The 68,151-nt window shown below is 45.7% G+C and overlaps 1 protein-coding gene across 1 annotated transcript; it reads right to left on the bottom strand.

Annotated features, from left to right (window-relative positions):
- Positions 1 to 18,516: 18,516 nt before the first annotated feature.
- Positions 18,517 to 55,527, bottom strand: LOC142284451 (cytochrome P450 2J4-like). The gene is made up of 9 exons (XM_075333198.1): positions 55,357 to 55,527; positions 48,386 to 48,548; positions 46,202 to 46,351; positions 33,481 to 33,641; positions 29,288 to 29,464; positions 29,040 to 29,181; positions 25,803 to 25,987; positions 25,551 to 25,692; positions 18,517 to 18,695 (listed from the first exon to the last, which is right to left on the bottom strand). Exons 1-9 carry the CDS (start codon positions 55,525 to 55,527, stop codon positions 18,517 to 18,519), a joined length of 1,470 nt encoding a protein of 489 aa, XP_075189313.1.
- Between the last annotated feature and the right edge of the window lie 12,624 nt (positions 55,528 to 68,151).

Below are 68,151 nucleotides of genomic sequence, written 5' to 3'. Positions count from 1 at the left end.
GTTTGTGTGTGTGTGTGTGTGTTAGCTGAGGCTGCACAGGGTGTGTGTGTGTGTGTGTGTGTGTGTGTCTGTTAGCTGAGGCTGCACAGGGTGTGTGTGTGTGTGTGTGTGTGTGTGTTAGCTGAGGCTGCACAGGGTTTGTGTGTGTGTGTGTGTTAGCCGAGCCTGCACAGGGTTTGTGTGTGTGTGTGTTAGCTGAGGCTGCACAGGGTTTGTGTGTGTGTGTGTGTGTGTGTGTGTGTGTGTGTGTGATTACTACAAGAAGACATGCATGGGGCACATTAATACAAGAAAGGGACCTGCATGAAGCACATTACTATAGGAAGGGGACCTGCATATGGGGCACATTACCACAAGAAGGGGACCTGCATGGGGGCACATTATTATAAGAAGGGGACCTGCATGGGGCACATTGCTACAAGGGGGCAAGGATGCGCACATTTTTACAGAATGGGGAACAGGATGGGGCACATTACTACAAGATGTTGGCCAAAATTACTATGCAGTGCTTATTGTAAATAAAACTGTATTACTTACAAAAAAAATGTGTGCGTTATGTGTATATATATATATATATATATATATATATATATATATATATATATATATATATATATATATATATATGGTACCACTACCAATGTCACTTTGTCCTGAAAAGAATGCGGCCCCTCAAATTATTTTTTTTCTGTGTGCGGCCCATACACCCAGCTGAGTTTGAGACCCCTGCTCTAGACAATTTGTCTCTGTGCATAAAAGGTAATCTGACTTCTTCGCTTTGGAAAAAATGATCCTGCAAGAGGATGGAATTGGCAGAAATTCCTCACCATCAGAGAAGCATTCTGGATTTTAAGTCTGAAAACCAAATGATTTCCAGTCGAAACCAGAAGTTTACATACACCATCTAAAAAAACACATCTGCATGCTTTTCTCACTATCTGACATGAAATCAGAATAAATCTTTCCAGCTTTAGGTCAATTAGGAAACAAAATTATGTTTATTTGTCAAATGCACTAATAATGAAAGAGAGAATTTTTTAAGGCATTGTTATTACTTTCTCCAAAGTCAAAAGTTTACATACCCTAAAGGGTACTTTACACGCTGCGATATCGGTATCGATATCGCTAGCGAGCGTACCAGCCCCCGTCGGTTGTGCGACATGGGCAAATCGCTGCCCGTGGCGCACATCGCTTACACCTGTCACACGGACTTACCTTCCCTGCGACGTCGCTCTGGCCGGAGAACTGCCTCCTTTCTAAGGGGGCGGTTCGTGCGGCGTCACAGCAACGTCACACGGCAGTTATCCAATAGAAGCGGAGGGGCGGAGATGAGCGGCCGGAAGATCCCGCCCACCTCCTTCCGTCCTTTTCCGGTGGACGCAGGTAAGGAGATGTTCGTCGTTCCTGCGGTGTCACACATAGCGATGTGTGGTGCCGCAGGAACGACGAACAACATTGTACCTGCCGCAGCAACGATATTATGAAAAGGAGCGACGTGTCAACGATCAACGTTTTTTGACGTTTTTGCGATCGTTGATCGTCGCTCCTTGGTGTCACACGCTGCGATGTCGCTAACGACGCCGGATGTGCGTCACTAACGACGTGACCCCGACGATATATTGTTAGCGATGTCGCAGCGTGTAAAGCACCCTTAAGTGTAACATGCCTTTAAACAATATGGAACAGCCCATATGATGATGATTTCATGTCTTTGCAAGCTTCTGATAGGTTTACTGGCAACATCACAGGGCGACAATGTGTTATTATGGTAGTGCGGGGTCAGCTGGTGACCCCTGACACTTCCGTGACTCACTTCCTGTGAGAGCCGACAGAGTGCTGCACTCACCGGAGATGAGCATTTCTGCTGATCAGAGAGATGCTGCTCTGATCAATAGAAATGCAAAGGCGATCGGTTAGTGCAGTGATAAAGTCCCCTAAGGGGACTAGTAAAATAAATGAAAAAATAAGTTTTAAAACAATATGAAAAAAACAAAAATTCAAATCACCCCCCTTTCGCTAAAAAAAAATAAATACACATTTCGTATCGCCACGTTCAGAAACGCATAATCAAAATCTAAAATCAATTCATCTGATTGGTACACGGTGTGGCAAGAAAAAAATTCCAAATGCCAAAATTACGGTTTTTTTTGGTCGTGGCAATATTTCTTTAAAATCTAATAACAGGTGGTCAAAACATCGCATCTACACAAATATGGTATAATTAAAAATGTCAGCTGAAGATGTAAAAAACAAACAGTCACTGAGTCCCAGATCTCGAAAAATGAGAACACTACGGGTCTTGGAAAATGGCGACAAAAGCGCTATACTTTTTTTGGACAAACTTCTGAATTTTACTACTACTTACTGTTACGAGGGGGACCCGGGGAAGCGTGCCAAGATGGGAAATGGACTGCTTCCGCCGGTCAAGGTCCACTGTGCGGTGTAAGGGACCGCCGCTATGGTGGGTGAAGAGTGAGCGGGTTGCTGCTAGCGATCGTCTGGAATGTCACAGACGATCTATGTACACCGATCTGCCCTAACCCGTGAGGGTTGTATGGCACAGATCTCACGGCTCGGTGTACCTGTTGCACGGGGAAGCACAGAGGTGCCCACGCACGTGTGCCAGTGGAAGTCACCAGAATATGGCACGAGGGTAGCACAGAGGTGCCCACGCACGTGTGCTTTCAATAACCAGGTGAGTCCAATGGAGACTTGAGGAGCTCACCTGGGACAGGAACACGGCCTGTTGATGGGGGTACTGCCGGAGCAGCAAGGCAGGAACACGGCCTGCAAACGAGGTACTGCCGGAGCAGCAAGGGCCAAGCCCACAAGAGACAGTAATGCCTGAGCAGTGGCGTGGCAGCACGCTGCCAGACATCCAAACATAGAAGGACGGTCGCGCGCCGCCATGATGGCAGGGGGAGCTTTTAAGGAGGTGCAGCTCCACCCGAGGGCGGGCGCGAGGCGGAGATGACGGACTTGACCCAATCAGGGTCCACGACGTCCCAGCCTGGCCAGTCAGGATTCACCACGTCACCAGCCTTGTCATCAAGCCGTGTGACGTCAGTGAGCGAATCAGGACCCACCACGCATTGCACATGCTCACCCTCCTGCCTCTGGGAAATAGAGGCGGGATCCTCGGTCTCACAATGTGGAGAGATAACGGGAATCTCACTGCTTCCCTGAGCAGTAAACCTCTGCACATTGCGCAGCCTCGCAGACCTTCGGGGCCGCTGAGCAGGAGAGTCTGCGGCAGGCCAGGAATGGGAGACCGCTTCACTCCTTGTAACAGGAGAACCACTAGGTGTCACCCTTCTGCTGCCTCTCTGAGAAGGTATCTCCTGCACACTGCGCAGTCTGGCAGACCTTCGGCGCTGCTGAGCAGGAGTGCTCGTGGCAGGCAAGGAATGGGAGACTGCCTCAGTCCTTGCCTCAGGAGAGCCACGAGATGTAACAACTTACTACTTAGGCTAAGTTCACACTTCAGTTGTTTTGCATCAGTCACAATCAGTCGCCTTGAGGAATTACGGTATCCTGCAAAATATTTTGCAGGAATCCTGTTTTTCCCCATAGGCTTCTATTAGTGACGGATTGTGACTGATGATGCTGCGTTGCATCCGCTGCGTCGCGGTCAGTCGTTTTTTAACTGACCGCCGGGCGGGAGCAACGCAGCATGTAACGTTTTTTGAGCAGCGCGATCCGTAGGATTTGCTGCGCATGCGCTCTCTGGCTCCCCGCCTTCGTAACCAGGATAAACATCGGGTAACCAAGCAATGCGCTTTGGTTAGTTACCCGATATTTACAGGGGTTACGGGTGCAGGGAGCCCGCGCTAAGCTGGTATCCAAGATAAATATCGGGTAACCAAGCAAAAAGTGCTTTGCTTATACCCGATGTTTACCCTGGATACAGTGTGCAAGGAGGCCGACACTTCACCACTCTGCTCCGCCCCCTCCCGCACTCCGCTTGTGTACTCACACACACTCACACACACTCACACTCACTCACTTGTCCCCAGCCCTTCAGTCCCCGCGGCATTGACGTCCTCAGCTCCACGGCCCCGCTCGGCTCCGCCCCCTCGCGCTCCGCCCCCTCCCGCACTCCGCATGTACACACGCATGTAGACACACACACACACACACTTACATACATACACACACACACACTCACTCACCTGTCCCCAGCCACGCAGACCGCGGCACTGACGTCCTCAGCTCCGCCCCCGAACTCCGCTCCCCGCACACAACGGAGTCCGACAAAGAAATTCTTTTCTTTGTCACCGTTGTCATCCGTTGTACAACGCATCAGTCACATGCGTCAAGCAACGCATGTGACTGATGCAAAACAACGGAAATGTGAACTTAGCCTTAGGCTAAGTTCACACTTCAGTTATTTTGCATCAGTCACAATCCGTCGCCTTGGGGAATTACGGTATCCTGCAAAATATTTTGCAGGAATCCAGTATTTCCCCATAGACTTCTATTAGTGACGGATTGCGACTGATGACCCTGCGTTGCATCCGCTGCGTCGCGGTCCGTCGTTTTTGACTGACCGCCGAGCAACGCAGAATGTAACGTTTTTCGGGCCGTCAAAATAAACGCGCCCCGCAGGAATCCGTTGCCATCCGTCAAGCTTGTAATGTATGTCTATGGTTCTGGATTCCGTCGTAATCCGTCTTACGACGGAATCCAGCGCAGGATTCCGTCATGCTCTACTGAGCATGCCCAGCATGTTTGGCACACCCCCTGGGCTGTCCCAAACACAAACGGATCATGACTGATCCGTCAAAAGACGGACGCATAACGGATGTAACGGACGCAACGGATCAGTTTTTTCACAGGATTCCTGTGAAAGGAATCCTGTAAAAAACACATCCGTTGCATCAGTTGACATCTTGAAAATGACTGATCCATTGCTGACGGACCTGACGGATTTAAAACAACTGAAGTGTGAACTTAGCCTTAGATAAAAGTAGAAGTATACATGTTTGGGGTCTACAAACTCATACCGACACATCAGTTTTACCATATAGTGAACATGGTAAATAAAAGACCCCAATAACAATTGTGGAATTGCATTTTGTTTTTGCAATTTCACTACACTTGGAATTTCGTTCCCGTTTTCTAGTACACTATTTGGTTTCATTCAAAATTACAGCTCGTCCCGCAAAACAATAAGGCCTAATATGGCAATATTGATGAAAAAAATAAAAAATGTTATGGCTCTTGGAAAAAGGGGAGACAAAAACAAAAATTAAAAACTGACACTCGCTCGAGGGTGAAGGAGTTAAAAAATTGGTGACGTGTTCATTACTAGAGATGAGCGAACCGGTCGCGGTTCGGCTCGAGGTTGGTTCGCCGAACGGACCTCCCGTTCGAGTTCGGTTCGTCGAACGTTCGACGAACCGAACTCGAACTGCATAGGAAACAATGGCAGGCAATCACAAACACAGAAAAACACCTAGAAAACACCCTCAAAGGTGTCCTAAAGGTGACAAACAACTCAAACACATTGGAAAGTGACAAGGACATATACTCATGCGAAAACAAAACAGCTGGACAAGGAAAAAGAGGAGGACACACAGATATAGGCATGGCACGCCCTTCTAAAATCATGTAAAACACCGCAAGGTGACTCCAAGCGGAGTCTCCCTTTTTTCCAAAAATTGGGCCACACACACACCCACCCCTTCAGTGGTAGCACTTGTGCCCCAGTTGCACACTTCACAGCTAGATTTGCATCAAGCACATTCAAAAATACGCCATAATTAACCGTCCCCAGGATGACACCAGGGTAGGTAGCTAAGTCTTTCCTGATCCCAGCTCTGTGCAGCTTGGATCATTTATAAAAAACACAGCAATCAAGGGTTACTCCAAGCGGAGTCTCCCTTTTTTCCAAAAATTGGGCCCCACACACACCCACCCCTTCAGTGGCAGCAGTTGTGCCCTAGTTGTACACTTCACAGCTAGATTTGCATCAAGCACATTCAAAAATACGTCATTCTTATCCGTCCCCAGGATGACACCGGGGTAGGTAGCAAAGTCTTTCCTGATCCCAGCTCTGTTCATCTTGGCTTCTTTTAAAAACACATCAAGCAAGGGTTACTCCAAGCGGAGTCTCCCTTTTTTCCAAAAATTGGGCCCCACACACACCCACCCCTTCAGTGGCAGCAGTTGTGCCCTAGTTGTACACTTCACAGCTACATTTGCATCAAGCACATTCAAAAATACGCCATTCTTATCCATCCCCAGGATGACACCGGGGTAGGTAGCAAAGTCTTTGCTGACCCATGACTTGTTCATCTTGGCTTCTTTTAAAAACAATGTAAGCAAGGGTTACTCCAAGCGGAGTCTCCCTTTTTTCCAAAAATTGGGCCCCACACACACCCACCCCTTCAGTGGCAGCAGTTGTGCCCTAGTTGTACACTTCACAGCTACATTTGCATCAAGCACATTCAAAAATACGCCATTCTTATCCGTCCCCAGGATGACACCGGGGTAGGTAGCAAAGTCTTTCCTGATCCCAGCTCTGTTCATCTTGGCTTCTTTTAAAAACACATCAAGCAAGGGTTACTCCAAGCGGAGTCTCCCTTTTTTTCCAAAAATTGGGCCCCACACACCCACCCATTCAGTGGCAGCAGTTGTGCCCCAGTTGTACACTTCACAGCTAGATTTGCATCAAGCACATTCAAAAATACGTCATTCTTATCCGTCCCCAGGATGACACCGGGGTAGGTAGCAAAGTCTTTCCTGATCCCAGCTCTGTTCATCTTGGCTTCTTTTAAAAACACATCAAGCAAGGGTTACTCCAAGCGGAGTCTCCCTTTTTTCCAAAAATTGGGCCCCACACACACCCACCCCTTCAGTGGCAGCAGTTGTGCCCTAGTTGTACACTTCACAGCTACATTTGCATCAAGCACATTCAAAAATACGCCATTCTTATCCATCCCCAGGATGACACCGGGGTAGGTAGCAAAGTCTTTGCTGACCCATGACTTGTTCATCTTGGCTTCTTTTAAAAACAATGTAAGCAAGGGTTACTCCAAGCGGAGTCTCCCTTTTTTCCAAAAATTGGGCCCCACACACACCCACCCCTTCAGTGGCAGCAGTTGTGCCCTAGTTGTACACTTCACAGCTACATTTGCATCAAGCACATTCAAAAATACGCCATTCTTATCCGTCCCCAGGATGACACCGGGGTAGGTAGCAAAGTCTTTCCTGATCCCAGCTCTGTTCATCTTGGCTTCTTTTAAAAACACATCAAGCAAGGGTTACTCCAAGCGGAGTCTCCCTTTTTTTCCAAAAATTGGGCCCCACACACCCACCCATTCAGTGGCAGCAGTTGTGCCCCAGTTGTACACTTCACAGCTAGATTTGCATCAAGCACATTCAAAAATACGTCATTCTTATCCGTCCCCAGGATGACACCGGGGTAGGTAGCAAAGTCTTTCCTGATCCCAGCTCTGTTCATCTTGGCTTCTTTTAAAAACACATCAAGCAAGGGTTACTCCAAGCGGAGTCTCCCTTTTTTCCAAAAATTGGGCCCCACACACACCCACCCCTTCAGTGGCAGCAGTTGTGCCCTAGTTGTACACTTCACAGCTACATTTGCATCAAGCACATTCAAAAATACGCCATTCTTATCCATCCCCAGGATGACACCGGGGTAGGTAGCAAAGTCTTTGCTGACCCATGACTTGTTCATCTTGGCTTCTTTTAAAAACAATGTAAGCAAGGGTTACTCCAAGCGGAGTCTCCCTTTTTTCCAAAAATTGGGCCCCACACACACCCACCCCTTCAGTGGCAGCAGTTGTGCCCTAGTTGTACACTTCACAGCTACATTTGCATCAAGCACATTCAAAAATACGCCATTCTTATCCGTCCCCAGGATGACACCGGGGTAGGTAGCAAAGTCTTTCCTGATCCCAGCTCTGTTCATCTTGGCTTCTTTTAAAAACACAGCAAGCAAGGGTTACTCCAAGCGGAGTCTCCCTTTTTTTCCAAAAATTGGGCCCCACACACCCACCCATTCAGTGGCAGCAGTTGTGCCCCAGTTGTACACTTCACAGCTAGATTTGCATCAAGCACATTCAAAAATACGTCATTCTTATCCGTCCCCAGGATGACACCGGGGTAGGTAGCAAAGTCTTTCCTGATCCCAGCTCTGTTCATCTTGGCTTCTTTTAAAAACACATCAAGCAAGGGTTACTCCAAGCGGAGTCTCCCTTTTTTCCAAAAATTGGGCCCCACACACACCCACCCCTTCAGTGGCAGCAGTTGTGCCCTAGTTGTACACTTCACAGCTACATTTGCATCAAGCACATTCAAAAATACGCCATTCTTATCCGTCCCCAGGATGACACCGGGGTAGGTAGCAAAGTCTTTCCTGATCCCAGCTCTGTTCATCTTGGCTTCTTTTAAAAACACATCAAGCAAGGGTTACTCCAAGCGGAGTCTCCCTTTTTTCCAAAAATTGGGCCCCACACACACCCACCCCTTCAGTGGCAGCAGTTGTGCCCTAGTTGTACACTTCACAGCTACATTTGCATCAAGCACATTCAAAAATACGCCATTCTTATCCATCCCCAGGATGACACCGGGGTAGGTAGCAAAGTCTTTGCTGACCCATGACTTGTTCATCTTGGCTTCTTTTAAAAACAATGTAAGCAAGGGTTACTCCAAGCGGAGTCTCCCTTTTTTCCAAAAATTGGGCCCCACACACACCCACCCCTTCAGTGGCAGCAGTTGTGCCCTAGTTGTACACTTCACAGCTACATTTGCATCAAGCACATTCAAAAATACGCCATTCTTATCCGTCCCCAGGATGACACCGGGGTAGGTAGCAAAGTCTTTCCTGATCCCAGCTCTGTTCATCTTGGCTTCTTTTAAAAACACAGCAAGCAAGGGTTACTCCAAGCGGAGTCTCCCTTTTTTTCCAAAAATTGGGCCCCACACACCCACCCATTCAGTGGCAGCAGTTGTGCCCCAGTTGTACACTTCACAGCTAGATTTGCATCAAGCACTTTCAAAAATACGTCATTCTTATCCGTCCCCAGGATGACACCGGGGTAGGTAGCAAAGTCTTTCCTGATCCCAGCTCTGTTCATCTTGGCTTCTTTTAAAAACACAGCAAGCAAGGGTTACTCCAAGCGGAGTCTCCCTTTTTTTCCAAAAATTGGGCCCCACACACCCACCCATTCAGTGGCAGCAGTTGTGCCCCAGTTGTACACTTCACAGCTAGATTTGCATCAAGCACATTCAAAAATACGCCATAATTAACCGTCCCCAGGATGACACCAGGGTAGGTAGCAAAGTCTTTCCTGATCCCAGCTCTGTTCATCTTGGCTTCTTTTAAAAACAATGTAAGCAAGGGTTACTCCAAGCGGAGTCTCCCTTTTTTTCCAAAAATTGGGCCCCACACACCCACCCATTCAGTGGCAGCACTTGTGCCCTAGTTGCAAACAGGATGTTTTGATTTGCATCAAGCACATTCCAAATCAACAAGCATTTACTCTCCCCAGGATGACACAGGGGTAGTAAATTCCTTCTGGATCCATGACTTGTTCATTTTGATGAACGTCAGTCTGTCCACATTGTCACTGGACAGACGCGTGCGCTTATCTGTCAGCACACACCCAGCAGCACTGAATACACGTTCAGAGACAACGCTGGCAGCTGGACACGACAAAATCTCCAAGGCGTAAGTTGCGAGCTCTGGCCATTTTTCTAGGTTTGAAGCCCAAAAGGAGCAAGGCTCCAGTTGCACAGTCATGGCATCGATGTTCATTTGGAGATACTCCTGTATCATCCTCTCCAGCCGTTGACTATGTGTCAGACTTGTTGTCTCTGGTGGCCTTGCAAAAGAGGGTCTAAAAAAATTATGAAAAGATTCCATAAAATTGCTGTTACCGGCACCAGATACGGTCCTACTGGTACGGGTAGACTGTTGAAGATGACGAGACCGTCCCATGTTTGTCAAGTTACAACTGGGAGATTCACTCCCTGCACCTGCACGGTTGTTTGGTGGAAAAGCCGAGCTAAGATCTAGTAACAGCTTCTGCTGATACTCCTGCATACGTGCGTCCCTTTCTATGGCTGGAATTATGTCACAAAATTTGGACTTGTACCGGGGATCTAATAGTGTGGCAATCCAGTAGTCATCATCACTTCTAATTTTGACAATACGACTGTCATGTTGGAGGTAGTGCAACAAAAAGGCACTCATGTGTCTTGCGCAGCCATGCGGACCAAGTCCACGCTGTGTTTGTGGCATAGAGGTGCTACCCGTTCTTTCTTCCTCTGACATCTGACCCCAACCTCTTTCAACTGAAATTTGACCAAGGTCTCCCTCATCCGCTGAGTCTTCCATGTCCATGGACAGTTCGTCCTCCATTTCTTCATGTTCTCCTGCACCTTGCTCAACATTTCGCCTGCTACTATGCGCCCTTGTCGATCCCTGTCCCCCTTGGTCCCATGCCTGCTGCGTTGGTGATGATGAACGTCTGGACCTTGGTGATGTTGTTGTCCCTTGCGCATATGAATCCTCCTGTAGTTCCTCCCCTTCATGTTGTCCCACCCCCTGACTCCGAATAGTGTTTAGCGTGTGCTCCAGCATGTAAATGACTGGAATCGTCATGCTGATAATGGCATTGTCAGCGCTAAACATATTCGTCGCCATGTCGAAACTGTGCAGAAGGGTGCATAGGTCCTTGATCTGAGACCACTCCATCAGGGTGATCTGCCCCACCTCTGCATCTCGTTGGCCCAGGCTATACGTCATGACGTATTGCACCAGGGCTCTGCGGTGCTGCCACAGTCGCTGTAACATGTGGAGAGTTGAATTCCAGCGTGTCGCCACATCGCATTTCAGGCGATGAACCGGCAGGCCGAAAGACTTCTGGAGCGATGCAAGTCGCTCAGCTGCGGCGCTTGAACGGCGGAAGTGAGCAGACAGTTTTCGTGCCCTGTTCAGAAGGCCATCTAGGCCGGGATAGTGTGTTAAAAATTGCTGCACGACAAGGTTCAACACGTGAGCCATACAAGGTACGTGTGTCACCTTGCCCAGGCGAAGGGCCGCACCCAGGTTTGCAGCATTGTCGCACACGGCCTTACCAGGCTGCAGGTTGAGTGGAGACAACCATTTATTAAACTCGGACCGCAGAGCTGACCACAACTCCTCAGCTGTGTGACTCTTATTACCAAGACATGTCAAGCTAAAGACCGCCTGATGCCGTTGCGCTCTGCTGCCAGCATAGTAATGAGGGGTGCGTGATTCCTTCTGCGCAGTGAGAACGCTGGTGGCCTGACCAGGCAGGCTTGGGGCGGAGGTGGAGGACCCAGATGAGGTGGAGGATGCAGAAGCAGTGGCGGAACTTGGACAGACAGAGGATTGACACACAAGTCGTGGGGACGGCAAGACTTGTGCAGCAGACCCTTCACCATCTATCACCATAGTTACCCAGTGCCCAGTCAGCGACATGTAACGTCCCTGTCCATGCTTACTGGTCCAAGTATCGGTGGTGAAATGCACCCGTTCACACACAGAGTTTCTCAAGGAAGCGGTGATGTTGTGTGCGACATGCTGGTGTAGCGCGGGCACACCTTTCTTAGAGAAGTAGTGGCGACTAGGCATCTGGTACTGGGGCACAGCGACAGACATAAGGTCTCTAAAATCCTGTGTGTCCACTAGGCGGAAAGGCAGCATTTCGGTAGCCAACAGCTTACAGAGGGATAGAGTCAACCTCTTAGCTTTGTCATGGGTCGGAGGAAGTGGCCTTTTATTTGACCACATCTGAGGGACAGAGATCTGGCTGTTGTGTGTAGACGGTGTTGAGTAGGGTGTCCCTGGAAAAATGCAGGTTTGTGAGGAAAGTGCAGGCGGAGACATGATGTTGCCTTCATCCAACGTTGGTGCTATCGATGTCTGAGAGAGCTGTACACACTCACTTGTTTCCCCTTCCAAACCAACTGACGACCTTACAAGCAAACTGCCTGTTGCGGTTACAGTGGTGGAAATTTTGCATGGAAAAACAGGTGTGACAGCTGTCCCCACAGTCCTAGAAGATGAAGAGCGCGCGGATGCACTGGAAGGGGCGGGCGGTGGATGGTTCGCTCCGCTAGGCCGCATTGCAGCACGGTGAGCTTCCCACCGGGACTTATGATATTTAGTCATGTGACGATTCATGGAAGAAGTTGTCAAACTGCTGAGGTTTTGACCTCTACTAACAGAATCATGACAAATGTTACATATCACATGAGTTGGGCGATCTTTTTCGATGTGAAAAAAGGACCAGGCTAGGCAAGGCTTAGAGGCCATGCGACCTGTTGATCCACCCCGAATAATGCTCATAGGCAGAGTGGTGGCTGAGGATGCAGTTGTAGACGTGCTACCAGTGCTCCGACTCTGTCCAGGAAGGCGCAAGGTAACTTCGTCGTCGGTTGCATCCTCCTCCACCGCCTCTGTTGACCTCCTCGAGTGCCTGACTGGGGGTTGACAGTAGGTGGGATCTAGAACGTCATCATCAATTGTTGTGTTTGCACTCCCCTCCCCCTCAGACCGAGCCTCTTCTTGCCCTGACCGAATATTTAAGTTGTCATCCCAATCGGGTATCTGCGTCTCATCTTCATCAGTATGTTCCTCATTGTCTATAACCACAGGTGTTACAGTTTGTGACAAAGGGTCAACATTATGCTCAGAAACTTGGTCCTCACGGCCTGAATCAGAGTCACAAAGGTTCTGGGCATCACTGCAGACCATTTCCTGTTCTGTACTCACTGTAGCTTGGGAGCAGACCTCTGATTCCCAGGCTATAGTGTGACTGAACAGCTCTGCAGACTCAGCCATCTCAGTTCCACCATACTGTGCAGGGCTGATGGAGACTTCAGAGCTGGGAGAAATCAAGTGTGATTGGGATGACAACTCAGAGGACTGGTGTTTTTTGGATGCGGTACTTGAAGTGGCTGAGAGGGCACTTGTTGGACCACTTGAGATCCATTCAAGCATTTTCCTTTTTTGCCCATCATCTACCTTTGTTCCTCTTGTTCGTGTCCGTAAAAAAGGGAGCACATCGGATTGTCCACAATAAGTAGTAGACATCTTACTTTTGCTAGTAGATGGTCTATCTGCAGCAGATGATAATGGAGCTTTGCCACCTTCCCCACTGACAAAACCTTTTTTGCCTTTTCCACCACGCCTCTTCCCCTTTCCACCAGCATCTGTCATTTTGCCACTCATGTTGATTGCGACAAGATTGTGGACTGAAAATGTGGTAGTAAAAATTGAGAGGTGGTGAAGATTGCAGTGGTGGTCTAGCTTTATTAACAGCAGAATAATAAAGAATAAATATCCCTGACAATGTAACTTAGTTATAATTAGTTGGAGTGTGCAACGCAGGCAGACATGCTGCAAATGTCTTGGCACTAGTGGGACTAAAGCAAAGTCCAATAGCCACGTATAGGATGCCACTAGGTACACTGAGTGTTTGCTAGTATAATGGCTTAGTTATAATTAGTTGGAGTGTGCAACGCAGGCAGATGCGCTCTGCAAATGTCTTGGCACTAGTGGGACTATAGCAAAGTCCAATAGCCACGTATAGGATGCCACTAGGTACACTGAGTGTGTGCTAGTATAATGGCTTAGTTATAATTAGTTGGAGTGTGCAACGCAGGCAGATGCGCTCTGCAAATGTCTTGGCACTAGTGGGACTATAGCAAAGTCCAATAGCCATGTATAGGATGCCACTAGGTACACTAAGTGTTTGCTAGTATAATGGCTTAGTTATAATTAGTTGGAGTGTGCAACGCAGGCAGATGCGCTCTGCAAATGTCTTGGCACTAGTGGGACTATAGAAAAGTCCAATAGCCACGTATAGGATGCCACTAGGTACACTGAGTGTGTGCTAGTATAATGGCTTAGTTATAATTAGTTGGAGTGTGCAACGCAGGCAGATGCGCTCTGCAAATGTCTTGGCACTAGTGGGACTATAGCAAAGTCCAATAGCCACGTATAGGATGCCACTAGGTACACTAAGTGTTTGCTAGTATAATGGCTTAGTTATAATTAGTTGGAGTGTGCAACGCAGGCAGATGCGCTCTGCAAATGTCTTGGCACTAGTGGGACTATAGCAAAGTCCAATAGCCACGTATAGGATGCCACTAGGTACACTGAGTGTGTGCTAGTATAATGGCTTAGTTATAATTAGTTGGAGTGTGCAACGCAGGCAGATGCGCTCTGCAAATGTCTTGGCACTAGTGGGACTATAGCAAAGTCCAATAGCCACGTATAGGATGCCACTAGGTACACTAAGTGTTTGCTAGTATAATGGCTTAGTTATAATTAGTTGGAGTGTGCAACGCAGGCAGATGCGCTCTGCAAATGTCTTGGCACTAGTGGGACTATAGCAAAGTCCAATAGCCACGTATAGGATGCCACTAGGTACACTGAGTGTGTGCTAGTATAATGGCTTAGTTATAATTAGTTGGAGTGTGCAACGCAGGCAGATGCGCTCTGCAAATGTCTTGGCACTAGTGGGACTATAGCAAAGTCCAATAGCCACGTATAGGATGCCACTAGGTACACTAAGTGTTTGCTAGTATAATGGCTTAGTTATAATTAGTTGGAGTGTGCAACGCAGGCAGATGCGCTCTGCAAATGTCTTGGCACTAGTGGGACTATAGCAAAGTCCAATAGCCACGTATAGGATGCCACTAGGTACACTGAGTGTGTGCTAGTATAATGGCTTAGTTATAATTAGTTGGAGTGTGCAACGCAGGCAGATGCGCTCTGCAAATGTCTTGGCACTAGTGGGACTATAGCAAAGTCCAATAGCCACGTATAGGATGCCACTAGGTACACTGAGTGTGTGCTAGTATAATGGCTTAGTTATAATTAGTTGGAGTGTGCAATGCAGGCAGATGCGCTCTGCAAATGTCTTGGCACTAGTGGGACTATAGCAAAGTCCAATAGCCACGTATAGGATGCCACTAGGTACACTGAGTGTGTGCTAGTATAATGGCTTAGTTATAATTAGTTGGAGTGTGCAACGCAGGCAGATGCGCTCTGCAAATGTCTTGGCACTAGTGGGACTATAGCAAAGTCCAATAGCCACGTATAGGATGCCACTAGGTACACTGAGTGTGTGCTAGTATAATGGCTTAGTTATAATTAGTTGGAGTGTGCAACGCAGGCAGATGCGCTCTGCAAATGTCTTGGCACTAGTGGGACTATAGCAAAGTCCAATAGCCACGTATAGGATGCCACTAGGTACACTGAGTGTGTGCTAGTATAATGGCTTAGTTATAATTAGTTGGAGTGTGCAACGCAGGCAGATGCGCTCTGCAAATGTCTTGGCACTAGTGGGACTATAGCAAAGTCCAATAGCCACGTATAGGATGCCACTAGGTACACTGAGTGTGTGCTAGTATAATGGCTTAGTTATAATTAGTTGGAGTGTGCAACGCAGGCAGATGCGCTCTGCAAATGTCTTGGCACTAGTGGGACTATAGCAAAGTCCAATAGCCACGTATAGGATGCCACTAGGTACACTGAGTGTGTGCTTGTATAATGGCTTAGTTATAATTAGTTGGAGTGTGCAACGCAGGCAGATGCGCTCTGCAAATGTCTTGGCACTAGTGGGACTATAGCAAAGTCCAATAGCCACGTATAGGATGCCACTAGGTACACTGAGTGTGTGCTAGTATAATGGCTTAGTTATAATTAGTTGGAGTGTGCAACGCAGGCAGATGCGCTCTGCAAATGTCTTGGCACTAGTGGGACTATAGCAAAGTCCAATAGCCACGTATAGGATGCCACTAGGTACACTAAGTGTTTGCTAGTATAATGGCTTAGTTATAATTAGTTGGAGTGTGCAACGCAGGCAGATGCGCTCTGCAAATGTCTTGGCACTAGTGGGACTATAGCAAAGTCCAATAGCCACGTATAGGATGCCACTAGGTACACTGAGTGTGTGCTAGTATAATGGCTTAGTTATAATTAGTTGGAGTGTGCAACGCAGGCAGATGCGCTCTGCAAATGTCTTGGCACTAGTGGGACTATAGCAAAGTCCAATAGCCACGTATAGGATGCCACTAGGTACACTAAGTGTTTGCTAGTATAATGGCTTAGTTATAATTAGTTGGAGTGTGCAACGCAGGCAGATGCGCTCTGCAAATGTCTTGGCACTAGTGGGACTATAGCAAAGTCCAATAGCCACGTATAGGATGCCACTAGGTACACTGAGTGTGTGCTAGTATAATGGCTTAGTTATAATTAGTTGGAGTGTGCAACGCAGGCAGATGCGCTCTGCAAATGTCTTGGCACTAGTGGGACTATAGCAAAGTCCAATAGCCACGTATAGGATGCCACTAGGTACACTAAGTGTTTGCTAGTATAATGGCTTAGTTATAATTAGTTGGAGTGTGCAACGCAGGCAGATGCGCTCTGCAAATGTCTTGGCACTAGTGGGACTATAGCAAAGTCCAATAGCCACGTATAGGATGCCACTAGGTACACTGAGTGTGTGCTAGTATAATGGCTTAGTTATAATTAGTTGGAGTGTGCAACGCAGGCAGATGCGCTCTGCAAATGTCTTGGCACTAGTGGGACTATAGCAAAGTCCAATAGCCACGTATAGGATGCCACTAGGTACACTAAGTGTTTGCTAGTATAATGGCTTAGTTATAATTAGTTGGAGTGTGCAACGCAGGCAGATGCGCTCTGCAAATGTCTTGGCACTAGTGGGACTAAAGCAAAGTCCAATAGCCACGTATAGGATGCCACTAGGTACACTAAGTGTTTGCTAGTATAATGGCTTAGTTATAATTAGTTGGAGTGTGCAACGCAGGCAGATGCGCTCTGCAAATGTCTTGGCACTAGTGGGACTATAGCAAAGTCCAATAGCCACGTATAGGATGCCACTAGGTACACTGAGTGTTTGCTAGTATAATGGCTTAGTTATAATTAGTTGGAGTGTGCAACGCAGGCAGATGCGCTCTGCAAATGTCTTGGCACTAGTGGGACTATAGCAAAGTCCAATAGCCACGTATAGGATGCCACTAGGTACACTGAGTGTTTGCTAGTATAATGGCTTAGTTATAATTAGTTGTAGTGTGCAATGCAGGCAGACGTGCTCTGCAAATGTCTTTGCACTAGTGGGACTAAAGCAAAGTCCAATAGCCACGTTTAGGATGCCACTAGGTACACTGAGTGTTTGCTAGTATAATGGCTTAGTTATAATGAGTTGGAGTGTGCAGAGGACAAGAGGGTACAGTGGCAGGATTGTGGTGCTCTGGGTAGAGGAATGGAAGCCTGCCTTTCTATTCCCTCCTAATGGTGAAATGCAGGGAGGAAATCCCTGACCTTGGCTGCACAGACGCTGGCGCTGTTTTCAGGACCTGTCACCTTAACTCTGACCCTGCCGGTTTGAGCCCTTAAAAGGACTGCTAGAAAGTGCTCTCCCTAAGCTGTCTAACGCTGTGTATGCAGCGCATACAGCTGTATCAGCGATAGGACTCAAGACGGAGCTGCGACAGTGATGTCTGACACCAAAGACGCAGAAGGCAGATAATGGCGTCCGTGAAGAAAATGTCCGGTTTTATAATGCAGGGACATGTGACATGCAGATCCTATCACACATGCCGTTGCTTCTCTGGCTCAAAGTCCACTTAGCTGTGTGTGTGTGTCTGGGATTGGCTGACATGCTGACCCGCCCCACAAGACGCGCGCGCTTAGGGAAGGAAGACAAGAAAAAAAAAAAAAAAATGGCGATCGCCATTATAGAAACAGCAGTGATCTGAAGGCGCTGTTCACGCACACTATACACTGAAATGTGATAATAGTTTGATTCACAGAGTGACTTACACTATTACAGCAGAAACCAAGCTATGATTTAGCTGTTTTTTGGCTGCTAGAACCGTTCTCGAACGTTTCTAGAGCTATCGAGCTTTTGCAAAAAGCTCGAGTTCTAGTTCGATCTAGAACATGCCCCAAAATCACTCGAGCCTAGAACTGGAGAACCACGAACCACGAACCGCGCTCAACTCTATTCATTACCTATTTGGCTGTAAATTAAAGTTTGTTTTTGTATTCCATATTTTTTTGCAAATGTGTTGAGAACAGTAGATCCTAACGAGATGAACCCAATCTAAAATCTGCTGAAGTGCCCGATTTACTTATGAGCCATATTTTCGCGCAGATTGTTCTAGTGGCTTGGCGGTGCATACAGAGGTATATGTGTGTGCATTTATATTTTGGATGTGTAAATTCCTCACAGTCCAATCCCTTCAAGGGGTCAGAATTGGACAGGATTTACCCATCAAAGGACAACAAAACAGGTGTTGCAAACCTAGAAGTATTTTATAAAGTGAAAGTGCGGGTGCATCAATTACATATACTGTACTTGCTATACAGGTGAATGTCAGGAACTAAAACTGTATATCTTTCACATTGATTTATGTTGGAAATTAATTGAAAAAATCAGCACAATCTTTCTTTCTAATAGGACACAGTAGACTTGTTACAGGTTATCGGGGGACACCGCGGATCTTGTAAGGGTTAGGCTGTAATGTCATCTTATAGATGGCTTTTGTGTTGACTTCATTCACTCCTTCTGGTAGATGGAAGCTGAAAGATTGCATCAGAGTGCTGAAGAAGATAAAGAGCTCAAACCGAGCAAGCTGCTCTCCCAGACATACCCGAGAACCTGCATGTAGAAGAAATAAATTATACAGTAAGTGATACTATAGACCACAACAAAAAGGGAAATGAACAGAATGTCACTGCGCCAATAACTGGATCACTGATATCTAAACAGGATAGCCAAAGAATGTGAATGGTTACAAGACATACACTAGTTCTGCATTGTAGCAAGTTGCACACCTATATACACTGTAGATCATATAAGAAGTAAATAATGATGGTTCTTGTTGAATGATTGCAAGTAGATTTATTGACAAGGCTAAGGAATTAATCCAGGGAGAATATTTGAAAACTGTATAATTTTTCAGTAAACAAAGAATAAACTTTTTTGATGAAACTGAAATACTCCTGTCCAAAAGGTATGTCAAAATGGACTACTTCTCCTCCCTTTATCAGCCACTTTAACGGGAATCTGACATCAGGTTTTTGCTATGTAGTCTGAAGAAAGCATGCTGTAGGAGTTAACACACAGATTTCAGTATTACATATTTTATCAGAGTGTGTGCTGTTTGCCTGCACTGATTGTTTTAGCTTCAGGAGATTCTCATTGCCGGACTAGGTCAGCTAGTCTGGCACGCCTGCCTCCTGCTGTGATTAGCAGCTCACTTTCTTTAGACATTGTAAATAAACAGCTTTATGTGGTCAGGGGCAGCATTCTCAGCTCTGCTGTATTGCTAAATCTAAAAACCGCTGTGCTGAGATAATCTTATATACAGTACAGACCAAAAGTTTGGACACACCTTCTCATTCAAAGAGTTTTCTTTATTTTCATGACTGAAAATTATAGATTCACATTGAAGGAATCAAAACTATGAATTAAAGGGTACTTTACACACTGCGACATCGCTAGTGATCTCATTAGCGATGTGAAATTCTAGATTGCAAGTGCGATCTTTCGGGATCGCACATAGGTCATTTAACGCATGTGCGATCCCGAAAGATCGCACTTGCGATCTAGAATTTCACATCGCTAATGAGATCGCTAGCGATGTCGCAGTGTGTAAAGTACCCTTAACTCATGTGGAATGAAATACTTAACAAAAAAGTGTGAAACAATAGAAAATATGTCTTATATTCTAGGTTCTTCAAACTAGCCACCTTTTGCATTGATTACTGCTTTGCACACTCTTGGCATTCTCTTGATGAGCTTCAAGAGGTAGTCACCGGAAATGGTTTTTCAACAGTCTTGAAGGAGTTCCCAGAGATGCTTAGCACTTGTTGGCCCTTTTGCCTTCACTCTGCGGTCCAGCTCACCCCAAACCATCTCGATTGGGTTCAAGACTGGTGACTGTGGAAGCCAGGTCATCTGGCGTAGCCCCCCATCACTATCCTTCTTAGTCAAATAGCCCTTACACAGCTTGCAGGTGTGTTTCGGGTCATTGTCCTGTTGAAAAAAAAATGATGATCCAACTAAACGCAAACCGGATGGAATAGCACACCGCTGCAAGATGCTGTGGTAGCCATGCTGGTTCAGTATGCCTTCAATTTTCAATAAATCCCCAACAGTGTCACCAGCAAAGCACCCCCACACCATCACACCTCCTCCTCCTCCATGCTTCACGGTGGGAATCAGCCATGTTGAGACCATCCGTTCACCTTTTCTACAAAGACACGGTGGTTGGATCCAAAGAGCTCAAATTTGGACTCATCAGACCAAAGCACAGATTTCCACTGGTCTAATGTCCATTCCTTGTGTTCTTTAGCCCAAACAAGTCTCTTCTGCTTGTTGCCTGTCCTTAGCAGTGGTTTCCTAGCAGCTATTTTGCCATGAAGGCTGCTGCACAAAGTCTCCTCTTAATAGTTGTTCTAGAGATGTGTCTGCTGATAGAACTCTGTGTGGCATTGACCTGGTCTCTAATCTGAGCTGCTGTTAACCTGCAATTTCTGAGGCTGCTGACTCGGATAAACATATCCTCCGCAGCAGAGGTGACTCTTGGTCTTCCTTTCCTGGGGCGGTCCTCATTTGAGCCAGTTTCTTTGTAGTGTTTGATGGTTTTTGTCACTGCACTTGAGGACACTTTCAAAGTTTTCCCAATTTTTAGGACTGACTGACCTTAATTTCTTAAAGTAATGATGGCCACTTGTTTTTCTTTACTTAGTTGCTTTTTTCTTGCTATAATGCAAATTCTAACAGTCTGTGTATCCAACAGACTTCTGCACAACACAACTGATGGTCCCAACCCCATTTATAAGGCAAGAAATCCCACTTATGAACCCTGACGGGGCACACCTGTGAAGTGAAAACCATTTCCGGTGACTAACTCTTGAAGCTCATCAAGAGAATGCCAAGAGTGTGTAAAGCAGTAATCAAAGCAAAAGGTGGCTACTTTGAAGAACCTAGAATATGACATATTTTCAGTTGTTTCACACTTTTTTGTTAAGTATTTCATTCCACATGTGTTAATTCATAGTTTTGATGCCTTCAATGTGAATCTACAATTTTCAGAGTCATGAAAATAAAGAAAACTCTTTGAATGAGGTGTGTCCAAACTTTTGGTCTGTAATGTATGTGCCCCTGCTATGTGCTGTGTAATGGCCATACAGGGACATGGTCTGATCATACCACATCTCATGGGATTATGGCTGATTCTTTTTGTGAGGTAAAGCATTTTTCCCATTTTTAAAAATGTTTTATCTCAAAAAAAGATTTGTGATTGTGTGCTGTAATGCCTGTATACTTTCTTACTTCCTCACCACGCTAGGAGATATGATATGTTCAGAACATGTCCCTGTACAGTCAGACACAGCCATTACACAGTACATAGCAGGAATATAAGATTCTTAGCACAGAAAAATAATGTGAACATCCAATTGTGGAAATTATTGTTGTTCCAAGATCTATTGATTAATATTAACTTTGTTCTTGGGAAAACCCATTTAATGAAAGCTAAGCTGCATCTTTTCTCTTCCCCAGACATGCGAGTCCTTTGCACACAGAGAGAGGCAAGTTAGAAGTGCTATGGTCCAGGGGCAGACACGTACGGAGGGGGCCCCTGTGCAAGAACACTGTTAGACCAATGGTATGTCCACCTCTTCTACGGTCCATCCATAAGGCCATCCTGTCTAAACTGGATGGTATTTAAATATACAGTGCCTTGCGAAAGTAGTCGGCCCCCTTGAATTTTTCAACCTTTTCCCACATTTCAGGCTTCAAACAAAGATTAAAATTTTACATTTTATGGTGAAGAATCAACAACAAGTGAGACACAATTGTGAAGTTGAACGAAATGTATTGCTTATTTTAATCTTTTATAAAAAATAAAATGAAAAGTGTGGTGTGCAATATTATTCGTCCACTTTAAGTTAATACTTTGTAGCGCCACCTTTTGCTGCGGTTACAGCTGCAGGTCGCTTGGGGTATGTCTCTATCAGTCTTGCACATCGAGAGACTGAAATTCTTGCCCATTCTTCCTTTGTAAACAGCTGGAGCTGAGTGAGATTGGATGGAGAGCGTTTGTGAACAGCAGTTTTCAGTTCTTTCCACAGATTTTCGATTGGACTTAAGCTGGGTTCACACATAGCGACAGCAACAACGACGTCGCTGTTACGCCACCATTTTCTGTGACGTAACAGCGACCTTGTAAGTCGCTGTTATGATCGCTGCTTAGCTGTCAAACACAGCAGAAGCAGCAGCGATCATAACGACATGCGTCGCTGTGCTACATGTGCAGAGAGCAGGGAGTCGCGCACACTGCTTAGCGCTGGCTCCCTGCACTCCTAGCTACAGTACACATCGGGTTAATTACCCGATGTGTACTGCAGCTACATGTGCAGAGAGCAGGGAGCCGGAACTGGCAGCGAGAGCGGCGGACGCTGGTAACAAAGGTAAATATCGGGTAACCAGGGAAAGGTCTTCCCTTGGTTACCCGATGTTTACCGTGGTTACAGCTTACCGCAGCTGCCAGATGCCGGCTCCTGCTCCCTGCTCGCTTCATTTCGTCGCTCTCTCGCTGTCACACACAGCGATGTGTGCGTCACAGCGGGAGAGCGACGACCAGAAAATGAAGCTGGACATTCAGCAACGAGCGGCGACCTCACAGCAGGGGCCAGGTCATTGCTGGATGTCACACACAGCGACAGCGACAGGACGTCGCTGCAACGTCACAGAAAATGGTGACGTAGCAGCGACGTCGTTGTCTTCGTCGCTGTGTGTGACACCACCCTTAGGTCTGGACTTTGACTTGACCATTTTAACACCTGGATACGTTTATTTGTGAACCATCCATTGTAGATTTTGCTTTATGTTTGGGATCATTGTCTTGTTGGAAGACAAATCTCTGTCCCAGTCTCAGGTCTTTTGCAGACTCCAATAGGTTTTCTTCAAGAATGGTCCTGTATTTGGCTCCATCCATCTTCCCATCAATTTTAACCATCTTCCCTGTCCCTGCTGAAGAAAAGCAGGCCCAAACCATGATGCTGCCACCACCACGTTTGACAGTGGGGATGGTGTGTTCAGGGTGATGAGCCGTGTTGCTTTTACGCCAAACATATCGTTTATCTTTGTGCCCAAAAAGTTCTATTTTGGTTTCATCTGACCAGAGCACCTTCTTCCACATGTTTGGTGTCTCCCAGGTGGCTTGTGGCAAACTTTAAACAACAGTTTATATGGATATGTTTGAGAAATGGCTTTCTCCTTGCCACTCTTCCATAAAGCCCATATTTGTGCAGTGTACGACTGATGGTTGTCCTGTGGACAGACTCTCCCACCTCAGCTGTAGATCTCTGCAGTTTATTCAGAGTGATCTGGGCCTCTTGGCTGCATCTCTGATCAGTCGTCTTCTTGTTTGAGATTAAATTTTTGAGGGACGACCGGGTCTTGGTAGATTTGCAGTGGTATGATACTCCTTCCATATTAATATGATCGCTTGCACAGTGCTCCTTGGGATGTGTAAAGTTTTGGAAATCTTTTTGCAACCAAATCCGGCTTTAAACTTCTCCACAACAGTATCACGGACGTGCCTGTTGTGTCCCTTGGTCTTCATGATGCTCTCTTCTGCTTTAAACAAAACACTGAGACTATCACAGAGCAGGTGCATTTATACGGAGACTTTATTACACACAGGTGTATTGTATTTATCATCATCAGTCATTTAGGACAACATTGGATCATTCAGAGATCCTCAATGAACTTCTGGAGTGAGTTTGCTGCACTGAAAGTAAAGGGGACAAATAATATTGCACGCCCCAATTTTCATTTTTATTTTTTTCAAAAATTTAAAATAAGCAATAAATATCGTTCAACATCACAATTGTGTCCCACTTGTTGTTGATTCTTCACCATAACATTTACATTTTTTATCTTTATGTTTGAAGCCTGAAATGTGGGAAAAGGTTGAAAAATTCAAGGGGGCTGAACACTTTCGCAAGGCACTGTACTTTTATATATATTTATAAATAAATCAAAATCTGTTAACTAAGTAGCTCTCATGTTTATTTGTGTAGCAATAAGCAATGTAGCAACGCGTTTCGAAATACTATACGTACTACTTCTTCCCTGACGAAGGAGTACGCATAGTATTTCGAAACGCGTTGGTTTTTGGATACCTGCGTGAGCTCGTAGTGCTCACTGTCTAACTTTGTGACGTCACAAGTGCTGTACACGCGACTCCTGTACAGCTGAGACACCACCGGCCGGGGTGCTCCGGCTTGTATCGCATTCTTTTTTGCCACCCGCCCTGCGTATTTCCCTGTGGTGAAAGTTAACCTTTCAACCCAGCCACTCCAGGGAACTTCAGCATTACTGATAGCCGCGCGGACCACCTGCCGAATCCACCTGCAGCCTTGAATTCTGTGTATTCTGAGTAAGTTATTATCACACTGTTTGGCCCTGTAGGGAGTTAGGCTTTGTGCACACAGTGCGTTTTTCGCGGCGTTTTTGCGCGTTTTTCGGGTGCGTTTTTGGCCTCAAAACTGCATGACTTTGCTTCCCCAGCAATGTCTATGAGTTTTCATTTTTGCTGTTCGCACACAACTTTTTTTTTAAGCTGCGTTTTATAGCTTAAAAAAAAAAAATGGACATGTCAATTCTTTCCTGCATTTTTCTGCGTTTTCCCCCCATGCAATGCATTGGAAAAACACAGAAAAACGCAGAGATCAAAAACGCAGCCAAAAACGCACCAAATCGCGGTAAAAATGCATGCGTTTTTTGCTGCGTTTTTTGCTGTGTTTTTTGCTGCGTTTTTTGCCGCGGGTGCGTTTTTGCGGCTAAAAACTCACAAAAACGCAGCGTCAAAAAAACGCAGCGTGTGCACATAGCCTTAATGAAGTAGTGTTATTAACACTCTTTGAACACCCTGCACCAAGTGTTTCCTGTTTTAGCAGTATTGTAGGTGATTCAGTGGATGCGCGGTGTTCTATATTCTATCTTCTCTACATTGCAATCTATATTTATTTATATTTGTACCTTAAGGCTATGTGTCCACGGGACAATGTATCTGCGGATTTTTCTGCATCAAAATCCGCAGCTTTCCCGCAAAATCCGCACCTTTTCATAGGTGCGGATTTGCCGCGGATTTACCTCGGAATTGCCGCGGATTTTTTTTTTTTTTTTTTTTTCCAATTTTAAAGCCAAAATCCGGAAGAAAATCCGCAACAATAATTGACAAGTTGCAGATTTTTCCGGACAAAAATCCGCACGATTTCCACTGCGGAAAAATCCGCAGCGTGGACACAGCATTTCCCAAATGCCATAGAAATGGCTGGGGAGTAGCTGTGCTGCAGATTTTCGGGAAATCCGGGGCTTTTCCGCGAGAAATCCGCAGCAAAATCCGCGCATTTTCCGCAGCGTGGGCACATAGCCTAAATGTTTGCGTGACAGACCAGTTTAGATCTTTCAAATACAAGGATTAACTATTCTTACCTCCGGAGAATGGCATGAAAGCTTCATTCATCAAAAAATTCCCATCAATGTCTAAGAAATTCTGAGGATTGAACCGATTGGGGTCTTTCCAGCATTGTGGATCATAAAGCACAGAGTCCAAATTGGCCAAAACCATTGTATCCTTATAGGAGACAAATATATGTAACAAAAGAGGATTAAATAACTTACAGTATCAGTGACAGAAATCATGTTATATGAAGACACAGCGGTATTTTTCATCACAATGCTTACCTTCTGCAGTGAGTAGTTACGAACTCTTAAATCTTTGATGCAAGTCCTTGGAATTCCCACAGCTGCAATATTCGCATAACGTAGAATTTCATGAATCACTGCATTAGTGTACGGAAGATGCTTTCGGTCTTCATAGCAAACCTGGGATCCATTAAGTACACTCTCCAACTCTTTCTGTACAGTCTCTGTAACATAAGACAGCTAAAAGTAGCACATGCCATATTATAAGGGATTGCCTGGACATTAAATATTGATAGCATATCCTTTAGATAACTCATCAATATCAAATCAGTGGGGGTCAATCACCCGGGACCCCCACTAAGCACATTGGAGGACGTTTGTGAAAACCACAGCTCTGTTCAGTTATACATTTGGCCGCTGCCAAAGTTAATAAAACTGAGTTGGCATTGATGACTTATCTTAAAAAGGTATTGCCCAGTAGCTACAAGTGTGCAGTCACCCTGTGTGACTGCAGACTTGTAAATCTTCAATGAGAGCATTCTCTGGAACCGGGAGCGTGCAACCATGTAACAGGAAGTATACAATATTCAATCTTCTGCCCACATTCCGAATAGATGCATCCATTCTGGTTACAGTCTAGTTGACACGTGACCACATCATGTATGCAAAATACATACTGTCAAAAGCCTGCCACTCCCGGTTCTGACATCGGAGATCTTTTCAGCAAGCAGTGTGAAGAGCGCTAGTCATTGTCGGGAATTGAAAAACATGCTCTGTTATATCGCTTCAGACTGGTGTCTTTGTAGCGCCCCTGAAGCATCAGGGAGCTACAAGGTACTCCATCCCCACCAGGATGCAGGGCCTACCCCCAGGGACCTAGAAGACCAGTGTCGGTAACAGCAAAAACATTCCAGTTAATCCCTGTTTTAACCCCCAAATTCCCCATAGACTGGTGGCAGACTAGGGTTGGACCTAATGGGAGGCCACTTAGAGGTGGAGCCAATCCAGTCTACTAGACGACTAGGTGGGAGGGGCAGACATTGGACAGTCAGAGAAAGACAGTTGAGTTGAGAAAGTCGTCAGTGATGGACGGACGGAGAGCGAGTGAAGCACTGACAGGAGTGTGACGGTGACCTGAGGGCCCAGGCGTTTGGTTGCCGGTGGAGTACAGTGGAGTGCTCCCGGAACCATAGCACCGATGGGGTACAGAATCCTAGGTCAGGCAAACGCTTCAGACCTGATAAAATCTGCACAGTGAGGGGACCATCAAGGACCTCACTGACCTTGAAGTTCGGGACTCAGTAGCAACAGGAGAACCGGGCAACAGGACCAGAGACTCTGACCCCACAGGGTTCACACTACCGTCATACGGACTACCGTTGAGAGAATACCAGGAGAGGACCCCGAGACGCTACAAACCACAAGGACCTACCAACCAAAGACAAGTGCAGAGGAAAGAAGCCACAAAGTCACTAAACTGGCACTGGAACTAAGGGGACCAGCCTTTCTCAGGTGACCAGTTTCCATCTGACTGTGAGTAAAGCAACAAGTTACACTGCAATCCCTTGTGTGGCCTATTTTCTTTCTGCACCCACCTGCTCACCTGTTCTCTGGGGTCTGGCCCTGCTTGCGGAGGACCCAACATCCAGGTTGCCACCAACACTAGCCCCAGTAGTGAGAACTGTGCAGCGGCGGCTCCATCCACATAGCTGCAAACCGCAAGTGGCGTCACGTATAAACTTTCATTTAATCTCCCCTGTAAATATACCTCTTTTAAAAAGCGTCCCCAGGACACGGAACCGGGCAACGGCCACCAAGTGACATTTCCCCAGCAATACACCGCCCGGGACCGAGTACCCCATAACCGTGGGCAACACATTTGCATACATACAGTATTAGCCCTTACAGAGTACGGCTGTATTATTTTATTTGTATAGTATGCAGTCATAGCAGCTTGCACCTGTTCACACTACTCTGTTTGTAGGTGCTGGTCACTTTGGGGGTTTTCTTGTAGTATACCTTTGGAGTTGGTGATTGTCTACATATCTGGCTGAGCACTCCTCCTATAATCAGCATAAGGGCTTTCTCCCACCAACATATAACTCAAACGAGTGCTATCCCGTATTTTATCACATAGCACTTGAACCAATGTTATACTATGGTACAGTGCCGATAAGCCCTTTTCTTCTCATGCCAACTTAGCCTAAAAAAAAAGGGGGGGGGGCTGCATGCTGTGATTTGCAGCACAATTCAGATAGCGGGCACCTGTTCAAGTGTATGAGTGGGAAGAACTCGTTGGATTGCACTTGGATGACATTGGAGTGCAGTCCAATTAACTCAGAATCACAGAATGGAGTGTATGATCCAAATGTTATTAGTCTTGCATGAGAAAATTGATGCTTCTGTGATCCCAGCCTAAAGCCTGCTTTACAAGTAACAATTTCTCGTGCAATCGCATTTGCGATCGCACCCGCCCCCATCGTTTGTGAGGCACGGGCAATTTCTTGCCCGTGTCGCACAAACTCGTAAACCCCCGTCACACATACTTACCTTCCAAACGACCTCGCTGTGGGCGGCGAACATCCACTTCCTGAAGGGGGAGGGACGTTCGGCGTCACAGCGACGTCACACAGCGGCCGGCCAATAGAAGCGGAGGGGCGGAGATGAGCGGGACCTAAACATCCCGCCCACCTCCTTCCTTCAGCATTGCCGGCAGGATGCAGGTAAGCTGTGTTCATTGTTCCCGGGGTGTCACACGGGTTGATGTGTGCTGCCTCGGGAACAATGAACAACCTCACGTTCGATTTTTTGAAAATGAACGACGTGTCAACGATGAAGGAGAAGGTATTTCTGCTCGTTCACCGTCGCACGTAGCTGTCACACGCTACAATATCACTAACGATGCCGGATGTGCGTCACTTACGACGTGACCCCGCCGACATCTCGTTAGATATATCGTAGTGTGTAAAGCCCGCTTAAGGCTAGTTTTCATTAGTGCTTGATCTGACCTGCTCCTTAAATTTGCAGACTTCTAATCTGGGAAAAGAATATTTGACAAATTTTAGGTTTAAACAGTCCAATCAAAGAAAGATCGCCTTGTCATGGCTGATGGGCTCTCATGAACTGGCCAATTTGTGCTCTAAGTACCTTCATTTTTAAGTATATTCCATATAGCAGTAATACAGTCCATATTTCATATGTTCAATGTTTACACATATTTAGCACTTACAAAGGATGCTGCCTTCATTTATTTGTATTTACTTCTGCTTTACTCACGCTGTATATCAGGAAAAGCCACCATGTACAGAAGACCCCACTGCAGCGAAATGGTAGTGGTCTCTGTTCCAGCCCCAAACAAGTCAGTGATAACCGCCAGCAGGTTTTCTTCATCAAATGTGGAGTCAGTGTAATCTCTGCTCTATAAAGAATAATAATATTATTATGATAGCAACACAGAAACTAAATATTTTGTTATACAACTTATACAGTAAAGATTTTACTTAGCATAAACGGGAATATATTACTTTTTCAATCTGGTCCAGGTAATAATCAATGACATCTTGAGGTTCTTCTGATGATCTTTTTTCCTTGTGAATTTCAATTTGTTTTTTTGAATATTCATTTAAATGGTTCATGTGTCGAAAGGAACCTTGATGTGGACCAGGTATATGCCTCATCAGCCAGGGAAAAGCATCATACAACTACAGAAAAGGAATTAGATATAGTATTCAACAACTGTTTTCCAAAGAAAAATCATGTACAAGAGAATAATGTCATCTGTTGTTGAAGAATATTGGAGCAGAAGAAATATCCAAGACAAGGTGCAAGACTAGTGGTAATTAGAGATGAGCGGATCAGGCAAAATTCGTATGTGGGTTTTTCTGGAAAGATTCTCAGAAAAGTTATTTTCTGCAATTTCAAGGGGTGGTCCAAAGCCAATAATGATTTTAATCCTAAAAGGCTATTTATTGTAATAATCCAATCTCTTTTGTAATACACTTCAATTAAGAAGTCCCTACCGTTCCCTCTCTACCAGTTTTTTTTTTTATCTACTTCCATTCTGATGACACTTTGTTTTAGAACCTCCAGTGCAAGCTGGCATGCTCATATGAGATGTCATTAGGAGACAGAGGCTACCAGCTCTGCAGCCTCTGTCCCTACCCTGAAACAAAGAGTCAACAGTGACATCCACTTCTGGAGCTGGGCTCTACTGAGTATGAATTGGTTGTCAATTCCAACATATTCTCTGTATAAGCTCCTTTGTCATTGTGCAATATTATTTTCAATGCACAGTGACAGTGCGCTCCCTCGCCAGCTCTAATGAGAAGTGATGAGCTGCCAAGAGAATGCTTTCTCAGTGTGCATTGTAAGGAGAGAATACAAATGGTCCCTGCTCGCCGCGTTCTCACTTTACAATGTGCACTGACAGTGTTCCTTCTTGCCAGTGTATCACTTCTCAGTAGAGCCAGTGAGGGAGCGCACTGTCACTATGCAGTGAAGATAATATGACAAAAGATGCTCATACTGAGAATATGTGATAAATGACAACCAATGCATGCTTAGTAGAGCAAGGATTTAGAGGGGAATATAAAAAAAGAGGGCAACAGTGTTTACATGCCCAAGTCACATAAACTAATGCACTAACAGGATGCAGCAGCCCACCTTGATAAAGGAGAAGGCAACCCAGTGGGAAAATACTGATCTCACAATCACTCACAACCTACCACTTCATAAGGGGATGATTGCTTATTATTACAATTACATAAGGATAATGCTTGTATCACACACAAGTGGTGCACAGTGTTTGGCTTACAGGGCATTAGTGACGTCCATACTATTAGATCAGGTGTCATGCAGCCAAGCCCCTCAATGTTGACCTTGTTAGACTCTTCATGACATCCGCCTTACATGTATGGCACAAGTCGGAAGTGGGTGTAAGGAGCAGGTTCGCCCCATACTCCGCAGATAATGGCTGTGTATTACAGATAGGACTTTCCTCTAACAATCATGTGAGTGGAGCTCTGCCCGCAATTGTTAACCTGTTAAATCCCAGTGTCAAACGCTGACAGCGGGATTTAACACTCAACTAGCATAGGAGTGTGCCACTTTAAGCTCACATCATGATCATGGGTCGTCAATGGAATTCTAAACGTCATATCCATCTCAAAATGGTATCAATAAAAACGTTTCGCCCCACAAAAAATAAGCCATCACATGGCTTCATCAACCAAACAATGACGTTACGGGTATTAGAAAATTGCAACACAATTCCCTCCCCCCATTTTTTTTTTTTTAACCTCAGCCCCTACCCCCTGATGAGGCTTTGTTTTAGGGTGGAGCAAAGGATGAGGCAGTGACTGCAGCCCCTACCCCCTGTTAAAGCTTCATTTCAGGGTGAGGCAGAGGATGTGGCAGTGACTGCAGCCCCTGCCCCCTGATGAAGCTTTGTTTCAATGTGGGGCAGAGGATGTGGCAGTGACTGCAGCCCCTGCCGCCTGATGATTTCCCATTTGAGTATCCCAGCATGCACTAGTTGTTCTCAAACAAAGCTTCATAAACGGAAATGGGTAAAAAAATATAAAGCAGTTAGTTTAGAGATGGAATGCTAGGCACTTTTTAAACTGTGTTAGAAAAGAGATTAGTTTATTACAATTAATAGATGGCCATTTAAGATTAAAATCAATATTCATTTCAGTATCCATAATTATGCTCTTAGGTCTCTCCAGACCCCAAGGCATAATAAATATACAAAACATCTCTTTATATTCACTGCACTGCTTCCACTCCAGCCTATCTGCTCCTCAGCATAATCCATCTCTTCTTCTGAATCTCGCTGGGAAACTTCTGTTTTGGGGTGTGAAAGGTCACAACATCACGCGCATGCGCAGAACCAGCCAGGTACTTATCAGAACCAAAAGTCCTGGTTCATTGTAAAAGGCCTGGAGATTTCAATGCCATCGGTGGGTAACAGAAAATTTGACGAGGACCAGATGGTTGATGGTATAATGTTTAAAATGTTTTTATGGAGGACATGTTCCTATTTAAACATAATTATACAGAATGTTTCTCATGCAATATTTTTTGGAAAAGTTTATTTGCATATTATATCTGACATCCTGTTGTACGATATTGTTAAATAAACACAGCTCAAACATAAAATGTTTTTATGGCACTTTATTTTTTGGAAAAATGTCATCCAGTGGCCACCATATTGCTGAATCTGCGCAAGAACGGATAATCAAAAAACAGCATTTTAGTGAAGGTGGGTTTTTGTATAATTAGAGTGTAATTGAATTCCACTTGAATTTATATTCTCATTTTTAGGGGCAATCTGAGAGCTCAGATGAGGGGGTAGGGGCATAATGTATAGATTAAAAATAAAGTTTGGAATTTTAAACTTTCCCCAATCAGTGTGTCCCTGTAACAATAAGACATGGTCCTAGTTTCTAGATAAACCCATGTCTGTCAGACATTTATGACATGACTGGTGGGTAGAGGATACCCCTTTAAGTGGAAAATTATTTATTTTTCTATAGCAAGATGTATTATGAAACGTATTATTACCCATGTGTATTATATTGATTTAACCATGTTGACATTTGCAGCAATTGTATTTTATATTTTACATGTCTATCAGTATTATGTTTTCTAAGGTACAATAGAAGATTTTGATAAAACAATACAGTGGAACCTCGGTATACGAGTAACTTGGTGTGCGAGTATTTCGCTATACGAGCAAAGCTTGCTGTAAATTTGTAACTCAGTTTACAAGCAAGCTTTGCCGTACGAGTAAATAATCACCGCACACACTTCCGATTCCGTACTTTCACCGCGCTCTGACCCGCTCTTGCAGTCCACACAAACACAACACATATTATGCTCACCTTACCCTCAGTTTCCTCGGCGGCCTCCTGGTTCTTGTAGTCCGCAGGTACAGTATGTGTATCCGGTAATCATCGTGATGATGCAGGAGCTTCCGCTGTCAGCTGCTTCTCAAAGGCAGTGCGTTGACCAATCAGAGGCAAGTGGTTCATGCCTTTGACGTCAGCTCTCTGGCCAATGGGAGGCAAGCGGCTCCCGCGTATGACGTCTCCTGTTGAAGCGCTGACTGCGGAAGCTCCTGCATTAGTCGCGATGTTACCGGATACATACCTTCGGACTACAAGAACGGCCCTTTAAAACCCAGTTTTTTCATTTATTTTTGTGTCCTTATATTGACTGGCTGACAATGTGATGTTACTGCCAAATATCCATCTGTTACTTATTGCTATTCCCTACAAGGACCAGGAGATTGCCGAGGGAATGGAGGGTAAGGTGAGAATAATATGTGTGTGTGTGTGTGTGTGTGTGTGTGTGTGTGTAATTGCACAATAGGGGACCAGGATGGGACATTGCACAAATTGTGGAACAAATTGTCTGAGCTGCAATTATTTCCTATGGGAAATTTTGCTTTGCTAGACGAGTAACTTGGTTTACAAGCACACTCCCAGAACGGATTGTTCTCGTAAACAAAGGTTCCACTGTATTATACTAATACAACAAGTAAAAGTCCTGTATGTGAAGAGTTGGATGATATCGGAGTCCTACTTGCTACAAGAAACTGATATGAGGCAAAATTATTTCTTTGTACCCCGTTTTAAGAAATATGAGAATAATTTATTATCTATGATAGTCACTGAAATAATCAAACTTTGTTTATGATCATGTTATGACTTACCCGGGCCCAGGATGAGCCAATGTTCTCCACAATATAATGGTAACTTTTTAGAAGGTCTTTAAATGTAATGTCATCAAAAGGAAAACGGTGTCCATAAACCAGAGCCGAGATTATGTTTGCCACAGAATGTTCAAGGATATAAGATGGATCAAATGGTTCTCCTAAATAAGTTGGCGAGTAGAAATAAAAGATCACTTACCGGTAAGTATTTTTTTTTCTTTTAAAAATTTAATTCCCTAATTACATTTATTGAATACCCCTTTTACCTATTGTCTGCTTCCCTCTTTCCTTGTAGATTATGGTAAGGGTCTTCGTTCCTGCTCTACCAGTCAGTTCCTCAGTCATGGTCATATACTTTTATAGTATGTACAGTATAATAAACCCAGTTTTCATCATGTACAACTTCTTGAAAAAAGGGCACGTTAAAATAATTATATGCATAATTTACCGCATTCATTAAAGGCTTGCTGGATCTAATATGTGTTGGAGTATACAACTGCAGGAGTGTTTTGTGTAGAGTAGACAGCAGATGGCGCTGTGTGAACTGTTGAAGTGTCTATCTCGTGTATTGTATAAAATATTGGACTGAGCTCCGGCGCTGGGTTATGGACTTGTCGCGGGTGGGGGCACAGAAACGGAAGGGGGGCTACTCGAGACGCTTGGATCCGGGATCGTGGCTGTGGCTCGAGTGGCAGCCGGATTCGGGACTCAGGCAGCAGCCCGTTGCCCCACACCTGAATAAAGGGGTTATTTACAGGGGAGAGTTTGTCAGCGACGCCACCCGTGGGTTGCGGTGATAGTTGGTGACACCGCCACTGCCTTGGTATGGGGTGCCCGGGGCTGATGGAGTGGGGCAGCAGGATGGTATCCCCCCCACAGGTAGGGGAGGTGTTGTCCCGGGGCCCAGATGTAGGTGGAGTGGAGTGCTGGGACGCAGTCTGCAGGCTGGACCGGATGTTACCGGTGTACTCACTGTTTTTGAATAAAGTCACACAGAGTCCAGATAGTAAACCAAGTGCCGGATACTGGTAGCCTCCGGAGGGGTGTGCTCGAGTCCCGCACACGGGTGAACAGAACAGGGGGCCTTCCTCCTGCACTCTAGTTTGGTGTCTCGTGTGTTGACTAGTCCGCATGGAGCGGGAAAAGTCCACTTCCGGTGTCCTTGCTGTGGGAGCTGTGGCCCGCGAGATCTGACCCTTGGGATTTTTGTAGGCACTTGCAGACACCCTATCCCCCGCGTTGGGCTTCCGTCTCACTCTATCTGGGCTACTAGTGGGACAAAACTTGGAATCTTGTCCCCTGCTGGTTAATTGGAAAGGTGCTTGCAGCTGTCCTCGCCCTGGGGTCCAGGTACCCAGACTGTGCACGGCCTCCGGACCGGATTCCCACTGTCGGCACTGGCGGGCTACAACCCTGCCCCGGTCCACTTAAGGTCTCCCGCAACTGGATCTCCGTCGCCTGTGGCCCTGCTCTGCTGTCTGCCACCTAGTCAGCTCAGATAGTCCGGTAGCTACAACCCCGACTACCACTTCACTCCTCTCACTTCCACTCTCTACTACGTTCTGTCTTGTTCCCTCCCCTAACACCTCAGGACCCCTAGGTGGGCGTTACCATCTTCCTGGCCCCACCCACTGGTGTGTCCCTATTGTCCTGGGGGGGTGACTAGGCTTTTGTGGCTGGTGTTTGTACCTGTGTGTGGGGTTTTGTTGGAAGGCCAAGGAGGAGGGAATCCTGCATCTGGACGATGAATGCAGTCTTCTGTGACAACCTGATTTTGTCAGGGCGTCATAGACTCACCATGGAATAACCCAGCCCTTCACCAATCAAATCTTGGAATAATAATATGTTCCACAATTGGATCTATTAAAAAAAATATATATTATAAGCAGGATACAAGTGCCTCAGTTTCTTCTATCACAGCTTCTATCAGCACCAGTGGTGTACGGCCAATGGCGGTGTGACGCCTCATGGCTGTGGGGTACTCGGTCCAGGGCATGTGGTGCGCAGGGGAAACAGTCATGGTCACGGCCGATGCCCAGTTCCATGACCCTGGGGGTCGCTCCGATAAAAAAAGGGTGAAAAATGAAAAAAAAAAAAGAAAAAAATAAAATAAAAGAGTTTTCGACTACGCCACTTGCGGTGTGCGGCCAGGTTATTGAAGCCGCCGCTGCAGGGTCCTGCTGGGGGCTGGTGGAGTAATGCAGCTTAGGTATTTTGGGGCCTCCGCAAGCAGGACTAGACTCCAGCAGTGGATGATGAAGGGATTATAGTAGGGAACAGTCAGTGTATGTGAACGCAGGCGAGAAGGAAACAGTCCACACCGATATTGCAGTTTCAACTAGCCTTTTTACTTTGGCTTGGTACCTGGACCCGCCGCTGCCGGTTTCAGGTGTTCCCGCTTCCCTTATTCTCCGTTCCAGCTGTGACCTGGGGTAGCTGTCCTCCGTGCACACTTGTTTGTATTGCGCTCCCGTAGCTTAGAGCTTCTGGGGGAGCCCCTCCATTTCAGTCTTGGTCCTATTGCAGGCAGTCTGGACTATTTAATAGGTGGACTTCTGTCCCTTGTCCCAGGTCCCCGCTTTTCTCCTGATGCTTCAGACTCTTCGGTAGGTGAGGGACCCTGGAGATCCCCTCACTTGGCAGATTTAACAGTTGACCATAAAGTGTCCCGCTGTCCTAGGGTCTGCACCCCGCCTTGTGCTGAGTTCTGTGAGCCTTGGTTCCAGACTTCCACAGGTGCCCCGTGGTCCCTGGAGTATTACACTTCCACAGGTAACTCACAGTTCCTGGAGTCCCGGTTCCTTACTCCACAGTCCTTGTCTCCTTTACAGCGTCTCATTCTTACTTTAAGTTAAACCTTTCCTTCTTTACTTCACTCCTCACTCTCTCACTCCTTCACTTCCAACTCCCTTCTCACAACTCTCAACTCTCTCCCGCCAACTGACCACTCGCCCCTCCCCTTGCTGGATCTCTCACTACAGATTGGGTGGCAACTAGCCAATAAGTGCTCATAACTTTTACCTGTCGCTAGCCAGTCTCCCAGTCTGGAATTGAGGTTATGTATGTGGCCTAAGGGTGCTGGTGTGTTGACTGACACGGATATTCCAGGGTTTGGGTTTCCACAGTTGACATTTTGTGGCACCTGAAACGTCAGGGGTGCTACAGCGGCAGGCCACATGACTGCTATGGGGCCATGGTCTGGAGGGGGCCCGTGGACCCCAGCATCTGCTTCAACTGGATAAGCGTCTGTGGGCATGCATCCAGCTGAAATGCATTGCGGCACAGAGACCAGTCGGGTCCCTACACTGTAATACTCGCTGATTAAGGAAATTAATATACACTGATCCCGACGCCCATAATTATGGGAATGGGAAGCAGTGAATAAAAGGAGTTGCTTCTAGAGGTATCACTGTGGCGTGACCCAGTCTGTGATCCCAGGCTCCACAACAAAAGGAGATTATGTAAAGGGAAATTTGTAAGTCTATGATCCGTGATGCCACCCGTGGTGTGCGGTGAGGTAATGGAACACCGATGCTGCCGGTCAGAGGATCCCTGGGGTGGTGGTGTGCAGCAAGATGGTGATTTTGTTGATGTACCGGTGTAATGGATTGGGAGTGACGGGTGCAGTCCACGGCTTGGACCAGGTGGTGCAGGAGTACTCACGGTATAAGGCAATAACTGACACGAGTCCAGAAATTAACCAAGTTGCTGGTAACTGGTGCCCTCGGATGCTGTGAGTTCGGGCCCTTACCCGGGTGTGTAGTTCAGGTGCTTTTCTCCTGCCTGATGTCTGTGTCTGCTCCATGCACAGGTCCGGACCGGATCCAGACAGTCGGCACGGGCGGGCCACTACCCTGCCCTGGTCCACCTCGGGTTCCCCGCAAGTGGCTGGCCTATTCCTGTGGCCCTCACTGCCCCTCTCCCCAAGCTCCATACCGGAACTCTTTCCAGACTCGACACCTCCTGCAGACCAGTGATGTGTCAGTCGCGAACGATCCGACACAAAGATCCGGCTCCCTGCTGTGACTGTGACAGGAGCCGGATCACCAAAGTGAGCCACTAAAATTGCTAAATGGCTCTTTTCGCCGCTGAAACCCCGCCCACCCGCGTCTAAACCCCGCCCACTCTGCGATCTAATTGGTCCCTTGTAAGTGGGCGGGGTTTAGCCACGGGTGGGCGGGGTTTCAGCGGTGTCACTATAATCTTAAATATGTGTTCACCTTGGGTGAACATATATTTAATAAGGAGCCGAGAACGATCTGAATAAGCCGGCTCTTTTTGGTGAGCGGAGCCATGGGAACCGGATCACCAAAAAGAGCCGGACTGCCCATCTCTACTGCAGACTGCTCACTGCAAAACTGGAAACTCCCTATATAGTTCCCTCCCAAACACTTCAGACCTCTCGGCTCCGAGCACTGGTGTTGTGTGTAACTGTGTTGGAAACTCCCCAAGGGAGAGTGAGATCTGCAGCAAAAAGATGGATGCAGACCTCTCTGACACCCTGGTTTTGCCAGGGCATCACAAAGATTCATATTCTTTAATATCAGCACACGTGATCGCCCAGCAGCCAGCTTTTTGCAGCAGCTGGATAATCACATGTGCTGCTATTAAAGAATATAAATATTGGGGTGTGGCCTGACTGCTGATGGTGCTGGCTGCATAACTCCTGAGCTCCTGTGCAAGCTGCTCTTAAATCAGCTCAAACAGATTTATTCCTCCTCTCATGACCTGGGGTGAAGGTTTCATTTGCGAGTGCCCAAGGAACAAGATGACCAGAGGGAAAGCTGCAAATTGTCCATCCCCAGCCAAACTTACAGATTTCTTCCTCAGAGACGGCAGCATGGTGAAGGGAAAGATGGCACCATCCCCTGCTTCCCCTGCTTCCACTTCTTCTCGCTCCTCCAGAAGAGCCTCAGTGGCGGCCTCTGACACGGCGCCAGACCCCACAGACATCCCGCTGACGAGGAAAACAATGCAAAGCCTGCTGGTTGCACTGAGATCTTCTTTACAGGAGGATCTGAGAGGTATGCTGACGGGGATCCAAAGAGACATAACGGCTATAGGGGACAGAACGGCTCACTTAGAATCTAAGATGGCGCAGCTGACCAAATCCCATAATGATCTTATAGATGCCCATTCTGCTTTAGAGGATCACGTTATCAACCTACAGGCTAAAGTTAGTGATTTGGAGGATCGGTCCTGCTGCAACAATGTGAGGATCCGCGGAATCCCTGAGTCGGTATCTGATGGAGAGTTGCCGGAATATTTGCAGGGCCTGTTATCTGTGGTGCTTCCTGAGGTTGAGTCAGCCAGCCTCATGGTGGATCGGGTTCACAGGGTGCCTAAGCCCAGATCGCTTGGAGCTGACATCCCACGAGATACCCTAGCCCGACTTCATTTTTTCAAGTCTAAAGAAGCCTTCTTACAGGCCCTGAGGAGACAGCCGGATCTACCCCAAAAGTATGCCGCCCTTGTAGTCTTCCAGGATTTATCTGCAAGGACACTTGGAAAAAGAAGGGAATATGCTCCACTTACCAAAGATCTCAGAGATGCTGAAATAAAATACCGATGGGACTTCCCAGTCAGTCTTTCAGTTTCATATAATGCTACCCTCCATGTTTGTCGGTCTCCAGCCCAACTAGCAAAATTGATGGAATCCTGGAACATTTTCCCACAGCCTGGTGCTGCAAGCCGTTCATAGGGTAATTCTCAGATGGCAAAGATCTCAGAGGAATGGATCCAATCGTGATGTAAAGAGCCAGCTCACCGATGCTCAAGATCCTGGTCTGTTGTTTCGTTTTCAGTCTTTTTTTTATTGTTACCAGGTGCCCCCAAGTGGCTCAGTTTCATTTTCAGCCACCAGCTACCCCCCTTTGTGGTGGTGGTGAAACAGCTTTTCTGATAAAGCTGTGTATTTGACTGTTAAGGTCCAGTCACACATAACGAGATCGTGAACGAGATCGCAACTACGTCACACTTTCTGGATCGTTTATGAGTCGTTGTTGAAATCGCATGTTGGGTGTCACACATAACGAGTTTATGAACGAGCATGCGTCCCGTATAACGATCTTTCAAATCGCTGGGACCCTGTCACACAGCAACTATGTTAACGATTCCAATCCCATTAGGGGCGTAGTTAAATGCAGTGAGTCACGTAGGCGTGCATTTGCGTCGCCTTTTCCATACCCCCCTCCGCTTTCATTGGCGGCCAATACTGCGTTCTGATTGGGCATGCAGGGGGCGTATCTAGCGGTTAAATTTTGGATCGCGTCACCCTTTGTCACTTCTTTTGCGCTTTGCTTTGAGATAGAACCTGCGTCTCCACCCTGATTCCTTCGTCCATTGTACCCGGTCGCTTTGTTGGTGTGTTTTTCGGATCGAAGCCGCACCTGCACCTGGAGCTAACCAATCGGTGCAGAGAGGGGCGCGGAAACGGGGACGCAACAACACGCCTTCATGCATCTCATCTAGGTCGTCAACGAAATCGTTAATAGGGTGTCAAACATACAGATTCATGCAGCCCAGCAGGACTCCAACGAGCCAGAAATGGCCCAAGCTGTTCGGCATCGATCAGCGATTTCGCAGCAGGGGGTGAATCGTTGGTACGTGTCAAACGTGACGAGATCGCAATTGAAGTCGTTCTTGCGTCACAGAAACTGTGACGTAGTAACGATCTCGTTTACGATCTTGTTATGTGTGAAGTGGCCTTTAAGGTTTACTGTATTGTGCTTTAAGTCCTGTTTTCTACATGTTATTCTTGCTATTCACTGCTCTTTTCCTTTTACTTATCCTGCTCCATCCCCCCTCCCCACTCCCACCCCCCCTTCCCTCCCTCCCCTCCTCACCTCTCTCCCTTCCTTCTGATACAAGTAAAATATATATATTTGTACCGTGTTAGCCAGTAGAGATAAAAAAAATTGTTCTGTTTCATATAACTTGTTTTTTTTTTTTTTTGTTTTTTTTTTACTGCACTATTCTAAGTCCTGTTGTGTATAAATATGTGACTCTTCAGATTTTGTGTTATACCATGCCTGATGAAGAGACCTGAGTAGTCTCGAAAGCTTGCAATTACTACCATCTTTTCAGTTAGCCATTAAAAGGTATCAACCACTGAGGACTCTGTTCTTTTAAACAATTTTTTTATCCCTTCCTTCTGGTAACATGAATATTCTAAACAAACTGTAATGGGGTTAAAGTTCTTGTCGTTGAACACTAAGGGGTTAAACTCCCCGGCCAAGCGTAACATGTTATGGAAAGAGGTCCACAAGACAAATTGTGATATTTTATGCGTCCAGGAGACTCATCTTATTGCAGCAGACAATTTTAGGCTGAACAATCGGTTGTTCCCGCATAGTTTTCATGCTAACTTCAGTAAAAAGCGGGCTGGGGTTAGTATTTTTTATAAAACATACAGTGGCATTTAAGCTAGACTCTGTGCATTCTGACTCAGAGGGCAGGTTCCTGATTTTAGTGTGCTCCCTGAACAATGTCAAGTATACTCTGGCCGGGGTTTATGCTCCTAATATAGGACAAATCGGATTTTTGCGGAAATTCCTAAAATACTTAGATCAAGTGGCAGTGGGCCATAAAGTGATCTGCGGAGATTTCAATGTCCCTGTTTCAAAAACAGCTAGACTGTTCCACTAGTACTGCCCACAGAAAAGAAATTGGCCAGCTTATAACACAGCATTACCTACATGATATTTGGAGATACACCCATGCTGAAGAAAGGGACTAAACGTATTATTCAGCTAGATGCTCCTCTTATAGCCGCATAGACTATTTTTTGGTGCATAGTAGCCTCCTTGCAGAATGCACAGAATCTCAAATAGGAGTCATATCATGGTCCGACCATGCGTCCGTCTCCCTAACAATTAATGAGCGCCACAATTCCCCAATCTTTCATAGATGGAAAATAAAGATTTCTTACTCCCCAAACAGCATGTTATACAAGAAATAACTGAGGGGTTATCAGAGTATTTCGTCCTGAATGATAACAATTCAGTCTCGGATGAGATCCTTTGGTCCTCTCATAAGGCGGTAATTAGGGGAATTTGTATTAAAATTGCTGCTATGGAAAAAAAGAAAAGAGAACAGTTGACAGCGAATATTCTTGCCCCGATCCAAACCTTAGAATCCCTAAATAAAACTGCCCCCTACCCTCGCGTTCGGCCCAATTAAAAGAGCTGAGGTCACAACTAAGGCAAATTCTTATCTCCAAATATGAAAAAGATCTTAGAGCTTTAAAAATCAAACATTACTCTTTGGGAGATAGAGCTGGATCCATTTTAGCAAGGAGGGTTAAAAGCGGGGAAATGAAGTCCAGAATTGAAATTTTTGCAACCCAGAGGGCTCCATAATCAAAAATCCTATCCATATTGCAAATGCCTTTGCAGACTACTACCAAGGCCTTTACAATTTAAAAGATGACCTGAACACCCCGCAGCCAACAGAGGCAGCTATTAATGCCTTTCTGGAAAAATTATGTGGCGCCCTGGACAAGCCAGGGGCCACAGAGAACAACACCAACACACCCCACACTCCCGGTCAGGCACACAGACACAAAACTCTTGTTGCCTTCCTCCAGGGGCTGATGATCACACCAGGGGGGTGGGCCAGGCGGTTGGCCCCGCCCACCGAGGAGTTCACAGTCCTGGAGGCGGGAAAAGCAGGCAGATTAGGTTTGGAAGTGAAAGTGAGAGGAAGTGAAGTGGCAGTTAAGCAGCCTGAAGTTGGTCCGGGTGTGTGGCCCGGACGGATCAGCAAGGTTGGCAGACGGTGGTGACCGTCTGCAGGAGTGGCCTATCGGAGTCTACCGTAAGGACCGTGGACGGGCGGTGGCCCGGCGGTACCGGACCGGTACGCAAAGAGAAGTCAGCACCATCTGGCAGGGGCTTACGGACCCCGGCAAGGCTAGGAGTCACCGTGAATTTGCCAAATCCGTTAGCGAAGGGAACCTCCTGGGTTTCCCAGCAGCCAAGTCCCGAAAGAAGGCAACCGTCCATCCAAGAGAGGGAGACACCGCCACCGCCAAGGCAACCGTTTCTCAGGGCCAGAGCCTGCGGGCAAAAGGGGCTCTTCCAGCCCATATCCAAGCTGGGGAGCGGGTTACCGGTGGGAACCCAATCGGAACCATCTACCGTACATAGGTGCAGGGAAAGGCAGTCACCATCAACCTGCCGGGAGAAACAACACCGCAGCCATCTGTGGGACCCGTCCATCCAGCCGTGTGTTTTACCGAGAACTGTGTCCTCATCATTGGCTGAGTGAGTACCACCGTGCCGTGCGACACAGCGCTGCCCCCGCGACCCTGCACCTCACCAGGCCCCGTAACCCGCCTGCCGTCCATCCCTACCCCATCACCGGGCCCCGGGACAACCAACCCCCTACCCACGGAGGGGAGAACTAACATCAAAGCTGCTCCCTGTCACCGCTCCCGGGATCCCCGTCCAGAGCAGCGGTGGTGTCACAACTTCACCACAACCATGGGTGGCGTCACGGACAATAATCAAATCCCCACAATCAAAACCTATTCCCTTTTCACTCACGGGCGAGGAGCGCTGCTTGAGTCCCCGGGATCCGGCCCACCGCTCGAGCCACCACCGAGCATCAGCAGACGCAGCAGCAGCGGCCGGACCCAAGCAGTGGGAGAGCGCAGCGTCCCCTCCTCCGCCCGCGACAATTACAGCTACCAAGCCTGTCTCAAGCGGATCTGGAGATTCTAAATGCCCCTTTTTCTCTAGAAGAAATCCAAAAATCGGTCAAATCTAGTAAAACACATTCTGCTCCAGGCCCAGATGGCTTTTCTAATTCACATTATAGACAGTTTGTAGATCTCCTGGGCCCTTATATGTGCAGGACATTTACATATTGGCAAAATATGTCAGTCAGTCAGTCAGACCGGTATGTCGGTCGCCCCTTCCAACTTAGAAGCCATAATTACTACTTTCCCAAAACCGGGGAAGCCCCCCACTTCTCCAGGTAACTTACGCCCTATATCGCTGCTCAACTGTGATCTTAAAATCTATGCAAAAATGTTGCCCTCCCATCTACATGGGGTCCTTCCCTTCTTGATAGCTCCAGATCAGGTGGGGTTTGTAGCCGGAAGGCAGGCTAAAGATGGGACCAAGCGATTGATAGACCTTATAGCTGTGATAGAGAATAGGAAGGTCCCCAGTGTTCTCCTGTCCCTAGACGCGAAAAAAGCATTTGACAGGGTGCACTGGGGGTTCCTAAGGAGTGTTTTGGAGAAATTTGGATTTCAGGGGCCAATATTAACAGCAATTCTCTCCCTGTACTCTAACCCTAGTGCCAAGGTTCTCGCCTCAGGGTTTGCCTCGCGCAGCTTTGCTATATCCAATGGTACCCGCCAGGGGTGCCCCCTTTCCCTGGTAATTTTTGCTATGGTGGTGGAGCCTCTGGCGGAGTACATTGGATGCATAAGGGTATTGTGGGGGTGTCAGTAGGTAAAGTTGAGCATGTTGTGGGACTGTATGCTGATGATATAATTATTTCCTGTTCAGAAGTACAAGGTTCTTTACTTAATATTTTATCGATTCTTAAGGAATTATCTGCTGTTTCATTCTACAAACTTAATGCAAATAAATCCTTAATTCTTCCTTTTTTTGTTCCCCGGGTCGAAAGAGAGAGGCTCGCCACGGCATTGCCATTTAGATGGGAGGACCACAGTATTCCTTATTTAGGAATCCATCTCACAACAACTAAACAATTGGTATAGAAAAATATCTCAGAGCTGAGTAAAGAACTAGAAAAAGAGCTCTCCCGTTTTTCTGCGCTGCCCCTGTCGTAGTTGGCCAGAATACACTCTTTTAAAATGCTATACCTTCCAAAGTTGATATACCTTTTTAGATGCCTCCCTTTGAAACTTCCGGGATACTCCCTGACAGGTCTACAAAGCCTCATCCACACATTTATTTGGGCTGGTAAGAAATCAAGAATATCCTTACAATCACTTCAACCCCCATTTAGAGAAGGCAGAATGGGTGTGCCTGATGTGGTGTCATATCACAGGGCGGCTGTTCTGGATTCAGTCAGGGACTGGTGGAGAGAGGTGGAGGATCATAGATGGTTGCAGATTGAGGGATACCTCAGTCCACTTGGATCCACAAAAAAGCTGCTGGGGGCATTGATTCAAAATCAGGCATTCCCACATTCCTTTCTGGGCACAGTTCAGGCGGTGAAGTGGCGCTGGAGGGATTGGTCCTCGGAATCCTCGGCCGGTTTGATATGGAGGCTGCCCTTTAAGGACATAAAAGCTTGTGTTCCTGATGTCGACCTTAGGGCTTGGGAACAAATTGGGTCCCTTCGAGTATCAGATTTATTTGACAGGGAATCCTTCTTACCTTTTTCTGAGCTGGTGTCTAAATTCAACCTACCCAGGCAGGTCTTCTACCAATATCTTCAAATTAGGCATTTTTTTAAGCACTTTCCACCTGAGTTCATCAACATCAAGACATCAGTTTTTGGCAGACTTTCTTCTGAAGGACTCGACATCTGACAGGGGCATGTCCTTATTATATCGCCACTTCACCTCTTGATCGGAAGTACAGACTCTATCATACATGACAAAGTGGGAAAGGGAATTATCCCTCTCCTTGCCAACCCATCAGTGGCATGCGGCCTCCCGGGGTGGTGCTTGGGTCCTCCGCCTACCTCAACCATTTGGCGCAGATTAAGAAAGTACACATGGGATGGTATAGGTATCCTGCTCAGATAGCTAAGTTTGCGGAAGATTACTCTCCCCTCTGTTGGAAGGGTTGTGGCATGATGGGGACACTGGGGTACCTCTGATGGTCTTGCCTGGAAATTCTCAGCTTTTGGAATCGGGTCTTCGACCTAATAGCAGAAGTTTGCGAGACTAGGCTCCCTCCCTCACCTCAAATGGTGATTCTACATATGGGTTTAGACACCTTTCCAGCCCTCATTGCTTAGTGCATCTCTCATATCCTAATCTCAGCCAGACAGTGTATCGCAGCTAGGTGGAAATCCCCTGAGATACCAGTTATGGAGGAAATGATTGCTAGAATCACCACGCACTTCCATTATGAAACTCTGTTAGCCAGCAGCTCCTCCTTGGCCTTAAAAATTCAAAAACGTTGGGCAATGTGGTCAGCCTCTCCCTGGGCCTCACCCCCTCTAAAATTGTAACAACCTGCTTGTGTAGTAGGTTGGACTGGCAGTCATATAACGTGTCGTTCGGACCAATTCTGTTTCTTTATGCAATAAGTTAACTTTGTGTATTGTTGTAAGTTATCTTCCCCCCCCCTCACCCACCCATACCTTTCCCCAACTTTTCCAGTGCTCAATATTCATGTGGCCCTGACTCGCCTGTTAGGGCGTTGATATCTCGGTGTTGTATGATGTTATGCCTTTCTTTTCTGTAATGCCTTTCTTCTTGAAAACAATAAAAATCTTTGGATAAAAAAAAAAAGATTATGAATATTCACTGCTCCCCACACCCATAATCCCTGGCGTGGGGAACAGCAAATATGCCGGCAGCTGACGTCGGTGTAAGTGGGCACGCATGACAGTGCCTAAACCACAGGCAGCTTGACTCACATGTCATTTCAGAGAAAAACATTACTGGCAGCAATCACATTGCCAGGTTCTGTTTAACGCTGTCTGTGGTTTGGACAGCAAGAATCGAGTGACAGGCTCCATTTAAACAATAGATAACTAGAGTAAACAAATTTTAGCTGACCTTTCTTGGTTGTAAATAGGTCCACCATACACCTGGCTTCTTTTTGTATCTGTGATTCCAAAGAACTTTTTCCTAGTCCAAGGTTTTTTAGTGTCATCAACCCAAATCGTCTCTGTTGTTTCCATGTGCGTCCATTGGCCATGAAAATGCCTATGTAGAAATGCAGAAGATGTCATTTTTAACATAATATTTTGGAGTGTCTATAGCAAATTTTCCTACAGAGATCAGTGTAAAGACAGGACATTGGTAGGGCTGAGCGGATCCGGATTGTAAAAGTCCAGATCCGCGCAGTTTTAAAGTTGCCCAGGTGCTGGACCCGGGCCTGGGATTCCGGAAGCACGATCCGGTACCAGCACTGGCGAAAATAATTGAAAAATAAAGAAAAACAGAAATAAAACAGTGTTTCATACTTACAGAGACTCTGTGTCATGGCGGCACACTGCTTCCGGGTCACACATTCACTTCCTGTACAGCGCAATAGGCTCATCGCATATACACAGCTTTCCGTACTTTCCCTGCCCACCGGCCATCCTATCGTCTATGATTAGTTGCAGGCAGACACGCCCCCAGCCTGTGACAGCGTCTGCCTGCAGTTATCGTTCATTGCGGCTCAGTCATAGGCTACCCTCACAGCTGGCAGTCGTTCTCTATTGGCTGCTAACTGTGAGATGTAGCAGAGCTGGATGTGTCGTCGTGGGACCTCGTGGGGATTACACCGGACCTGCAGGGTGTTGGGGTTAATAAAGTGGTGAAGGAGGGTGTGTTTTTGTATCTTATTCCAAATAAAGGATTTTTTTCTCTGTGTTTGTACTTATTTACTTTCATGTCCAGGTGAATGATGGAGTTATCTCAAACGCCTGTGCCATCATTAACCTAGGGTTTAGTAGCAGCTGTGCGCTGTTATTAACCCCTTAATACCCTGACTGCCACTGCACCAGGGCACCGGGAAGAGCCGGTATAGCACCGGGATTGTCACATCTAATAGATGTGGCAATACCGGGCGGCTGCGGGCTGAGAATACCAGCCCGCAGCCGGCTTTATCGTGGCTGGAGATGAAAATTAGGGGGGACCGCATGTCATTTTTTAAAAATTATTTATTTAAATTAAAAAAAAAAAAAGTCGCATGCAGTTTCTCTTAGGCCAGAGTCACACATGCGAGGGACTCGCACGACTCGTGCGAGTCTGACAGCGAATCACCGGCACAGCCGCACACACTTCTGACAGGAGTGTGCATGTGTTTCTAGGTACATGCACGCTCATGTTCAGAGAACGCAGGCTGTGCCCCCTGATGTCATGCCAGACTTGTACAAGTCTGACAGCGCATCACCGGAACAGCTGCACACAGACAGGAGCGTGCATGTGTTTCTGTCTACATGCACGCTCACTATGCTGACCCGCAGACACTTGCACTGCTTTGGGCGGGCAAAAGAATGAATATTGAATTGTCGGCTCCGTAAGGAAAAAGTGTGACCCGGAAGGAGTTTGCTGCCATGACACCGCCTAGGTGAGTATACCGCGCGCGCTGCTAACCCCCTATCCCTTCTACCACCGTTTTTAATCTCCGAATTCTGGTCCCCATTGACTTATATGGGCAGTGGATTCCGCAGTGGATAGGACTTTTTTTAATCCGCCGGTGATCCGCCGGTCCCGGTTTCAGGCTAGTTAGGTCAGCTCTAGACATTGGTATTACAATATTGGAAAAAGGACACTTGTTATTTTAAATTAGTGATCCTATAATATATAGTAGCGTTCAATATGTCAGGGCTGCTTTTCACAGCAAATCTTTTCTCTGGAAAGCAAAGGAAAGTCTCCACTGTAGTCTATCTTCCGTTATGCCCTTAAAACCTCTCCATGATCTTTTAGGATGCATTCACACTCTGCTATCATGGTGTGACTTTTTGCCACATCAGCAAAAGATTGCGGAACTGCTGTGATTGCAAGGGGGGGAGGGGAGAAAACGCACCAGCACCACAGCTGCAATGTGTGAATGCACCCTATAACTTGTGCAATGTGTGAATGCACCCTATGGATGGCAATGGCATGGCAATTTAATTCATCATTATCCCCATTGGTGCTCACCAGCTAATTTGCTTATCAGTATGTCTTTTTATAGTGTAGGAAGAATAGGTAAACCATGCAAAGACTCGGGAGAACAGAGCATTTAGAGAAAATTGTAAACAATACCTTTTCCTCCAAGAAGGTCCTTCAATAAACTTGCTACAGGACGGCCAGACAGTGCATCAGAATGAGCGACAATGCCATCTCTTACAGACTTGCATCCATTCAGTACCACAAGAGGAGTCTCCCCAAGCCAGATCGTGTATATGTTCCCATAGGATTTAGCCAACTACATTAAAGGAATAAAAATGTAAGTTTCCAAAACAGCATAAGAATCACACAGGACAATTTAGTCGTCATTGGGGGAGGGGGTGGTTCCTTCACATACAGAAAATGATGGCATATCACTAGGAAATGTTATTTTCCTTGTAGTAGAAAAGTCCTACTGTCCACACTCCTGCAGAGTTAAATTAAATATATACAACAGTTTTTTCTACACAATGACACTGTGTAGACAGGTCCGCCATCAGGGAATTACTGCCCTTACTGGTGTATGGGGCCTGGTGAAGAGTGGGGCCTGGGCCCTGGATATTTGCTTAGCTTTATTAAGTCCTGGGTATGTGTTGCTTCGGCCACTTTACGCTGAGTGAGTGTGAGCTATCACATGGCTAATCTGCATAAAATGTGCTTCAGGGGCGTCCCATGCAGATTAGCTATTTGGTGGTGCCATTCTCAGTTGACGTGCAGCAGCATGATGAGGTCATCATCACACTGCGACCTCATCACACTGGTATGGGCATCGCAGAGCGGTGTCGAGGAATGGTAAGTGTTCTATAGAGGAGCTGAAGATTATATGTCCTGACATTTATGGGTGAGAGGGGGGAAGGGGGAACGGGACAAAGTGTTACTACGAGTTGTAACATGAGAGGAAAAAAGCTGCATAGTAAAAAATGTGGACACACAGCTATTTATATATAAAAATATAAGGCTGACAAAAACAAAAAGGTCAAAAACATGATTGGCAAGAGAAAAAGAATGGATGAAATAAGGGTATGGATATAATAATCCTGTACTTATCCCCAATGTAGTATCAGGACACTGATAATAGAATGCACAGTAAATAAGTATATAAACAGGGCAGTGTCTGCAGATAAATAATATAATCCCAAAACACACAATACCTGACTGTGGAGCCTAACCTTAAAAAGGTAAAGTGACAGTAAGGGGTGCTTCACACATAGCGAGATCGCTACCGAAATCGCTGCTACGGCACGGTTTTGGTGACGCAACAGTGACCTCATTAGCGATCTCGCTGTGTGTGACACTGAGCAGCAATCTGGCCCCTGCTGCGAGATCGCTGCTCGTTACACACAGCCCTGGTTCGTTTTCTTCAAAGGCGCTCTCCCGCTGTGACACACAGATCGCTGTGTGTGACAGCAAGAGAGCGACGAAATGAAGCGAGCAGGGAGCAGGAGCCGGCATCTGGCAGCTGCGGTAAGCTGTAACCAGGGTAAACATCGGGTAACCAAGGTGGTTACCCGATATTTACCTTAGTTACCAGCCTCCGCAGCTCTCACGCTGCCTGTGCTGCCGGCTCCGGCTCTCTGCACATGTAGCTGCTGTACACATCGGGTTAATTAACCCGATGTGTACTGTAGCTAGGAGAGCAAGGAGCCAGCGCTAAGCAGTGTGCGCGGCTCCCTGCTCTCTGCACATGTAGCTGCAGTACACATCGGGTTAATTAACCCGATGTGTACTGTAGCTAGGAGAGCAAGGAGCCAGCGCTAAGCAGTGTGCGTGGCTCCCTGCTCTCTGCACATGTAGCGATGTTATGATCGCTGCTGCGTCGCTGTGTTTGACAGCTAAGCAGCGATCATAACAGCGACTTACCAGGTCGCTGTTACGTCACAGAAAATGGTGACGTAACAGCGACGTCGTTGTCGCTGTCACTATGTGTGAAGCACCCCTAAGTCAATAGAGGGTATAAAAAAAATTGACTGGTTATTGTTATTTTTTTATGACTTTTGTACTGTGTTTTTTTTTATAGTACAGAAAAGCTTTGATTCTGCACTTAAAAAACTGCAGTTCTTTTCTAACGTTCAGCTGGAGAGGGAGCTAACAAGCCCTTTTAACGGTATTACATATGAAGCTAGATAAAATACCAACGTACGTGAAACAGAGCTCTTTAATAAAGGACACGGAGGGGGCCTGGAGAGCACTGAGAAAACTGTATAGTCTCCCTTATTGTCTTTCAAAATTTACCCCGTTGTGGGAGGATCCAAATTTTACTCAAGGGTCTCAAAACAAATTATTTCAAGGATGGAAGCAGAGGGTGATATGGAGGTTGGGTGATTTACTGAAAACAGAGGAGGGGAGAGTTCTGACCTGGGCGGAGGTATCGGAAAAATTTAACATGGAAAATCACCATTACCTACAATATTTACAAATAACAACACATTACACATCAGTGGTAAAAGAGGTTGGGAAGGCTGAGAAGAAGGGGAGTTTTGATGTATTGATTGGTCAGGGAGCGGGACATGAATCCCTTTCGATCATATACCAACGATTGAGAGATCAAGTACAGGGCCCCTGGAAAGAGCAAATATTTAAAACCTGGGAGACTGCTCTGGGCGATCCGGACATCTATGATAAGATTCTAAGGGGGTTGGAATCTGTTAAGAAAGTAATTATAAATGAACAATGGAGGGAGATGCAATTTAAGCTAGTACACAACGCAACATACGCCTTTAATATACCACATAGCAGCTCACCAGTGCATTTCTTGGACCATTGCCCTAAATGTGGACTCCATAAAGCAAAACTGTTTCACTGCATATGGGAATGCCCACAGGTGAGGGGTGTATGGGAGGAAGCGGCGGCGTACATATTGAGGATTTGGAAAGTAGTTATACCCGTCACCCCTCAGGCCTGTTTGTTTCACTGTATAGAAGCCCCTACGGAAACTGACAGAGCAAGTGCTCACATTCCAGGTGTAATACACATAGTATTGCTTGTAGTCAAGAAATGCCTACTTAGGAATTGGCTGATAAGACAGACTCCGAGAAATACAGAAATAGTTGATACCCTAAAAACAATAATGATGTACGACAAACTGGATTCGGAGAAACATAAGGAGAAGTCCATTAAAAGATTCTTCAAAAAGTGGAGAACATTTATTGAGCAAAGCTTCACACAGACGGAAATCACCCAATTAATTAAAGCATTTGAAAACACGTCTTGGTATTGTGTGGAAGACACTGCAGGGACACTAGGGACACTGAAGATGGGGAGCATCCAAAGGACCAACTGAAGGGAACACATAGGTTAGGTTTTTAAGTTAGAGTAAATTATTGTTAAGATAATTCTATGGAGATGAAATTGTTGTGACAATGAAAAAGAAAATGATGTAACAGAAGCATTGTACGATCCGGAGACATTTTATGGAATGTAACAACATGTTCTCTTGTTGATGATATGTGCTTGCTGACATCAAATAAAATACGTTTAAAAAAAAAAAACTGCAGTTTTCTACATGTGTTTTGTTTTTTTTTAAAACCTGTTTTGCTGTTCTTTTTCCAGGAATTTTTGCTTTTGTCAGAAAATTTTGTGGGGTGAATTTTTGAAACAACCATTGTACATAATATCATTCCAGTTGGGGAAAGGAGTAGAGTTGCACCAAGTTTTCAACTTTTTAAAAAAAAGTTGCATTTCATGAGTGTTTAAAACTTGTAGAAAAGCCACATTGAAGTTAAAATTTAATGACTAAAAACAACAACAAAAACTAAACAAACAAAAAACAAACGGAGGGGGGAGTTACAATTGTTTTATGAGTTTGACGCAAGTCAAACAGTCACTAATTGAGAGGTAGTCATGCCGCAAAACCTGGCAATGGAGAGTCAGTCCCTATATTTGTACCACACGATGAATAATGTAAAAAGTAAAATGCAAAAACAAATAGAATTGACAGAGTTGTGATGTTCATATTCCTTCCCGAAAGATGTGTGTAATGATATATATATATATATATATATATATATATATACTGTATATAATATACGCATCTCAATAAATTAGAATATCATCAAAAAGTTACATTTATTTCTGTTATTCAATAAAGTATGTAATATGACGTAGAAGGAAATCTGGTATATACCGCACTGATACTCAATATTGTATTAATATGATTCCTTTATTGTTCGTACAGGTCTACGATTTTCAGAGAATCCTTTGTTCCTTTGATGTCCTGAGGAAGGAGACGGATGTCTCTGAAATGCGTAGACATGTACGAACGATAAAGGAATCATATTAATACAATATGGAGTATCAACGCGGTATATACCCCTTTTCCTTGTACGTCATAATACATGCTCTACATCTCGGGGCTGCAGCTGATCCCACCATCAGATGTGCTACATAGAGGGTGTGACTTTCACAACCTGAAAAGGTAAGTGTACCGGAATCCTTCTTTGTCTGACATCCCTACCGGGTAAGACCCTATTGCGCTCGCTCTTCCACAGTATCTTCTCCTTAATTATTCAATAAAAAAAGTGAAACACATATTATGTAGAGTCATTACAAACAGAGTGAACTATTTTAAGTGTTTATTTCAGTTAATGTTGATGATTATGGTTTACAGCTAATGAAAGCCAAAAAGTCATTTTCTCAGAAAATTAGAATAATTTTCACAAAACACCTGCAAAGGCTTCCTGACCGTTTAAAATGGTCCCTAAAGGGGGCTTTACACGCTGCGACATCGCTAATGCGGAGTCGTTGGGGTCACGGAATTTGTGACGCACATCCGGCCGCATTAGCGATGTTGCTGCGTGTGACACCGATGAGCAATTTTGCATCGTTGCAAAAACGTGCAAAATTGCTCATCGGTGACATGGGGGTCCATTCTCGATTATCGTTACTGCAGCAGTAACGATGTAGTTCGTCGCTCCTGCGGCAGCACACATCGCTATGTGTGACGCCGCAGGAACGAGGAACCTCTCCTTACCTGCCTCCCGGCCTCTATGAGGAAGGAAGGAGGTGGGCGGGATGTTCCGGCCGCTCATCTCCGCCCCTCCGCTGCTATTGGTCGGCCGCTCAGTGACATCACTGTGACGCCGCACGGAAAGCCCCCTTAGAAAGGAGGCGGTTCGCCGGTCACAGCGACGTCGCCGGGCAGGTAAGTATATGTGACGCGTCTGCGCGATGTTGTGCGGCACGAGCAGCGATTTGCCCATGTCGCACAACAGATGGGGGCGGGTACCCACGCTAGTGATATCGGGACCGATATCGCAGCGTGTAAAGTAGCCTTTAGTCTAGTTCAGTAGGCTACACAATCATGGGGAAGACTGCTGACTTGACAGATGTCCAGAAAGCAGTCATTGACACACTCCACAAGGAGGGTAAGCCACAAAAGGTCATTGCTAAAGAAGCTGGCTGTTCACAGAGTGCTGTATCCAAGCATATTAAAGGAAAGTTGAGTGGAAGGAAAAAGTGTGGTAGAAAATGGTGCACTAGCAGCTGAGATAACTGCAGACTTGCAAGAATTGTAAAGCAAAGGTCATTCAAAAATTTGGGGGAGATTCACAAGAAGTGGACTGCTGCTGGAGTCAGTGCTTCAAGAGCCACCACACACAAACGTATCCAGGACATGGGCTGCAACTGTCGCATTCCTTGTGTCAAGGGACTCATGACCAATAGACAATGCCAGAAGCATCTTACCTGGGCCAAGGAGAAAAAGAACTACTGGACTGTTGCTCAGTGGTCCAAGGTGTTGTTTTCAGATGAAAGTCAATTTTGCATTTCATTTGGAAATCAAGGTCCTAGAGTCTGGAGGAAGAGTGGAGAGGCCACAATCCAAGCTGCTTGAGATCTAGTGTGAAGTTTCCACAATCAGTGATGGTTTGGGGAGCCATGTCATCTGCTGGTGTAGGTCCACTCTGTCTTATCAAGACCAAAGTCAGCGCAGCCGTCTACCAGGAAATTTTAGAGCACTTCATGCTTCTCTCTGCCAACAAGCTTTTTGGAGATGGAAATTTAATTTTCCAGCAGAACTTGGCACCTGTCCACACTGCCAAAAGTACCAATACCTGGTTTACGAACCACAGTATCACTGTGCTTGATTGGCCAGCAAACTCGCTTGACCTAAACCCCATAGAGAATCTATGGGGTATAGTCAAAAGGAACATAAGACATCAGATCAAACAATGCAGACGAGCTGAAGACTGCTATCAAAGCAACCTGGGCTTCCATAACACCTCAGCAGTGCCACAGGCTGATCACTTCCATGCCACGCCGCATTGATGCATTAATACATGCAAAAGGAGCCACGACCAATATTGAGGCATTTACTGTACAGACTTTTCAGTAGGCGCCAACATTTCTGAGTTGAAAATCATTTTTGCAGTTGGTCTTATAAAATATTCTAATTTTCTGAGATAATGACTTTTGGGCTAAACCTCAACATTAACAGAAATAAACAATTGAAATATGTCGATCTGTGTGTAATGACTATATAATATATGCGTTTCCCTTTTTGAATTGAATTACTTTTTGAGGGTATTCTAATTTATTGAGATGCACCTGTACATATGCATGTGTGTAAAATAAAAATATACACTATATATCGCCCAAAACAAAATAGTTGTTTCTCCTGGTGGAACGCCACTGTGGGAAAAAACAAAAAAAAGTCTGGCATAAGGGCCAAAACAGGCTGTGACACCAAGGCATTAAAGGGGTTGTCCAATACTCAATTACTATATTTCCCCATGTAAACTAAATACCGCCTCCTCTGGCGCCAGGTTTTGTGTGATGCTGTTATGTCATGTTACTTGAACCCTGCAATGCTCACTAATTGGCTACAACTCTGATGTAAAATTACAGCAACATGTGAGCCCCTGGAGACACATCTCTAGAACGGCGCCGGAGGTGATTAGAGGCTGGAGGCTGTTTTTATTTTATATGGGGTAATATAATAATAGTGGAAAACACCTTTAATACAACCCACTACAAAACAGAATAAAGGGTTGCTTACTTACAATAAAAATATAATACATAATGAAAAGTACACTAACAAGTACACACTTAACAGGAAGCCAAGGACTTACTTTTGTAAGAATCACTGGATGAAGTTTGAAGCTCAATGTCCAGAGGTTACCAATAAAAGGGAAAGGAATTGGTCCAGGTGGAAGGCTCCGTGTGGCCCATAGCACCTTTAGATATTTGATACTAATCAGGCAGGTCAGCAGGATTACAAGCAGCTCAGAGAGGCTTAGCATGGTCACAATGAACTCAGAATCTGGAGTGACTGCTACAGAGAATGTTGTGTTTTCACAGTCTGCTCCTGCCCTAATACATTTATTCGTCAATCCAGCCCTCTTTTTACTGCTTTTCTTATGTTAAACCCTTTTACACACTTAGCATTTATTGCTATGCTGTGTATTTAAAGGGGTTGTCCAGGATTGAGGCTCAAGTCTGCTGTCTCTTTGGCCCGTTTTACACATCCGGCATTTCGCCGAATTCCAGATCCGGCACACATGCAGTACAGTACATTCATTTACAGTGGAAGCTCGACACCATGCGGTTGTGTGCTTCATGCACAACTGCATTTGTCTGCATGGTGTGGCGCTTCCACTGTAAATGAATGGACTGTACTGCATGCGTGACGGATCCGGAATCCGGTGAAATGCCAGATGTGTAAAACGTTCCTTTCTGTGACTGCAGACTTGTGAATCTGCACAGTGTGCGCACTTTCAGTGTTCTCTGGTGCTGGGTGGTCATGTGACCAGAAATATCCGATTTGCATACAACTGTCTATATTTTGACTAAGCATGTATGACGATGTGTCTCAATTCACTCTTATTGAACGATGCCACGCACATCTAGTCCAGTCACGCAGCCATCCACTCCTGGCACAGGAGACTCCTAGCAGTGCATACACTGCGCGCTGTGAGGAATCACAAGTCTACAGTCAGAGGGTTAATCTGCTAATTAATTGCCTTATGAAGAAGTTAGGGCGCAATGTTAAAAGTGCGGCACCAGGCAGAAAATGAACTTTATTTCTCCCTGGAGCTGCTGTCTTTCAGTCATGGACATTAAGCAGCATTTGATGTATATATGAGCTGTGCATAATACGTGGACAGTGGACTTGTGTATAGTCTTAGCCATCCATATATACAGATCCACTGTCTGTATATTATACATGGCTCACCTGTACTTCCTATACACAGCAGACAATAATTTGAGTTATATATACATTATATGTTCCTTACACAATATACACACACATTACAGCACATTTCTGCTCATATTATTTTATATACACTCCCAATTTCCACCTCTTTTGCCAACAGAGGCTTGAATGAAAGTGATGTCAGTGTAGCAGAGCTAAGATTGCAATATATAGACTTCCCGGGCACTGGTTTTGTTTCTGAAACAACCTGCAAACCTGAGTGTCCTCCCGCCCTTCAATGTGAGACTTGCTGGCCAGCTATCAGCTTCTGTAATTTTTCTCTCTATGCTACGGCCTCATTCACACATCAGTATTTTTGATCAGTATTTTTCTGCCAAAACCAGGAGTGTCTCCAAAATACAGAACGTGTCAATCTTACATTTATAGTTTTTCTTTGTAAGTTCCATTCCTCGCTTTGACATACAAACAAAAGTATTAACGTGTAAATGAGGTCTAAGGGCTTGTGTACTAGCTGTGAAAATAACGGACTGCACTCAAACCAATGTAATTCAATGGGGCAGTGCAGGTTATCCAAACTGAGAATAAATATCGAAGCATGCTGATTTTTGCTCCATAAGGCTATGTTCACACATTGAGTTTTTGCTGCTGTTTTTTATGCAATTTATAGGCTGCTTTTTACAGTACCAGCAAAAGCTACACGCTTGCTTTTTTTTCCTGACTGATTTGAAAAACTGCTTCCTTTTGAAAACTGTAGCATATCAACTCTTGCAGCATTTTTTCACCCATAGAAAGCAATGAGAACGTGCAAAAGCGCTGGTAAGGCAGGATATAAAAACCCATTTATTTTTGTGATTTCCCCCCCCCCCCAAGTATACTGTCTTGGTATTCTCACATGACCATGGATGTTTCTTCTGATTCTGGAGAGTTTAACCTTTTCGCGCCAGAGCCTGTTTTTAACTTCGTGAACCGGACATTTTTTTCATTTCTGACCAGTGTCACTTTGACAGGTTATAACTCCCGGTGATTCTGAGATTATGATTCTGAGATTGTTTTCTCGTGAAATATTAGTATTTCAGGAGAGGGGTAAAATTAAGACAATTTCTTTTGAGTTTATTTGTAAAAATATAGGAAATTTGGCAAAAATGTGGAAACTTTTGCAATTTTCAAACTTTTAATTTTTAGACCCTTAAACCAGAGTTATGTCACACAACATAGATAGCAAATAACATTTCTCACATGTCTACTTTACACAACGGCAATTTTAGAAACATAACCTTTTTTATTTTAGGAAGTTAGAAGGGGTCAAAGTTCATCAGCAATTTCTCATTTTTCAATAAAACTTACAAAGCCTTTTTTTGTAGGGACCACATCACATTTGAAGTGACTTTGAGAGGCCAAGGTGACAGAAAAGACACAAAAAAGACATCATCCTAAAAACTGCACCTCTCAAACTACTCAAAATCACATCCAAGAAGTTTATTAAGTCTTCAGTGACTTCACAGGAACTAAAGCAATATGAAAAAAAAAATGAAAATGTTACTTTTTCCCATGTAAATGTTACTTTTAGCCTCAAATTTTGCATTTTCACAAGGGAACAGAAGAAAATGCACCATACAATTTGTTGTGCAATTTCTCCTAAGTATAGGGATACCCCATTTGTGTTGAAAATCTACTGTTTGGGTGCACAGCAGGGCTTGGAAAAAATTAGCTGGAGATGAGCAGATGCCATGTCGAGTTTGAGACCCCCTAAGCTGCCTAAACAATGGAGCGCCCCCACAAACGACAGTATTTTTGAAATTAGACCCCAAAAGGAATATATCTAGATGTTTGGTGAGCACCTTGAACCTCCGTGGAGCTTCACAGAAGTTTATAAGCCATGAAAATAAAAAAAAAAAAATTACCACAAAATTGTTACTTCAACCAGATAGATTTTTTTCACAAGGGTATCAGGAAAAAATGCACCATAAAATTTATTGTGCAATTTCTCCTTAGTATGCTGATACCTCATATGTGGTTGAAATTAACTGTTTCGGCGCATGGCATGGCTTGGAAGGGAAAGAGCGCCATTTGACTGCCAAATTTGCTGGAATCATTTGCGGATGCCATGTTGCATTAAGAGACTCCCTGAGGTGCCTAAATAGTGGAGGTCCCCCACAATTGACCCCATTTTGGAAACTAGACCACTCAATTAATTTATCTAGATGGTTGATGAGCCTGTGGAACCCGCTGAGGCTTAACAAAATTTTATAACATTAAAGTGTGAAAATGAAAAAATACATTTTTACAGCAAAATTGTTACTTCAACCAGATAATTTTTTGAACAACGGTATCAGGAAAAAATGCACCATAAAATTTATTGTACAATTTCTCCTGAGTACACAGATACCTCATATGTGGTAGAAATCTACTGTTTTAGCACATGGCAGGGCTCTGAAAGGAAGGAATGCCATTTAAATTTTAGACAGCACAATTGTCTGTAATACTGTAGATACCAGACGCCATCTCGTGTTTGGAGAGAGACATCCATGTGAGGTCTTGTCTTTTTGCGGGACGAGTTGACATTTCTATTCCATTTTTGGGCACCTAACATTTTTGGATCTTGTTTATTATTTTCATTTTTGGTAGGTAGAATTAACTTGAAACAGCAATTCAGGAATTGGGCTTTGCGGTTTATTTATTTATTTACTAATTTATTTTTATGCCGCTCACTGTTTGGTAAAAGTAACAACACAGGTCCACCCCCTCCCCTTTCCTTACTGTATATATTTTTTTCATGAATACACAGTGTAGAAATCTGCTGAGTTTTAGGGTGCCAGTTAATCATAATTAACAAGAGCTACTTGATCTTTAAAAGGGGATTTATTACAAATAGGGAATTTACAATGACATACATAAGGGAAACCTAACTAAGGCCCGTTTCACACGTCAGTGATTCTGGTACGTTTGTGCTTTTTTTTTAAACGTACCAGAATCACTGACATACGCAGACCCATTATAATGAATGGGTCTGCTCACACGTCAGTGATTTTTCACTGCACGTGTCTCCGTGCAGCGTACCCGCGTGTGCGTGATTACTGCACGGAGACATGTTCATTTTTTTCTGGCATCACTGATGTCCCACGGACCACGCAGTGGTGTGGTCCGTGAAACACGTGCCAGAAAAAAACGTGCTTTTAAAATAAAAAACATTTTAACTCACCCGGCGTCCAGCGATGTCCTCTGCAGCCTGTCCTCCCTGCTGCTTCTAAGCCGGCTGATTACTGTCGCGCATATTCATTATGTGCGACACAGCCGACCCGGAAGCAGCTCCTGCAGGGGTCACCGCCGGCCGGATGCTGCGTCGCGGGAGCGATCAGCACCATGGAGAGCGGGAGCGGGCGCAGGTGAGTGAATCTCTAAGTGCAATCACGGGCCACGGAGAACGGAGCCCGGATTGCACTTAGACAACCCACGTGTGCCGTGATTTTCGGCACACGCAGGGACATGTGCGTGTTTTACACGCCAGTGAAAAAGTCTGTGTTTTTCACTGACGTGTGAAACGGGCCTAAGGGAAAGGGTATAATGAAAGGGGAAAGTTAATGGGAGAGGGTGGTGGAAGATGGGAAGTGGATAGACTGACTAGTTTGGTAGGCTACCTTTATATCAGACACCCAATCAAACATGGCCCATACAGTGCCCATCCCTGTAACACCTCCACATATTTAGTAGCATCCAATCAGGTCACAGTCTTTTGAGTTGTCCAGGAACGTGCATATGGCTGCTGATGTCAACGCTCTCCTGAAGGTGGCTCTCCGAGGTCAATTTGTTAAAGGATTAAAGGCCATGTCTCACTAAGCAACATCGCTAGCAACATCGCTGCTGAGGCACGACATTTTTTAGTTGTTGCTCTCCCGCTGTGAAGCACACACAGCGCTGTGTGTGACAGCGAGAGAGCAACAACTGAATGTGCAGTGAGCAGGGAGCTGGCTCTGCGGACGCTGGTAACAAAGGTAAATATCGGGTAACCAAGAAGCCCTTTCCTTGGTTACCCGATATTTACCTTTGTTACCAGCGTCCGCCGCTCTCACGCTGTCAGTGCCGGCTCCCTGCTCCCTGCACACATAGCCAGACTACACATTGGGTAATTAGCCCGATGTGTACTCTGGCTAGGAGTGCAGGAAGCCAGCGCTAAGCGGTGTGCGCTGGTAATCAAGGTAAATATCGGGTTAGTTAGTGTGACGGTACCTTAAGGCTATGTGCGCACGTTGCGTACATTCACTGCAGAAATTTCTGCAGCGATCTGAAGAGCACATGTGCGCTTTAAATCGCTGCAGAAATGTCCGTAGTGAAAAAAAAAAGAAGCCGATTCCATGCGCTCTGTCTGCAGCTCCTGCCATAGACAGAGCAGGAACTGCCGGCAAAGCGCACGGAAGAAGTGACATGTCACTTCTTAGAACGCAGTGCTTCGGCAGTAGCCGAAGCGCTGCGCTCTAAAACGCCACGTGCGCACGGCCCCTGCACAATCTCCATAGATTGTGCAGGGGACGCAGGACGCATGCAGTTACGCTGCGCTACAAAGCGCAGCGTAACTGCATGTATTTACGCAACGTGCGCACATAGCCTAAGACTGTCTTGACAAACCTGTGGATCCTGTGGAAAGTGTCCTGGTATATAGCAAAGGTCTTTCATATCACAAAGCCTGAGGACAAGTTTACATTTCATTCAGGTTGGAGACTTGATGGCCATCTCCAGAACAATGGCTTGTATTCCACTTGAACAAGGGATTGTTTACCAATGTATATTTTAATAGGCTATAAACAGGACATTCAATTCATGAACACCCCAGGAGTTGTGTATCTTCCAAGAGGCTAAAGGCACTCTGTTCAATTCACATGAAGATGCAACCTTTATCATGTTGATAGAACAAAGGTTAGCTCATCACAGAACACACAATGGCCTCCTTGCCTCACAGGTTATGAAACTCCTCACTGAACTTAAGGTCCAGTCACACTAAGCAACTTACCAGCGATCCCAACAACGATAGGGATCGCTGGTAAGTTGCTAGGAGGTTGCTGGTGAGATGTCACACTGCGACGCTCCAGCGATCCCACCAGCAACCTGACCTGGCAGGGATCACTGGAGCGTGGTTACACGAGTTGCTGGTGAGCTCACCAGCAACCAGTGACCAGCCCCCAGCGCCGCGTGGAAGATGCTGCGCTTGGTAACTAAGGTAAATATCGGGTAACCAACCCGATATTTACCTTGGTTACCAGCGCACGGAGCTACACGTGCAGAGAACAGGGAGCAGCGCACACTGAGCGCTGGCTCCTTGCTCTCCTAGTTACAGCACACATCGGGTTAATTAACCCGATGTGTCCTGCAGCTAAATGTGCACAGAGCAGGGAGCAGCGCACAATGCTTAGCGCTGGCTCCTTGCTCTCCTAGTTACAGCACACATCGGGTTAATTAACCCGATGTGTCCTGCAGCTAAATGTGCACAGAGCAGGGAGCAGCGCACACTGAGCGCTGGCTCCCTGCTCTCCTAGTTACAGCACACATCGGGTTAATTAACCCGATGTGTCCTGCAGCTAAATGTGCACAGAGCAGGGAGCAGTGCACAATGCTTAGCGCTGGCTCCTTGCTCTCCTAGTTACAGCACACATCGGGTTAATTAACCCGATGTGTGCTGCAGCTACATGTGCACAGAGCAGGAGCTGGCACTGACAGTGAGAGCGGCGGAGGCTGGTAACAAAGGTAAATATCGGGTAACCAAGGACAGGGCTTCTTGGTTACCCGATATTTACATTGGTTACCAGCCTCCGCAGAAGCCGGCTCCTGCTGCCTGCACATTTAGTTGTTGCTGTCTCGCTGTCACACACAGCGATCTGCGCTTCACAGCGGGACAGCAACAACTAAAAAATGGCCCAGGACATTCAGCAACAACCAACGACCTCACAGCAGGGGCCAGGTTGTTGCTGGATGTCACACACAGCAACATCGCTAGCAACGTCACAAAAGTTGTTCGTTAGCAGCGATGTTGCTAGCGATGTTGCTTAGTGTGACGGGGCCTTTAGCCGATTCCTTTGATGTACAGTCCTGGTGATATTGGTAGCCTATAGATACAATATGGAGTCCAGTGATTCTTTATGATACATACATTGTCCATGTTGGCTTCCAACATACGCCCCTTTGTGTCTGAATGACACACACTTACGGCCAGGGCATGACAAAATAGCGTTCCGCTATAGGATCATCGGCCACTTATTCCATGAAGGTAGCTGCATCAGGACACCATCACTGCAAGGTATCTAACAAGGAAAAGGCATAGCAATTGCTGGATTCACAACATTCATTCTCATTCACACATATCGGGATGCATTTATATCTCATTAATTATGCAAATTACACCTGAATTATGTGAATAGCATATACATGACTGCAAATATACAACAGGTATCTATATAAAACAATAATATAACAGATAGCAATATATGTCAACATTTCTACAAGTACAATGTGTATCCAATTAACACATACTAATTTAAAGATCTATATATAGGTAGTCTTAAGCCCTCCAAGTTATCATGATGTTTACTTGACATACTTTAAAACAATTCCCTTAGGGGTGCTTCACACACAGCGAGCTCGCTGCCGAGATCGCTGCTGAGTCACGTTTTTTGTGACGCAGCAGTGACCTCATTAGCGATCTCGCTGTGTGTGACACTGAGCAGCGATCTGGCCCCTGCTGCGAGATTGCTGCTCGTTACACACAGCCCTGGTTCGTTTTCTTCAAAGGCGCTCTCCCACTGTGACACACAGATCGCTGTGTGTGACAGCGAGAGAGCGACGAATGAAGCGAGCAGGGAGCAGGAGCCGGCCTCTGGCAGCTGCGGTAAGCTGTAACCAAGATAAACATCGGGTAACCAAGGTGGTTACCCGATATTTACCTTAGTTACCAGCCTCCGCAGCTCTCACGCTGCCTGTGCTGCCGGCTCCGGCTCTCTGCACATGTAGCTGCATTACACATCGGGTTAATTAACCCGATGTGTACTGTAGCTAGGAGAGCAAGGAGCCAGCACTAAGCAGTGTGCGCGGCTCCCTGCTCTCTGCACATGTAGCTGCATTACACATCGGGTTAATTAACCCGATGTGTACTGTAGCTAGGAGAGCAAAGCTAAGCGGTGTGCGCTGGTAACTAATGTAAACATCGGGTAACCATACCCGATGTTTACCTTAGTTACCAGTGTCCGCAGCTTCCAGACGCCGGCTCCGTGCAAGCGCAGCGTCGCTTGCACGTCGCTGCTGGCTGGGGGCTGGTCACTGGTGAGATCTGCCTGTTTGACAGCTCACCAGCGACCATGTAGCGATGCAGCAGCGATCCTGACCAGGTCAGATCGCTGGTCGGATCGCTGCTGCATCGCTAAAGTGTGAAGGTACCCTTAGCTTTTGAGTATATCTCTCACATTGCATATTGTTGAATTTATCACATCTAAATTGTACCACTGTACAAGGTATTAGTTGGTATGAGCGTGCCTAGTGTCCCATTAAAAGCACCTTCTTGTTGCTTATTAGAATGTACAAACATTACATAGATCACACTGGTTGATGGAATTAGTAGATTCTCTGTTATTGATAGAAAAGGGGGGAGGGCACCACCTAACGGATCTTAATGATCCATAAATAGAAATAAACAGGGATCACCTTAACACACCCAATTTTGGACATAGAACTAAGAGAAAAGACGGTGTGCAAAATACCAGGGATACACCTGTATAACAGTACAAAAAGGGTCTTTATTTATAACGTATTATGTGGACACAAACATATTAAAACCACTTAAAAAGGCATATAAAGCCTATATGAATCATATTTATCCCCTGTAAAGGATAGAAAACATCCCCCTGGCACAATAAAGAGGTCACAAGGTTAACCCAGTAGGGCTGTAGCTAATACATAGGAGATCCTAGTAGTACAGCATTATAGTTGATATAAATGTGTTGGATTAAACTGCAAATGTAATTACATAGGGTAGTATAACCACCAAATACCATAGATCACAATAGCAATACAAGGTATCAGCATAGGTAGCAGCCAAGATAACATAAAGCTGATGTAGACATGTTAGAATACACAGCAAAAACACTTGCATAGAGTAAAACAATCACCAAATGACAAGGATCATAATATCATTACAAGGTATTAGCATGAGTAGCAACCAAGAAAATACAAAGACCCTAGGATCACCAGATTACCAGCCCATACTGAAGACACCATGTAAAGGTTCAAGTAATAGCCAGGGTGGGGTAGAAGAGTCCCCACGCGTATCGCTGTCCCCTAGGACAGCTTCATCAGGGGTAGAATGTGCCCACATAAAGGGCTGGGGTTTAAATAACCCAACAAATTAATGTGACAGCTGTTTGAAGACTCACCTGATGGTTGAAAACGCCGCGTTCAGCGTATGCCCGGCGTCCCGGAAGTCACACGCACGCCAGCGTCCAATCAGGGAGAGGAAAGGAGTTATTGTTTTCGGGCACCGCGCATGCGTGGGACTCCGAAAACATGGCGGCCGCCATGTATGGAGACAAATGTTCAAAAGTGCCGTTTCTTAGAGAAAAAGGGATATTCTTTATCAGAAATACCTTATTTTTAGGTCCCCCCTCAAAATATAAGATAGATGAAGAGTAAATTGACCACAAGTTACCCAGAGCAAGGAATACAGACAGTTTTAAATAGTGTCTAGATCCCTCACATTTATAAATCGCTCAAATCTGGGCCCATATAATCTAGAAAAGGATTTAATTATATTAAATATATTAAATATTATATGCATATAGTGGAATCACCAGGGTAGCTCCCCAATTAATGGAATATGGATCCCCCCAACATATAGTTTGCATACAAAATTACATACATTTTATTTTTCTTTTCTTTTCAAGGCCCAGACCAAAGAAAGTTGCAAATGTGAAGTAAACCACTTATGAAATTTATCGATATTCCCAACACTAACTAGGATCACCCAGAGTCCCAAACAGAGGGAAGGCTATGCACTTTTTGAAGGAACATGGCGGGCGGACTTCTAACATAAGGATCCTTGGACTGGAAAAAATCAAAGTCAATATTAGAGGTGGTAATACCACCTTGGATCTTCTTAGATGTGAATCGGCCTGGATTTTCCAACTAAATTGTCTTGCCCCATTTGGTATAAATGAGGATCTTCTGTTTACAGGGTTCTACAAACAGAGGTGATTCTTTTCCCTCTGTTTGGGACTCTGGGTGATCCTAGTTAGTGTTGGGAATATCGATACATTTCATAAGTGGTTTACTTCACATTTGCAACTTTCTTTGGTCTGGGCCTTGAAAAGAAAAGAAAAATAAAATGTATGTAATTTTGTATGCAAACTATATGTTGGGGGGATCCATATTCCATTAATTGGGGAGCTACCCTGGTGATTCCACTATATGCATATAATATTTAATATATTTAATATAATTAAATCCTTTTCTAGATTATATGGGCCCAGATTTGAGCGATTTATAAATGTGAGGGATCTAGACACTATTTAAAACTGTCTGTATTCCTTGCTCTGGGTAACTTGTGGTCAATTTACTCTTCATCTATCTTATATTTTGAGGGGGGACCTAAAAATAAGGTATTTCTGATACAGAATATCCCTTTTTCTCTAAGAAACGGCACTTTTGAACATTTGTCTCCATACATGGCGGCCGCCATGTTTTCGGAGTCCCGCGCATGCGCGGTGCCCGAAAACACTCAATAACTCCTTTCCTCTCCCTGATTGGACGCTGGCGTGCGTGTGACTTCCGGGACGCCGGGCACACGCTGAACGCGGCGTTTTCAACCATCAGGTGAGTCTTCAAACAGCTGTCACATTAATTTGTTGGGTTATTTAAACCCCAGCCCTTTATGTGGGCACATTCTACCCCTGATGAAGCTGTCCTAGGGGACAGCGATACGCGTGGGGACTCTTCTACCCCACCCTGGCTACTACTTGAACCTTTACATGGTGTCTTCAGTATGGGCTGGTAATCTGGTGATCCTAGGGTCTTTGTATTTTCTTGGTTGCTACTCATGCTAATACCTTGTAATGATATTATGATCTTTGTCATTTGGTGATTGTTTTACTCTATGCAAGTGTTTTTGCTGTGTATTCTAACATGTCTACATCAGCTTTATGTTATCTTGGCTGCTACCTATGCTGATACCTTGTATTGCTATTGTGATCTATGGTATTTGGTGGTTATACTACCCTGTGTAATTACATTTGCAGTTTAATCCAACACATTTATATCAACTATAATGCTGTACTACTAGGATCTCCTATGTATTAGCTACAGCCCTACTGGGTTAACCTTGTGACCTCTTTATTGTGCCAGGGGGATGTTTTCTATCCTTTACAGGGGATAAATATGATTCATATAGGCTTTATATGCCTTTTTAAGTGGTTTTAATATGTTTGTGTCCACATAATACGTTATAAATAAAGACCCTTTTTGTACTGTTATACAGGTGTATCCCTGGTATTTTGCACACCGTCTTTTCTCTTAGTTCTAGATTCTCTATTATGATATCTTAAGGTGGTGTCACACACAGCGACAACGACAACGACGTCGCTGCTACGTCACCATTTTCTGTGACGTTGCAGCGACGTCCCGTCGCTGTCGCTGTGTGTGACATCCAGCAACGAGCTGGCCCCTGCTGTGAGGTCGCCGCTCGTTGCTGAATGTCCAGCTTCATTTTTTGGTCGTCGCTCTCCCGCTGTGACGCACAGATCGCTGTGTGTGACAGCGAGAGAGCGACGAAATGAAGCGAGCAGGGAGCAGGAGCCGGCATCTGGCAGCTGCGGTAAGCTGTAACCAAGCTAAACATCGGGTAACCAAGGTGGTTACCCGATATTTACCTTCGTTACCAGCCTCCGCCGCTCTCCCTGCCAGCGCCGGCTCCTGCTCTCAGCACATGTAGCTGCAGTACACATCATGTAATTAACCCGATGTGTACTGTAGCTAGGAGAGCAGGGAGCCAGCGCTCAGTGTGCGCGGCTCCCTGCTCTCTGCACATGTTGCAGAACAGCGACGCGTGTCGTTATGATCGCTGCTTCGGCTGCTGTGTTTGACAGCTAAGCAGAGATCATAACAGCGACTTACAAGGTCGCTGCTACGTCACAGAAAATGGTGACGTAACAGCGACGTCGTTGTCGCTGTCGTTTAGTGTGACCCCAGCTTTAAGCTGGGTTTACACGCTGCAACATCGCAAAGGACATCGCTGTAACGTCACCGGTTTGGTGACGCAATAGCGATCTCCATAAGTCGCTGCTAAGTCTCTGGTGAGCGTTCAACCCGGCAAACCTGGCCAACAACTTACCAGCGATCCGGACCTGCAGAGCGACCTGGCTGGTTGTTGGGGACGTTGATAAGCAGCCTTTTGAAAGGGAAGTTGCTAACAAAGTCGCTGAAAAGGATTCACACACTGAAACTTCATGCTGCACAGCGGGAAACAAAGGACCTAGGAATGGTCCTGAACGACTTGTAGTGATCAGCAAGTTCCAGCAACTTCACAGCAGGGGCCAGGTCGCTGATAGGATTCACACACTGCAACATCGCAAACAACATCGCTATTGCGTCACAAAACCGGTGACGTTACAGCGATGTCGTTTGCGATGTTGTAGTGTGTAAACCCAGCTTTAGGCATACTGTGTTATCAATGCTTCCATCTTGT

The sequence above is a fragment of the Anomaloglossus baeobatrachus genome, chromosome 2 (genome assembly GCF_048569485.1).
Source record: "Anomaloglossus baeobatrachus isolate aAnoBae1 chromosome 2, aAnoBae1.hap1, whole genome shotgun sequence".
Taxonomy (NCBI): Eukaryota; Metazoa; Chordata; class Amphibia; order Anura; family Aromobatidae; genus Anomaloglossus; species Anomaloglossus baeobatrachus.
This window is presented reverse-complemented; position numbering and strand designations above follow the sequence as displayed.

Coding starts and splice junctions, on each gene's coding strand:
- LOC142284451 (XM_075333198.1), bottom strand. CDS start 55,527: ATGCTAAGCCTCTCTGAGCTGCTTGTAATCCTGCTGACCTGCCTGATT. Junction 29,182..29,287: donor ACCTGGACCAGATTGAAAAA/GTAATATATTCC, acceptor TATTCTTTATAG/AGCAGAGATTACACTGACTC. Junction 25,988..29,039: donor GGCTTTTCCTGATATACAGC/GTGAGTAAAGCA, acceptor CTTATGTTACAG/AGACTGTACAGAAAGAGTTG.